Genomic DNA, 70,112 nt, shown 5'->3' with positions numbered 1-70,112 from the left:
TAGAGTCATCTGGAAGATAGGTTATTGAATATTCTCACTGCAAAGAAATGACAAATGTTTAAGGTGATGGATATGCTAATTCCCTGGTTTGATCATTACACAATGTATACATGTACCAAAACATCACATTGTACCCCATAAATATGTACAACTATTATGTGTCAATCACATTTTTTGTAAAAAAAGTGAGAGAGGTTGAGAGCATTTTAGACAGGTAAAATGGACTGAATGAGAGAAGACATAAAAATTCAGGGTTTATACAAAGGATTGGGGAGAAAGTTAAGCTTGAAAAAGTAGACTGAGCCAGAAAATGGATGGCCATGAATGCCTGATTAAGAGTCTAGACTTGTTAAAATAGCCATTTACTGACTACCTATTATGTAACCTGGTGATTCACATGCATAGTGGGCATCTGTTGTGTATTGGATATTGGGCATCCATTTCCTCTCTCTCATGGCACTCTTATTTTCTCTTGAAAATGACCCAGTAGGACAAACACCAGAGGCCTTACCCTCCTGTAGCCAAGTGGTAAGCAATTAGATAGAAAATTACCGAAGTTCCAGTTTATCACAGCCTTGACATCATGTTTAGACTGTTCTGGTTATGTTTCCTGTTTCTTTGGTCTCTAGAGCTACATCAGTTTTTGCCTATTTCCAGGCCTGACTCACTTAGCCTCCCATAGATTCTGTGAGATCCTGATATTTTTCCAACGCATTAAATTTTATGTAAATTAACCAGAATCTATTTCCGCTGCTTATAACTAAAAGGTCCTAATTGACATATTATTTATTATTTTCCACATTTCACTGATAAGAAGAATGTGGACTAGTGAGATAAAGTAAATTCCCAAGGCCACACAGCTAGGAAGTGGCAAATGTGGGTATATTTGACTCTGAAATCTAAGTTGTGTAAAATTACTTATTAGAGATAGGCCTAAGTGGCAGGCAAAGATTTAAACTCTAGTTTAAATCTTCAAAACTAGTGTTCTTTTCCCTACACCATGCTGCCTTTCAATGTGAAGTCACTACAGAGTTTTGAGTAGGGCATGTCATGATGAAAGTGGCATTTTAGGAAGGCTAATTTCACAGCAGCATGCATATTGGAAGGGAAGCAAGTGAGCTTGATGTAGAGAGATAAACGAAGAAGATGGAGTAAATAATCTAGATGGGAAATAACAGGAGTTAGAATAGTGAAATGACAGAATGTAAGAGAATGTAGAAGGGAACAGTCACTAGAATACTTATATCAGTTGTCATGGCTATCTCTCCAAAATGTACATCCCATTATTATTTATTTATTTTTACTATTTTATAATGACTTTGAACCAGCGATTTCAAATTTCAGTCCAGTAAGTGTAAGTCTTACTGAATTAAGCAGAATCTCTTAATAAGCATTATTATATCAACTTATAAGGAAGCATATATCATTTGCAGCTAAATTAGGTGCACATCATTTGCAGAAAAAGTACAATTTGCCTAGTGATTTTATGATCAACCAACATTTTATGGCTTGAAATTTTTTTCACATTACCACAAAACCACAGGTAAAAAAGGCTATCACAAAATTCACATAGATATTTGTAAGAATGGGCTCAAGTTTTTTCTTGCAAGGGTAAAAATAAACTTTTCAGAAGAATAGTTGGCCCATTTATGATCTCATTTTCCAGGCAACAAAAGGCTCTAAAAGCAAGAATCATTTTCTACATTAAAAATAGCTGTACAATTTAATAGGAAAAAGGATGTGAGTTTCAAAATCACAGGGAAGGAAACAATTCGAATGAAAGAAATGTTACAGTACTTAAATTATGATATTGGAGAGAAGGATGATAGTGCTGCCTCTGATAACTTTGTAGTCATTCCAACAAAATACCACGTTTGGGAAAGAACAACTATGTATAAAGGCTTCAAATACCAATTAGAATAAAACATGGACTCGCTGACAGACGGTACAATTTGCCTGGCCCCAGTGTGGGATAATATTCAAGTGAAAGTTTCTACTTTGCAAAAGTGGTAATTGAGACACCATTTCAACTCTCTAAATAAACTTTGACCAAATAACCCAAATTTTGTTCAAACAACGTTATTCATTATTATCTTAAATTTTTCTTTTTTTAATTATAAAAATAATACATGGTCATTGTTTTAAAAAGTTAAAGAAATGCTCCAGAATAGAAAATAAAAAGTTAAAGCTTTTCCTTCAATCTAATTACATTACTTTGATGTATATACTGTCAGACATTTTTCTATGTATATGAACACAAACACACATGAACATACAATATATACATCTATAGTTTTTATATAAATGGAATCATACAGAAGATATTGCTTCACAACTTGCATTTTTAATTTGACAACACTCTGTTATGGATATCTGTTGTATATATTGAAAACAAGTTCTGTTTATTTTACCAAGGCAGATGTATTCTTAAGCTCTGGTTTCTAGCACTTTCCCAACCATTTATATACCTTGATAACTAATATTGTAGTTAGATGTACAAAAATGTAGAAAAAAATGTGAATTCCCAAGGAAATTATTTTTTAACAAATAAAAAAATTGGGGAAAGTTATTTTTAATAGTCCATGAGACAGGAAAATTCAATGTGGCATGTATATGATGCTTAATTCAAACAACAGATTCTAATGATAAAAAAAGGTAATCTGGTCCTCAGAGTAGCCATTTTTATGAGATATCCAGACTATAATTTATTAAAATGAGAAGGCCTGGTATTTTTATATATTTTTTCCTTTAAATACCTATTACATATAAAATGGTTTTCAGATCATTATTCTGTATAAATCTTATCCTTTAGAAAAAAATACTAATGAAACAGAAGGGTTAAGTAAATAGACATTTTAATGTAATATTAAATGTGGATCCTCATTAGATTCTAGAATTTTTCTTCTAAAGACTCTGTATGGCTTCTTAGCTATTAATAATATATGAGGTATTCCCATTTAAAAGTTGTTTGCTAAAACACCAATTCTTTAAAATCTGAAAATTTAGTAAACTAATATGATTTGTTGTGTAGTAGTTATGCATGAGTAAATTTGACACAATTAGGGTCAATTGGTAAATAAAATTGGGAGATAATTAAAGGGTAAAAATGTTTTTTTATTTTAGTAGCAAGTAAAAAGTGGTCCTGCTGTCAGGAAGCCAGTTCATTTGTTCAAGAAATTAATTAGTAAAGTACAAAGAACATTCTTGTGCAGAGCAATATTCTGTGCAAGGATAGAAGATTATACACAAGAAAATAGTTTGATCCCAGTCCTAGGGAAGTATAGGAAAAGAACATGTGTGTGTACACATAAGAAATGACCTACATGGCTCTGTAATAATGTTTATCATAAAGCATACAAAAATGTAATGTAGCCTGAGTAAATAAGCCCTTAGGGAAACAAAGAGTTAAAGAACTATGTTCCATTGGGTAAGCATTCCCTGGAGAAGGTAAGTTTAGTAAGGATTGACTGAACACTCACTATGTTATAAGAGTTCCACATGTATTATATCATTGAAAAGTCGCCAGGGCTCTATGAGGTAGCTCTAAAAGTCACCAGGGCTCTATTATCTTCATTTTATAGATCGGGAAACTAAGGCATAGGGAAGTGATAAATTTTCCCAAGTTCACAGAGGATAAAAGAAACAGCTTGTACTTATACATAGGTCTGATTCCAGACAGTGGAGTATCACTAAAAGTTTGGAATATAATAAGTGTTTTCAGGAAGATTTTTCAAAGAACTATATACAGCATATATAAGAAACTAGGAAGCACCTTAGAGCCTGCAACAAGCAGATTACTCAACTAGTCTAATCATTTATACAATTATCTCTTTATGCCATATTTAATCTTTCTTACAGAGAAGGCTAGACACATTGTTATGATATCAGATAATAAGACAATATTAATTAGTATATCTTGTTACTGCTAAACAGAATGCTTACTCTTAGATAAACATTGGTTATAAGAGAAGACAAACATGCTCAGTATTATAATTTCGAAATTTTGTTTACATCTGATTTAAGAGGGTCACTAAATCAAAGTAATAGATCTAGAGAACTTATGGCTCTATTTCTTGTTTTGTTCTCTTTATTAAGCAATTTTTTGATGATAACTAAAAGCAAAAATTAGTTTACAGACATCTTGTTTATTCATTTGTAGTCAGTGATGATGTAGTTGCCTCTCTTTCCCATTTTTTTTCATTGCTGAATTAAAGAACAGTGAATTGTTAGCTATCTTTACCTTAGAAATATTAATACTATTAATAGATTTTTCTGAAGCACTGACCTTTACTACATGCTAAGCATATAACAGAAAAATCTGCCAGAGTAGAGAATAACTAAATCACGGATATTAAGATGATCTTAATAACAAAATGTGGCTTTGCATCACAAGGCAAATTCAACTTATTTTCTAAGTTGAAAGGGATAGTACAATGTAAAAGCCAACAACTCAAGCTAATTAAATTCATTAGCCTTGAGCTGGACCATGCTTACTTAACTGGGATAGGAATCTCTATGTGACCGTGTGAGTGACATAATAATAATAATAATTGACAACATTTATTGAGCCTTTATATATATATATATATATATATATATATATATATATATATATATACCTGATAAGTAATTTACATAGATTATCACATTGATTCTTATATAACAACCATATGGGATAGACAAATTTTTTTATAGATGAGGAAACTGAGGTTTAAAGATGTGTAACTGATCCAGGGTCATACAGGCAATCTGACGCCAGAGATGTGTAACCTATCCAGGATCATACAGGCAATCTGACCCTGACTTGAAACTCACAGGAATAGGGATAATCACAGTGAATCTTCCTGGGTAGCAATTTTACTCAGGTATAGGAAATATGACCCTATATAAAAATTAATATCAATAAATTATAGAATATAATTCAAATAATCAAAAGAATTATATAGTTAAAATGTATAGATTTCAAGGGAGTTTCATGCTTTCAATCAGTAGCTTCATGTCATACCTTCAGGTCCCTCAAAGTACAGGTTCTTCTGCTGCCAGGGATATTTAAATGGAAACATTCCTAAGATTTTTTCATTTAATTATAAATTAAATACACTGGAATTTACTTTAAGCTATGACCTCCTAGTGTTTGTATGCTAACCAAATAAAGTCATTAAGCATATTAGAATTAATGAAACCATCTTCTTCATTAAATGAATTTGTTCTAGTATACCTTGTCAGTTCAAGATAAGACTCTTGTGTAAGGCAGAGGAACTTGAGGACTTGTGCCCCTAAAGCTGTTGACACTATGATAATGTTACTGTTATCAGAGGAATGGAAGGGTGGCCATGGGTATAACTTAACTCCAGTTCCAGAACCTCTATCCAGAAGTTCATTCACTTTGTTCATTTGGTACAGTTAAGAAATGAACATCTGGAGTCAGCTCATCTGGTTTCACATTTGAGCTCTTCTAATTATAAACTATGTGACTTTGATCAAGTTATTCACTTAGTATCCCCAATGAGGATACTAAGGATGATATGATAATATCATATAAGGATGGTTTAAGGATGATAATGAACTCTTCATTGGGTTAATTAAAGTAAAACCATAAAAACAAAGCATGTGGTACAGTGCTACATTGAAAGTAACAAATAAAAATAGTTATGATTATTTGGTGACAGCTATAAACACTTAACTACATAATGCTTAGAATAATAATCCATTATTAGAGGACCTGAACAATCTTCATTTATTCCTTAATCAGGCCCTAAACCAAAATCCTTAACATCCTGAAAATTATTTTTGAATACAAAATAATAAATGTAAAAGTGTGTTAACTACAGATTTGTTTGCAGTGATGAATATCTGGAAACACTTAGAATGTTTATCAACAAGAAAAGCCTCACTTTCCTCAGTGTGTACAAGGAGATTTGACTAGATGATCTCTCAAATCCCTTCTACCTCTAACAAGAACAAGATTCTCACACAGCTGTGAGGGTTGAGACCATTACTTTAAGCAATAGAGAAAAAGAAAAATGAAATCTAAAATTATAAGGTGGGTACTTAAAATGCATAGTACTTTAAACATAATCCATACATAAAAAGTTAAAAAAAGTTATGACTGTCAAAACCAGAAGTCATTAAGGAATTTAGTTATTATATTTTAAGATATAGGTAGTTAACTGTATACAAGTTTTATACTTTTCACCCTAAAATGGAATAAAAAATAAACGAGATCAAAAATAAACATGAAATACAATGAGTTTGAGGTTTAGATAATAAAGATTGTATAATTTAGGACTGCCAGGAAGTTTAAAAATTCTTGATGAAGAAAAGGATTGTATATGATATAAAATTAAAACCAATCCCTGGGATGATATTTTATTTTAAAATGTATGTTTTGTTTTTTTTTTTCTTTGAAGTAAAAGGAGACATTCTGTAGGCAGATTATGCCAAGCAGGATGGGTCACTATTTGACCTCAGAACCAGCAGGACCTAATATTATTATTAATATCAAGGAGTTGCCAACATCCATGAAATTTCCATCCTCATGCAAATTAGAGTTGGAAAATTTCTATTTGTAAATCCCTATGCTGCTTTCAAAACAGAAGTCATAGCACAGGCAGAAGGAAATGCTATGAGTAGCTTGAGGCTATGTAATAAGAAAGATTTCTTTATACATAATCTTGATAAATAAATGATACGAAAATAGCAAACATATTGATTCTGCATTTTATGTGCCATAATTAGCCCCATATTAGAGAAAGGCAAGAGAGGCAAAAAAGTGAAATAAACTGCCCAATATCTAATAGAGCTAGTAAGGGGAAAACCCAGGATTCAAACCCAGGAATTCTGACCCCAGAGCCTGTACTAAAATAAATTATGTTACAGTGGCTCATTAAGGAAATCAAATGTTGAGACAATTATTATTGAGATTATCTTCTTTTTAATTCTTAAGGATTTGTGAATTGTGTATATGTCAATGGTACAAAAATGACCATCACCTCTGTAGAGCTGTGGAATATGTATTTGTTCCCACCAGAAGAAACATTTATAGTACTATAAGACTAATTTTTCTTCAGAGGAGGCATATGATGAAGTTAATGAAATACATTTGGCTATTCTAAATGAAAATTGGCAGAAAATATGATATACCTTGTCCAAATAAATTACAAAATTTGGAAATATCTATTGTAGTAATATATACATGAACATTGTTCAATATTCAAATCCTTTGAATTTTCCTCCCTTTTAAGTACAATTAAATAAAATACTTCCAAACTTACAATAAAAAAGGTTTACTTTATTTAAATTTTAGTGAGGAAATATTTCAGATGAGCACTGTAGGCAAAAGATTCTTGATTACCCTTGTAAAAGTATTCCTCTGTGATGTGATTTTACAGTTTTGAAAAATGTATGCTATTTTTAAGTTTTAAACTAGCATTAGCAACAACAAAAAAATAGAGAATGGCATTACATTAAACTAAAAAGCTTCTGCACAGCAAAGGAAACAATCAGTAAAGTGAAAAGGCAATCTATGAAATGGGAGAATATATTTGCAAACCATACATCTGATAAGAAGTTCATATCTAAAATATATAAGGAACTCAAACAATTCAATAAGTAAAAATAACCTGATTTAAAAGATGGGTAAAGGATCCAAATTGACATTTTTCAAAAGAAGACACACAAACGGCCAACAAGTATATGAGACAATGGTCAGCATCACTAATCATAAGGGAAATGAAAATTAAAACCACAATGAGATATCATTTAAAACTAGTTAGAATGGCCATTATCAAAAACATGAAAGATAACAAGTGCTGATGAGGATGTAGAGAAAAGGGAACCCTTGTACACTGTTTTTGAGAATATAAATTAGCATAGATACCCTTTATGAAAAACAGTATGGCAGTTTCTCAAAAAATTAAAAATAGAACTATCATATGATCCAGTAACCCCACTTCTGGGTATATATCCAAAGAATATAAAATTAACGTGTTGAAGAGATAACTAAACTCTGTTCATTGCAGCATTATTCATAATAGCCAAGAAATGGAATCAACTTAAGTGTTCATCAATGGATGCATGGATAAAGAAAATATAGCATATATACAATGGAATACTATTCAGCCTTTAAAAGGAATGAAATCCTGTAATTCGCAGCAACATGAATGAACCTGCAGGATGTTATGCTAAGTGAAATAAGCTAGGCACAGAAAGACAAATACCACATAATCTTACTTATATGTGGAATACAAAAAAGTTGAACTCATAGAAACAGGGAGTAAAATGGTTGTTACCAGAGGATGGAGAGTGGGAGGATTGGGGAGATGTTGGTCAGTTAGACAGGAAGAATAAGTTCAAGAGATCTATTGCATATCATGGTGAGTATGGTTAATAACAATATATTGTATACTTGAAAATTGCTACGAGAGTAGATTTTAAGTGTTCTTACCACAAAAAATAAGTATGTGAGGTAATTCATATGTTAAAAAGCTTGATTTAGCCATTGAATAATGTATAAGTAAATCAAGACATAATGTTATATGACATAAATATATATATATTACTTGTTAATTAAAAATCTTAAAAACTAGCATTACATCAAATATCCAGATTAGTCACTGATTTTCCTTATCTGCCATTGCATTAACTGTAACTTCTCTTTTAAAGCCCATGTAGTTAAGGCTATAGTGTCAGAAATGTAATTCACAAATATTTTCTTTAAAAATCAAAAGCTATAGCAACATAATGTATTTTATTCATTTGGGTATTTCCTTATTATAAGAATGAGTATGAAATGAAGTATTTTATACTTTGAAAATAATGTGAAATAATAACCAATGTTTTATTACTATTCCATTTTGAACCATAATTTATTAACAGCTTGAAAATACTTTCTATTCCATTTTAGTAAACAGATCTCTCTTATCAGATGTGAGAAAAACAAAGGCATTATTTGTGTCCCTGAATAATGCTAACTACCACTCAAGTGGCTAAGCTGTAGAAAGCTACACAAAAGCAACTCCACAGAATAGAAAAACATTTATGTTTCTTGTTTCATTACTGGTTTTCTTATTTTTTTAATGCTGTTATCTCTTTCTCTTAGATATTTGGGAGCAGAAATGAAAGGTCGAGGAAGAAGATCCAGCTGCTGTAACTGTCTCTACTGTAATACAATTCTGTTAACCCACAATTTGGTTCTCATTCCCTCCCAAATATATTTAACAAATGCATAGCTACCAATTAGGTGACTAAAATCAGTATACAATGGAACAGAATAGATAGTCCAAAATAGGGCCACACATATGCGGACAACTAATTTTTGACAAATGTGCAAAGGTAATTCTGTGGAGAAAGGACAGTCTGTTCAACAACTAGTACTGGAATAATATCCATATGCTTAAAAAAGAAAAGCTTCAATCCATAACTTATACCTTTTGCAAAAATGTATCTGACCTAACTATGAAACCTAGAAGTACAAAACTTCTAGAAAAAAAAAAAAAAACAGAAGACAATCTTTGTGATCTTGGGTTAGGCAAAGATTTCTTAGCAATGACACCAAAAGCATGGTCCATAGAAGAAAAAAAAAAAAGATAAACTGGACTTCATAAAAATCACAAACTTCTTAACCCAGTTACCCTGATTTGATATTACACATTGTATGCATGTATCAAAAAAATATCACATGTGCCCCCAAAATTTACACAACTATTATATATTAATTAAAAAAATACAAACTTCTGTTCTTTGAAAATAGCAAAAGGCAATGTTAAGAAAATGCAAAGAAAATTCAGGGAGAAAATATTTGCATAGGTTACATCTTATAAAGGATTTGTATCTAGAGTATATATAGAACTCTCAAAACTTAATAGTAAAACAACTAACAATCCCATTTTTAAAAAATGGGCAAAATATCAATAGTCACTACGTGTATGGCAAATCAGCACTTCAAAAGATGTTCATCATTCGTCATTAGGGAAATGTATTTAAAACCACAATGAGATACTACTACATACCTATTAGACTGGCTAAATTTAAAAACACTGACCATACCAAGTGTTGGCACTGCTCATGAAAATGTAGAACAACCACTTTGGGAAACAGATAATTTCTTTAAAAGTTAAACATACACCTACCATGTGATCCAGCCATTCCACTCCTAGGTATTTTTCTAAAAGAAATGAAAACATATGTCCATACAAAGACTTGTATACAAATGATCATAATAGCTTTATTTGTAGTACCCCAGAACTCAAAACAACATAAATGCTCATTAATAAACTATTATATTTCTGAGTAATGAATAACTAGTCAGCAATAAATAGGAAAAATATTCCTGATACACACCGCATGGATAAATCTCAAAATAACTATGCTAGTGAAAGGAAACAGGTAAAAAGAGGGGCATACTGCATGTTGTCATTTATATAAAATTTTAGAAAACACAAATGAATCTATAGGAACAAAAACAGATCAGTGATTGTGTGGGGACAAGGGGGGTGGGATTCAGAGAAGCATGAGGAAACATTTGAGGGTCACAAAAATTTTCATTATCTTGACTGCAGTGATACTTTCACAGGTATATACATTTATCAAAACTTATAAAATTGTATATTTTGATGCAGTTATTGTGTCTATTATATTTCAGTAAAATTGTTTTTAAAAAAGAATTAACATGTATTCAGATAAAACTTGTGTAGATAGAATGACAAAAAGGAGGAGGATTAAATGAACTTGGAATGCTGGTCTTCTTAGATATCTACAACAAGAGATAATGGTGCCACACTTGTTATTGTGTCCTTCATATGTATGTTTCTGTGGCAGAAGTTATTGGTGGAAGGGATTGTGTATATGTTCATACTGGGAAAGGTATAAACAGAGCTATATTCTTTTGAGCATATTAACAGACTTTGGGTTATGCCTCTCATGTAGAAGTTTGAACATTTAGTCCCTGAAAATATCAGAAAATAATGGAAGAGAGAACATATCACTATGCAAATAATTTATATATAACCTTAGGAAGAAAAGTAAGCATATACTATGCTAGAGCTAATACTTATAAATATATTCACAGTAGAAAACATATATGATAGAAAACATAAATTAAATTGATTATATGAAGAAAAACTTATTTTCTTTCAGGGAAAATTAATAGACAAAAAACAAAAGGGTATTAAAATTACCTATGGCAGTGCATACACAACGAAAGTAGAGTATTTGTGATGGGAAAAAGTCACCTACTTTCAGCCATTTTAATAATATGGCTAGGGAAAAATACATCCAAATCGAAAATCAAAATAGTTGATTAACATATTATTTTATATAACATTTTATAAGCTTTCTTTCTCTTTTTCTTCTCTATGTTCCATTCCAAACTTTTCCAGTATCAGAGTGAGTGATTAAGTATTTATTAATCATTGAAAAACATCCAAAAAACCCTTTAAGTAGATAATATTAGAATGAAAGCCATAATTGAGTTACATTTGCTCAATGTTATGATTTGAGACAGAAGTATTTTCTAAAGAATTTACAGTTACCTTAAAGCAAGGCCCAAATCATTTTACCTTTAGGATTTTATCACCTATTAACTTCTTTCTTAATTCAGTGGAAAACAAGCCAAAGACATAAATAGACAATTCTCAGATGAACAATAAACATAAAAAGCATTCCATCTTACCACTAATCTAAGAAATAAAAATACATATTAATTTGGAGATGTTCATTAAAAATGCAAATAGTGATTATCTCTGCATATATTTTGGGTTACTTTTAATTTCTTCTTTGTATTTCAATGTATTGTCTGCCTTTTTCAGTGAACATATATCATTCTCAAAAAATATAGCTATTTTAAAACTGCCTCATTAGTTGTTTGCAGAAAAAAGTCTGGCTGGCCAATGGATCACAAAAAAAGAATATAGAAACAGACTGAAGCAATTTAGTTAATGTGATAAAGGTAGCATTTCAAATATGTATGGACAGAAACACCATCAAATAAATGGTACTAGGAGAATTAGCTAGCTAATAAAAATAAATTTTAAAGAAATCTGGATCCCTAACTCATCGCTGCCTCCAAAATACCATACCTGATGGTACAAAGTTCAACATGTATATGAAACCATTAAACATGCCTTAAAAACATAAGAACATTCATTAAAAAAAGATGTCCATCATTTTAAATAAAAAAAGAAATTGCAGTACAATATTTACAGTATAACCTCATTGATTTGAATCATTTCTATAGTACATGTTTTGATTAAAATTATTCAATAAAAGGATACATACTCAGTAAGTTTTATTCACCATTGTGCCACCATTCTCTACTACATGTGCCTGGTACATGACAGGCATGAAAATATAAATTTAGTTGAATGATGAAATAAATGAACTCTTATGCACTATTGGTGGGACTATAAATTGTGATAACCTTTCTGGAGAGAGTTGGAAATATATATAAAATAATAATTTAATAATATGAAAAGATCATATCCAGAACCCTCATTTCTAGGAATTTATCTTATGAATAATTTTTACAAATGCATAGAGATACATGCTTTAGATATCCAGGACCAATTTATTATTTTATAACAGAAAAAAGGTGTATATGTAAGGGGAGAGATGATATAGAAATAGCCGCACTACAACAGGAATCTGGTTAAATTAAGGCAATTATTTCTGCGGACTATACATTTATTTAAAAATTAGATGCTGATCATTTGCTATGAAAATGTAGCCATAATTAGCTGATAAATTAAATAAGCGGATCACAAAACATAATATGATATCACATAGATAAAACACTATACATAAATAGGTATATATATGCACAAGGAAATTTCTGGAAGGAAATGAATCAAAATGCTAACAATGATTATTATTTGGTTTTTAAGATTGTCTGTTTTTAATATGACTGGAATTTTCTATATTGGAGTTTTATGTTTACAATGCTCATATACTTTGACAATAAGAGACAAACAATAAAAGTAAATTCATTTATGAAATAGAAAAGCGTTTCCTAACTTTAAAAAAATGTTTGACTAAATGACAAAGCACAAATCCTATAATAAAAAAGCAGCATAAAGGTTAATTTAACTTTAATATCTTTCCTCATTTGAAATGAATAATTCATCGTATTTTACACTTCAACTTACTACTTGTATTCTATGACCAGGTTGAGATTGTGATTAAGTAGGTTGTAAATGTGGTTAAGTAGGTTATTCTGTATACTACTATGCCAAATCACCTCTGTGGATTTTTCTGCTTCCATAAAAATATCAAGATATTGTCCAGTTAAATCTCTAAAATAATATATCCTGTAAATTTTTATTCAAATACAGATGGGTATTTTTTGTCATTCATAAAAATGGGCTAAATATGCTCCTTACCTTTCAATGAAAAGTAAACACTGGTCTTTTTGATTGTACCAAGGGAGTTGTTCTGTAGCAGAAAAGACTCCTGTAAATAAAAATAACAAATATCTGTTTTTAAGCTTCATTTTGCAAAAGTTTATTCACATATTACTGGACTTGTAAATCATACCTTAGTAATGCTACAATTTTACAATATTGAAGGAAATTGGTGGCAGAGGACATCGCATATACTGACAGAGGATGCACTTTCATTAGCACAAATTCCCCCTCCCATCCTGCTGTTTGTGGAATTGAAACCTGCTGCACAAAAGTATAATATAAACCGTCTGCTTTTTAATAATACTACCTAACATTTGAATACCCCTTTGTTTTATCGACAAGGTTGTTGCAAGCATTTCTGAGTACTACGTGGCAAGTTAGCAGCAAGGTTGGGGTATACTATATGCCCGTTTAAAAAGAGAAATATAATAAAAATGGTGTAACTGACTCACGGCAACATGGGCTCGCAAACCTTGTAGATGGATATAAACAGGCTTGCCAAACATCACAGACAGCACTTATTAAATCTGCTACGTGGAATGCAATATGCCTGCTGTCTAGCCCCTCCCCCCTCTACCAATAAAAGACTCCCCCTTTTTTTCCAGTGTAAAAATACATGCTCATAGAATAGAGAAAATCGGTATTTTAAAATCACCCATAGTCACACTACCCAATGACGCCATTTATATCATTTTCTTCCAATTTTTTCAAAAACGGATTTTTGTCAAGAGGCCCGTGACAAACCGAACGGGAATTCAGGATGGGCGGATGGGAGAAAGAAGACACTCCTCTTCTTCCCTTGTTAGAAACTATGGCTGGTATTTTTACCTCATGTCTACGCTTTTTTGTTTGTTTGTTTGTTTGTTTTTTTCTTGAATTATAAAACTATAAAGACATAATTTTGAGGGGAAAAAAATGCCTTTTGGGGGTGTGCGCCTCAGTCACCAAGGAGCGTCTGGGAAGGTGGGTGGAGCCAGGGGGAGGGGGCAGTTGCGTTTGGCCATTCATTGGGCATAAGGCTTATCAATCAAGGTTGTCCAGCAAATGAGGAGCGTACTAAAGGCACACTGGGAACGAAATTAACCGGAGGTCTGACTGCAGGGGGAGGGGGCTCGCGATCTAAAACGAGAAGAGATTTCGGGGACTCTAACTGCGCCATTCTGCTGCGGCACGTCGGGTACGCCGCAGCTGAAGCTGGGTGAGGCCTTCTTGCTGCCGCTCTCGCCCAGGCCTCCGCCGCTGCAGCCACCTCAGCGCCGACCGCCTGCAGCCTCCGCCCTGCCCTGAGCTGCTGCTGCCATCGCCGCTGCCACCTCCGCAATCCGGACCTCGGTCGCTGCCACCCAAGCATCCGTGAGTCATTGTCTGCCCTTCTCCGGGCGCGCGGTCTCTGCGGTAGTCACCACCTTAAAGAGATTTGCAGGCTTGCAAGATGGCAGAAGCAGATCTTAAAATGGTCTTGGAATCTGCCGCCCAGGGCGTTGCCGAAGAGGAGATGGCTAGCTCGTCTAGTCATTCTGGGGCAGAATCTGACTGCACCCCGAGTTGCAGCAGCAGCCCGAGTTGCAGCAGCAGCAGCCCTAGTTGCAGCAGCAGCAGCCCTAGTTGCAGCAGCAGCAGCCCGAGTTGCAGCAGCAGCAGCGGCAGCAACAGCAGCCGCAGCCGCCTAAATGAAAAGAGGAGCGTACCTGAGCCATCCAGAAGGGCGCGGCAGGCTCCGGCTGGTCCCAGTTTCCTGGATAGGCTGCCTCAGGCGGTTAGAAATCGTGTGCAGGCGCTCAGAAATATTCAAGATGAATGTGACAAGGTAGACTCCCTCTTCCTAAAGGCAGTTCATGATCTTGAAAGAAAATATGCTGAACTCAATAAGCCTCTGTATGATAAAAGATTTCAAATCATCAATGCAGAATATGAGCCTTCAGAAGAAGAATATGAATGGAATTCAGAGGATGAGGATTTCAGCAGTGATGACGATGAGGAGGATGAGGAGGAAGACAGCTATAGTGAAATGCCTCCCTTAGAGGGTGAGGAAGAAGAAGACCCTAAAGAAAAACCTGACGTGATGAAGGCTGAAGAGAAGGAAGTTCCTAAAGAAACTCCTGCGGTAAAAGCTGAAGAAAAGGAAGTCCCTAAAAAAATTCCTGAGGTAAAAGCTGAAGAAAAGGGAGTTCCTAAAGAAATTCCTGAGGCAAAGGCTGAAGAAAAGGAAGTTCCTAAAGAAATTCCTGAGGCAAAGGCTGAAGAAAAGGAAGTTTCTAAAGAAATTCTTGAGGTAAAGGCTGAAGCAAAGGAAATTCCTAAAGAAATTCCTGAGGTAAAGGCTGAAGAAAAAGCAGATTCTAAAGATTATATGGAGGTGACTCCTGAAGTAAAAGAAGATCCTAATGGAGTCCGCCAGGCAAAGGTAGAAGATAAACAGCCTAAAGCAACAGAGGTTAAGGCAAGGGAGGCTCAGAAAAGAGTTCCTGAGGAAAGCCTTAAGGAAAGCGAGAATTTTAAGAGAGCTAGGAAGGGAAAGCCAAAAACAGAAGATCCTAAAGGCATTCCTGACTATTGGCTGACTGTTTTAAAGAATGTTGACAAGCTCGGGCCTATGATTCAGAAGTATGATGAGCCCATTCTGAAGTTCCTGTCTGATGTTAACCTGAAGTTTTCAAAACCTGGCCAGCCAGTTAGTTACACCTTTGAATTTCATTTTCTACCCAATCCATACTTCAGAAATGAGGTGCTGACGAAGACATATATAATAAAGTCGAAACCAGATCACAATGATCCCTTCTTCTCTTGGGGATGGGAAATCGAAGATTGCAAAGGCTGCAAGATAGACTGGAGAAGAGGAAAGGATGTTACTGTGACAACCACCCAGAGTCGCACAACTGCTACTGGAGAAATTGAAATCCAGCCAAGAGTGGTCCCTAATGCATCATTCTTTAATTTCTTTAGCCCTCCTGAGATTCCTAAGATCGGAAAGCTGGAACCACGAGAAGATGCTATCCTGGATGAGGACTTTGAAATTGGTCAAATTTTGCATGATCATGTCGTCCTGAAATCTATCTTTTACTATACAGGTGAAGTCAATGGCACCTGCTGTCAAGATGGCAAAGATTATGGAAACAAGAAATACCGAAAGTAAGAAAAAGATGTTGGAAGATTTTTCAAGAATCTTAAAAATTCAAGAAATGAAGCAAGTTCATACAGCCTTGAAAAAAGAAAAAGAAGAAAACCTGCCGTGTAATAACCTGAATGCTATTATTCCTTACAGTCTCGTGTTTTCATAGTTTCTTGGTAGTCTATTTAAAAAAATAATTGTCCTAAAAAGTGTCTCAGCTTATTCTATCTAGCCTATTGTAGTGTAATATTCAAAATATGTAAGCTGTTGTCGGTGATTTAAAGCATGTTAGTTTGGTGCTACAGAGTTGATTTTTGTGAAATTCTTTTGTTATGTTCCTATTAGATTGTAGCTGTGAAAACTGTCAGAATTGTTAACTGAGACAAATATTTGCTTGAAAAAAAACCACAAAATTTATGAAGTACCATTGCAAATGTTTTTTCTTTTTCCAGCCAGAAGACTAAAAGTTTAAATCTGCTTGCACTAGCTGTGCCTTTATTACTTTGCTATAGAAATACAGCATTTATACTAACTAGAACAGTGTATTGTGAAATTTGCTTGAAAAAAGATTAGCTTACATTTAAGAATGTCTGTCAAAACTACATCTGATATGACTGTGAGCTTGTTTATGTGACTTAGTGGTCTATAAATTTAATCAATATGAAGTTATTGTTTATCACTGAGGTGTTAATATGACATAGTATTTTTAAAAAGTGTTTCCTCATCTTATATCGTGTATTGTAAACTAAAGATAGCACATTTTCTTTGTAATGTGTTCTACTTTGCCTTTAATGAATATCACTTTACATCATTTGATACTGTTTTTCATGTTATTTTACTGCAACCTAAAATAAATGTCAAATAAAGTGTGTCATGCTATGAAAATCAAGCATTGTCTCCTAATTATAAAATATGTGGTGCTTGTTAAAAAAAAAAGGTAGAAAATCATGAGGTAAAGGAAAATTTAACAAAAGATAGCTATTATTAACATTCTAATAAATTTCCCACATCTTAGCTCTTCTACTGGAGGATACACATTCAAGTTATTGAAGAAAAATGGGACAGGAAGGAGAAAGACAAGGAGACAGAGGAGGGGAAAGGGTGGATGTGGGAGGAGGGGAAGGGGAGGGGTGAGGAGGAGGAGGGAGGGGAAGAGGAGCAGGAGGAGAAAGGGGGGATGTGGGGGGAGGGTGAGGAGGAGGGAGGGGAAGAGGAATAGGAAGAGAAAGGGGAGATGTGGGAGGAGGATAAAGGGAGGGGTGAGGAGGAGGGAGGGGAAGAGGAACAGGAGAAAGGGGGGATGTGGGAGGAGGGGAGGGGGAGGGGTGGGGAGGCGGAACAGGAGGGGAAAGGGGGGATGTGGAAGGAGGGTAAGGGGAAGGATGCGGAGGAGAGGGGAAGATGGGGACCAGGGAGAAGGAGAGGGATGGGTTGGAGAGGATTGGGAGAAGAGGGGGGGCAGAGAATCGAAGGAATGGAGGGAGCAGCGGATGGAAACTGGAGAGGAGAGGGGAAGGCAGGCAGATGTGCCTCACCCAGAAAAGCCACTTATATAAGACATGCCTGGGACCCACCCTCCACCTTGAGTTGAAAGGAAGTGACACAATACCATGGTTCGGTTTTTTTTTTTTTTTTTTTTTTTGTTATAGTGGTCTCAGGCTCTCACGGCTTCTGCACCATGCAGCCAGTAATTAGATCCTGAGATTTTGATTTGAGACTAGTGTGAGGAGGAAGCCCCTTAAACTCAATTTACCAGAGAGCTTTGCACTGAGCATAAAGGCACAAACACAGCAAATAATAAAATGCTATCTTATTTCACGTTTGGCATTTCCCGGTCCACATTTATTTTCCTTGAAGACTTTATAGGAAAGAGGCAGGAAAAAGACAGGATTTGAGAATTTCTGGGTCTATAGGCATAAATTACCTAATAGTCTTCCCAAATACCACACTATATAGTTTATTGTTTTGCTTTTTATCTCTGCTTAACAATAGTTTTCCCCTATGTATATTAATGTAAAAATATTACAACCCATTACATATTATATTTAACCAGTCACATATGTTTGGATATCTAGGTGGTTTATGATTTATATAACATCAGGAAGCAATTTATTGTTTTTAGTGATACCACTGCATTTTTTAGATATTTTCTGTTTTATTTCTGGTATTTTTTACATTCATGAAGAATGGATATGGTATATTTATTTATATGCCAGAACCAAAATGAAGACTATAATAAATGTGATGTACTTGGTTCGCAGCTGCATAGGTTCCCATGTTGGATATATATACTGTGCTTGTCAGACATCACAGATAGTAGAACCCTTAAAACTTCTACATGTAGCCAGGCACAATGGCTCGTGCCTGTAATCCCAGCAATTTGGGAGGCCAAGGTGGGAGGATCCCTCGAGTCTAGGAGTTGGAGACCAGCCTGGGTAACATAGTGAGACCCCTGTCTCTACAAAAAAATAAGAAAAATTAGCCCAGCATAGTGGCACACACCCGTAGTCCCAGCTACTGGAGAGGCTGAGGCCGGAGGATTGCTTGAGCTCAGGAGTTCAAGTGTACTTCAGCCTGGACAATAGAGTGACCCCCCCACACACACACACACAAAAAAAAAAAAAAAAAAAAAGAAGAAGAAGAAGAATAAAAGCTCTACGTGGAATGCAACATCCTTTTTGCACCTTAGAATTATTAACCAAAATATTTAGCACCTTCCCCCTCCGTATTTTCCACATTAAAGGAACACATGTCATTATAGAATATTTACAGGAAATAAAAATCACTCAGAACACACTACACTAAGATATGCTCTGTTTGTGGATTCGTGTATTTTCTCCCAGTCTGTCTTTTGTTAAGGTTTTATCATAAGTTCTTGGCTCACATCAAAAGGTGAATTCGACTGGGTGAGTGTAAGAGAAGCTAATGGGAAATACAGCTTAGTGTTCTTTTTAACTTTAAAATTTAAGGGGGGATCTGGGGGAGGCGCCAAGAATTTATGCATCAGTAAAGTTGGGATTCCTGCAATGCAAGCAGTCTGTGGTGGATGCCTCAACTACCTTGGCAGGTTAAGGAAGGTGGGCAGAGCCAGGAAACCCGTTGGGCTGGCACATTTATTGGACTGCATGTTTGTCCATCATACTTGCCCAGCCAATGAATGACATTAGAAGGAAAAGCTGGCTGAGAAGGAAGCTAAAGGGCAGGCGGTGGGGGCCTGAGAAGTGTTTAACTGAGTATTTTTCTGCACCTCTCTTCTGATGTGCACAATAGTCACTCTAAACGTTTGCTCTTTTCATTTAATGTGGCAGACTCAGGCAACAAGGGACTTTCATAAGCAGCAGCAGAGGCTGCTGAAGCGGTAATGGAAGGAGCTTTCGCTGAATGAAGAAACTGACAACACAATCAATGTCTGCAAATGTCTCATTCTGCCAGCTAGAGTATGCCAAGCCAGGAGGAGCCACGCTGGTGATACCAGTATATTTGCCCTCAAAAAACTTCAGAGGCGATGTGATAAGATAGAAGCTGAATTTGATCAGAATAACAAGCTGTGGTAAAAAAATAAAGAAAAGAATAAACCCTCACTTGATGACGGTTTATATATATATAAAAAAGTATAAACCCTCATACATGCCCCGTGGGGTATGTCCACATCGTGGCCGATGTGGAGTTGTGCCTGCAGATTACAACCTGAGCATTGTGACAGTGGTGATATTTTGAATAACAAGGATCCAGATTCTGAGGGCAATAGTTAAGCTGAGAAAGAAAAAGAGGGCAAAGATTAAAAAGAAGAAAAATGATCTAGGAAAAAAAAATACTTAAAGAACTGAGTAATATGCTGCGTTTTAAAGTTATACACTTATATTGTATTTTAACAAAATGAAAATTTCAAAACTAAGGTGTTGAAATAGATCGGAACTGATGTCAAAATGAGATTTCTTGATACCTTTCTCTCTGAACATTCAGAAATGGCAGTTTGCAAAGTGCATCAGGTTAATAAGAGGAAAATAAAGAACCTCCCTCTAAAAGCCGAAGTAATCACATTTTAAATGGGACACTCCAACTCAAAGGGAACAAGTTCCCAAAGCCTATGTATTTCCTGTAGTTCTTTATTTCTTTAAGTTCTCTTGAAATGTTACAGTGTTTTAAAGTGGAACCCATGGGGGGGGGGGAGTCATGTTCACTTATGACTTTGTGATGGCTGGAACGTAATTAACATACTTTTGTAATTCAGAAATGAAATTTCCCCTAAACAAGAGATTGTGTGAACCTAGGATGAGAACAAATTTAGAGGCTGACTGAGATCCTGACCCAAGTATTTATGAGATGGGAAAGCTGAGTTTTCAAGATCTGGAAAATACTTTGAACATCTGAGTTTAAAAACAATATGATTTGGTGAAGCAGTTAGTATCACCCACAGTATAATAAGTTCAACACAATTACTTAAAAATTTACATTTTGCATTTTTTGTAGAGTGTATTTTCAAAATGTCTAAAAATAAATGTTTAAGTATTAAAACACATAGCATTTCTACTTGTAGCTCTTTTAGGTATTTCCATCCCATTACTGGGCATCTACCCAAAAGAACAAAAGGCATTCTATAAAAAAGGCATCTGCACCAGAATGTTTATAGCTGCACAATTCACAATTGCAAAGATGTGGAAACAACCTAAGTGCCCATCAACACATGAGTGGGTTAATAAAGTGTAATATATATATATATATATATATATATATATATATATATACCATGAAGTTCTACTCAGCCACAAAAAACAAAGGTGATATAGCACCTCTTGTATTATCCTGGGTAGAGCTGGAACCCATTCTACTAAGTGAAGTATCCCAAGAATAGAAAAACAAGCAACACATGTACCCACCATCAAATTGGTTTTAACTGATTAACACTTAAGTGCACATATAATAATAATGTTCATCGGGTGTTGGGCAGATGTGAGGGGAGAGGAGGGGATGAGCATATTCACATCAAATGGGTGTGCACTGTCTGGGGAATGGACACGCTTGAAGCTCTGACTCAGGTGGGGCAAAGGCAATATACACAACCTAAACATTTGTACCTCCATAATATGCTGAAATAAAAAAATAATAAAATAAAATAATAAAAAAATAAAACACATACTATTTACAAGTATACCTTTCTTCAGGAGATGTAGAACAAAACAAATTCTCTGAAGCCCTGGTCCCCAACCTTTTGGGCTCCAGGGACTGGTTTCATGGAAGACAATTTTTCCACAGACCAGATATTTGGATTGGAAGCATCTTTCAACACCAAGATCATTTTTTAATTTTTTAATTTTTATTTCAGAATATTACAGGGCTACAAACGCTTTGGTTACATATATGGCCTTTGAACCACCCAAGTCAGAGCTACAAGCATGCCCAACCCCCAGACAGCACACACCACACACATTAGGTATCAATTTACCCATCCTCTCCTCCCCTCCCACCTGCCCCAAACCGATGAATTTTAATTCCATATGTGCACATAAGTGCTGATTAAGTAGTCCCAATTTAGTGGTGAGTACATGTGGTGCTTGTTTTTCTATTCCTGTGATATTTCACTTAAGAGAATTGGCTCCAGCTCCATCCAGGATAATATAAGAGGTAGTTAACTTTTTTTTTTGTAATGGCTGAGTAGACAGGATCGACACCTCTCACCTCTCACAAAAATCAACCCACCATAGATAACAAATTTAAACATAAGGCATGAAACCATAAGAATACTGGGAGAAAATATTGGAAAAACTCTTATAGACATCAGCCTAGGCAAAGAATTTATGAGGAAGACCCCAAAAGCAATCGCAGAAACAACGAAAGTAAATAAGTGGGACCTAATCAAATTAAAAAACTTCTGCACAGCCAAGAAAACTATCATTAGAGTGAATTGGACAACCTACACAATGGGATAAAATATTTGTATGCTACACATCTGATAAAGGGGTGGTAACTAGAATCTATATAGAACTCAGGAAAATCAGCAAGAAAAAAATAAAACAACTGATTAAAAGTGGGCAAAGGACATAAACAGAAACTTTTCAAAAAACAGATAGACTAATGCCCAACAAATATATGAAAAAATGCTCAACATTTCTAATGATCAGGGAAATGCAAGTAAAAACCACAATAAGATATCATTTAACTCTAGTGAGATTGGCTTTCATCAAAATTACCAAAACAATAAATGTTGGCATAGATGCAGAGAGATAGGAATACTCATACACTGCTGTTGTGACTGCAAATTAGTACAACTTCTATGGCAAGTAATATGGAGACACAACAGAGAACTGAAAGTGGAACTACCATTTGACCCTGCAATCCCACTACTGGGTATTTACACAAAGGAAAAAGAAGACATTCTATAAAAAAAATATCTGCACTAGAATGTTTATAGCAGCACAATTCAGAATTGCATAGATGTGGCATCAACCCAAGTGCCCATCAATACACGAGAGAATTAATAAAATCTGGTATATGTATTCCATGGAGGACTACTCAGCCGTAAGATCATTTTTTCAATTTGCTTCTGTATCTTCCAATACTCTTATAGTTTCATTTAATACTTTACTCTTACTGGAATAATTTTGATGTAAAGATCAAAATAGCTGTGCCATTTTTTCCTCCCAACGCAATTAAACAGTTGTTTCACACCATTTATTGAATATCCAACATCATTAATTGCTGCCTTTATTATCTAATGCATTATTTTATATGTCCAAGCCTATTTCTGGACTATTTATTCTATTTAGAGGTGTTATTCTTGTGCCAGTATAAATCTTTTTAAACATAAATTTCTCATGTATATCTTGATATCTGGTAAGAACAGTTACTCATAAGACTAATTTTTAAGATTTGCTTAAATATTTTCACTTTTATTCCCAAATGAACTGCAATATCACTTTTATTCAAGCCCCTACCCCACCCATCAAAACGTATCGATATTTTGATTGAAGTTTGAGTTTACAGATCAATTTACAAAGAATCAGGATCTTTGTATTATTCATTCTTCTTATCCAAAGGCAAGGTATGTCTTTCCATTTAATCAAATCTTTTTAATATTCTTCAGTAGAATTGTAAAGTTTATTTGTTAAATAGCTGAATATTTTTGAAAAGCCTGTGCTTGGTTCCAACCCCTGGCCTGCCTTTTGCTTATGCTATTTTGCTTTTTTATTTTTAAATTGTCTATGCTTAGGTGTTGTGTCTTTTTTTTCCAGCTTTGAATGGGGGAAACTGTTTGCTGAAGTGTAATGTGTGAAGAGATGGGAGGAAATAAGCTCGGGCATCTCAGAAACCTCAATTCAGTTTTGTCTCATTATCATTTTCTCTCTAAATTGTCATGTTTTCTGCCAGAGGCCATTTCTCCCCTCAATTTATGGTGTTCTCTCCTTCCTCAGCCCTCCCCATCACAAGCTATGTAATGAGCTGTAGGTCAGTATAACTCAGTGAAATGCCTTGAGTTACAGGTGTTCTGTGGCGATCTAGTACAGTTAATTGCTCTTCTGACAGACTAACATCTGTAGAAATACCTCTTGCTTGTCTCTCTCCTCATGTTGAGGCAGTCTCCGGAGACTTTCAGAAAATTAAGATGATATGCTGGTATAATTTCTCCTTTACTTCAGCTCCCCTTCCATATACAGATCTGTTTTCCTTGCTGTTTTCACTGTCTGCCGCAGCATGAATCAAATGATCAGGGCTTGAACACAAGGGAATTTGTGTCCTGCCAGAAATCTATAGAAGCAAGCTACGACTCAGAGTCCTGCATTGTTTTGGTCCAAATTTCACTGTTACTGAAAGATATTCTTTTCAGTTTGTGGCTTGGGTTGTGATTATTTTTTGATTCATTGAAGATCATTTGTTCCTTTATTTTTTATTCAGATGAATCTAATGCACAGCCAGGATTGAAAACCATAGAGTAACATAGAGGGGGATTTCCAAGAGGGGGGTATGCAGTGTTTTTGAAATGTATTGACTTCAGGAAACTTTTTCTGCAGCACAGATATTAACAACTCTCCAAAACTGAATAGTGTTTCGGAAATACCAGCTTGATAGACATTGGATTTGGCCAAATAAGTAAATTAGCCTAGCTTCACCTATAGGTAAAAACACCCATAGTCACTAATTGTTCTTAAATTTTTATTTTGAGATGATTAAAGATTCACAGAAATGACAAAATCATACAGATTGTTATATAAATGGAATTATATAAATTGTAACCTTTTGAGATTGGTCTGTTTTCACTCGGAATAATAATCTTGAGATCCACCCAAGTTGTACCTGTATTAATAGGTTGTTTTTTTATTGCTGAGTAGTATATTCCATTGTGTTAGCTGTTAATCTGTGACTTTTCTATAGGAAACAAAACCAGGTGAAAGGGAAGTAGTAGGACTGCCAATAGCTAAAACCTACCATAGGGACAAAAGAGTGGATTACAGGGGCCTTCTTTCTAAACTTTGAAAGTTTTATAGTATCAAAAGCAAATGTTTACATAATGTTTACTGTATGACAGGTATGACATATTATAACACAGGTAATCCTTATTACAACTCTATTAAGTAGGTATAGTTATTATCTCTGTTTAACAGATGGAGAAACTGAGATGCAGAGAGATCGAGTAATTTGGCCAAACTCACACAAGTGGTAAGTGACAAACCCAGGCTTTAAAGTTGACAATCTGGCTGGAGTCCATGCTCTTAACTGGTATTTTATACCACCTCTACCACCTAGAAAAGCATTTCTCTTGCCCATACTCAGGACTAGATAGGGCCATGGAGGGCAGCAGAGAAGAAATAAGTACAACCTGGAGGCAAAGGGAGTACCCATACATAGAAGAAAATTAAGAATTCCGTCTTGTCTAGCAGTGGTGCCCCCCTGAATCTACCTATATAGTTCATGTCTGAGTAACTGTGTCAAGATTTATAGCTTATTGAGGCCACTGAGTAGGGGTTAGTATCCAGGTCACATCTACCATACCTACGGATATGATAAAAACTGGCTTAGTAAATTTACATTTAAATTAAATGCAGGGTAATTCATTGCCATTGAAGATTTCTTTTAGCTTTCCACTTCTTATATTTGTATTCTTTTCTTTCTGTTTTCCTATTGTTTAGTAGCAATAAATAGCCTTTAAAATCAATAGAAGTCAGAAGGAGAAAAATAAAACTGAAAAAGTGATTTACTCCTCAACATTCTTGAGAAGAACCCAAAGGGGAATTTATAAAAATAGGGCATTATAGAGGATAAGAAAACAGATTTGAAGTCTAATAGACTTGGTATTGATTCCCATTTTTGTCATTTATTGGCTTAGTGACTTTATACAAGTTGCTTAACTCCTCTATTCCTCATTTTCCCTATTTATAAAATGTAGCTGTTACTTGACTATTCCTGGAATTATTTTAAGGCTTAAATGAGATACTATTTATCAAAGACTTAGCATAGTGTTTGACATTCAGTAACTATTCAAATAATAATTAGTATTGGTATTGCTGTAATTAGAATAAATGGGTTTTACTTGGGATTCCAGGTAAAAAAGAAATCATGGTACTAAAGCTGTTAAAATATCTTACTTCAAGGGAAAATATTCTCTGTCATTCATAGATTTTGTGTAACTATTCCTGTCCTTTCCTGGATTTTTCCTCCCTAAATCAATAACTATTCACTGATTTTTGGTAAACGCTTACCTGCCTATATCATTTTTATATCTTCAGTCCTTCAAGGTCACTTTGAATTTTTATCCACTCTCAGAAGGAGTCAGTACTCTACCTAATCTGTTGCCTGACCAAAAGACTATGACAAATACATTTTTCTTTAGTAATGTTAAATGCAATAGGACCCATTCTAGAACCCTAAATCCCCATTTCTATGTTTATATCTCATAGAAAACACCAGTGAAACTGTAAAATAGGAATTTTAAAACTATTTCCAGTTTGGAATAATTTCCTCATGACCATTTTTATTTTGATCAGGGTAATAATAGGGGACAAGCAATGGGTCAATGATATTTTTGCCATCGTTTTTAAAAATGATCTTTTGGTCATGAAGTCCACTTTTAAGAATTGCTTACAGAAGTTTAAGAGAACATACGAGGTGAAAAGCAATGAATGGCATACCAGATGATATCTATTTAAAACATTTTCTCTGCACCCAGTGAGAAATGAAATTTTAGGAAAGTAGAGGTCTTTCTTGTAATATTTTCTTTAAACTATCACCACTGTTTACAGCTTCAGGTCAAATATCACAATGTTAGATATGTTAGTATTGGTATTAACTCACACCAGCCTGTCTTGCTTGAAGCAAAAATGTCCCTTTAATCCAATAAAAAACAAGGAGTTTGTTTAATGTAATAAGATGCATTACTTATAATTATTTAGGTGTACTTCAAATCTTAGTAGAATTTGTCAGTCTTTAGATTGAAAGACCAAAAAAAAAGGTGCACCAGGAAAAATAAATCATTTTTATTTATTTTTCTTATTTTATTTTATTATTTTTGATGGGTTCAGAGTACAAGAAAAGCATTTCAACATGTGTAATATAATTTTAAATATGGGAAGAATTGGATTTTTACAGCATAATAACTATGTCAGCAGGTTGCCAAGTAATTTAAATTATTTTGTGAAAAGACTAAAGCTGTATTTAATTAGTCTGAAGAGCTAGAGAAAGAACATAGCTATTTTTGAAAAATCTGTATACATGATTAAGCTTTAGGAAAATGAATACTGAATTATTGCAATTTATACTAAAGGAACAATCTTTAAGCAGCACATGGGAAAGCATCAGAAAATTTCTCTAGCATAGGGAATTCCGGGGTTGATTTTCTGAACAACAGTTCTAGAAATAAATCACATCTTCTCAAATGTTGTGATTAGGTTTGTTTAGCTTGTGTTATTACGTATTCCCACAAATATAATTATTAGTGATAAAGTAACTTCACAACAAAACAAATACTATGCATTAAGCTATAGGCTTGAGATAGTATTAACCCAGCAGTTTGATTTTCATTTTAATATATTTTTATGAGGAAGCAAGAGATCACAAATGGTATTGGCAAACCTCAATTATAGTAATATTTATATGTGAAAAGACCTTATTTCTTTTATTTGAAGCAGAAGCACTTATTTGACATTCAATGTGGCTCAACCCTATGCACTATCCTAATATTAACATGATTTTTGGTAACCAAAAGTGCTTGTGTACAATAAAGTACAGTTGAGTCAAAGTTTTGCTATTCAGGATACATTGACATATTTCTATCCAGCAAAAATGCATTAGGCTCTTTAAAAACAAAAATACCAGAATATGTTGATGTTTAAGATTCTTTACTTGGCCTTTCTTCTTTGTCCTGTAACCTTCTTTGAGATAGTTTTTCTGAGGATACATTGTACCGAAAGAAAGGTAGAAGAGAGAAGACTGGGTGACAGTCTTCATTTGATTTTGGAATGTTTTTATATTCTCAATTAAAGATCATACTAACACCATTTATAAAACAATGTATAAAGTGAATAACAAACTTAGGAGAAGACTATTTGTAAAAGAAAGGAATGGGCAATTCAGAGAAATACAAAATGCTCATCTGTGCTAATAATTAAAAAGATGAAAATTGTAATAATAATGAGAGACTACTATTCACTTGTTTTGTTGACAAAATTAAAATAACGAAAATCCCATAAGTGTTCCAATATGTGAAGAAAATGCACTGTCACATGCTGCAAGTGGAAAGGTAAAATAGTACATTTTCTGGAACACTATTTGATAATACTTAACAAAAAACTTAAAAATGTACATATTCTTTGGCCCAGAAAATCTTCAAGGAATTTCTCCTAAGGAAATAATAATGATTAAAAACAATTATAATACCGTTCATTTCAGTGTTGCTTATAATATTGAAATATTAGAAATAATTTAAATATCCACAAATAGGAGATTCTGTTTATAAGTTATGATTTATTCATAATGTTGAATAATATGAAAGCATTTAAAGTAATAATGTAGCTCTATACTGACATTGAAAGCTAACATAAATTGTTTAATGAAAAATGTCAAAAAACATGGAAATGTATGTATGTATCCTTAATGATGGGGGTGCATTCTGAAAAAGGTGCCATTAGATGATTTCAATGTCATCATTATTTGAACATCATACGGTGTACTTATACAAACCTAGGTGGTATAGCCTACTACACACCTAGGCTATATGGTATGGCCTGTTGTGCCTAGACCACAAACATCTATAATATGTTACTGTACTGTATACTGTAGGCACTTGTATAATAACAATGGTGAGTAGTTGTACATATAAACATAGAAAAGGCACAGCAAAAATGTGGCATAAAATATATAAAAAAAAATGGTACACATGTATAGGGCACTTACCCTGAGTGGAGCTTGCAGGACTGGATGTTGCTCTGGGTAAGTCAGTGAGTAAATGGTGAGTGAATGCAAAGGCCTAGAACATAACTGTATACTACTGTAGATTTTATAAACACTGTACACTTACACTGCATTAAATTTATAAAATTATTTTCTTTATTCAATGATAAATTAACCTTAGCTTACTGTAAATTTCTTACTTCATAAATTTTTAATTTTTAAAAACTTTTTGGCTCTTTTGTCATAATACTTAGCTTAAAACACAAACACATTTAATAGCTGTACAAAAATATATTCTTTATGGCCTTACTCCATAAACTCTTTCTATTTTTAAAGTTTTAAATTTTATTTTTAGTTTTTAAGCTTTTTGTTAAATACTAAGACACAAACACACATATTAGTCTAGGCCTACACAGGCTCAGGATCATCATTATTACTGTTGTCTACTTCCACAACTTGTCCCACTAGTAGGTCTTCAGGGGCAATAACATGCATGGAGCCATCATGCCTTCTTCTGGAATACCTTCTGAAGAACTTGCCTGAGGCTGTTTCACAGTTAACTTTTTTGTGAGTAGAAGGAGTACACTCTAAAATAACATAAAAGTATAGTATAGTGAATATATAAGCCAGTAACATAGTTGTTTATTATAATTATCAAGTATTATGTAATGCACATAATTGTATTTGCTATACTTTTATGTGACTGGCAGTGCAGTTGCCCTATGATGGTATGATGGCTACAATGTCACCAGACAATAGGATTTTTTCATATCCATTATCTTATGGGACAACCTTGGTATATGTGATCTGACATTGACTAAAACTTACTTATGTGGTGCACAACTGTATATATAAATTATGTATATTACACAAACATGTTGATATTGGTAATCTGTATGTTCTGGAGTTTTAGGTAATTTATGTTCATGATTTTTGGTATTCTAAATTTGATATAATGATCAGATCTTATTGTTGTTATGAGAAAAGGCGTAGTGGGAGAATCAGGAACATGTTAGAGTATAGTGGAGGTGTATGGAGTTAAGAGAAAATTATGTGGAGCTATAGAGTCAGAAAACACAGAATCGCAAAGGTCCTATATAGGCACATATTTGAGCTATGCAATAGTGGAAACTGATTTTAACATAATTCATTAAAAGAATACACACAGGCACACAGGTGTTGTACCCTTCCCAGCAGTCACCTTAAGAACAAATACTTATTCCGGTAATGCTGGCACTGCATTGGTGGTTCGGTGGTAGAATTCTCGCCTACCAGTAATGCTGGCACAAATAGAATGTTAGAGGTTACTTGCTGCTTCATTTCCTAGGTGATAAATCTTATGCTTATTGCATCTAAATACTATCCAAAGTTACACAACAGTTAATGGGAGTTCACAAAACAATGCTGCTTTCTCTTCCCATTTTTGGGGTAATTAACTATTACTATAAACCCAAGTTTTTCCAACCTCTGACCTTCAATGGTTACTTTTCCCTTTCAATACCCAAATAACCTAGTCTCAGTCTTCCTTCCCAAGTAACCTAAGTAACCTGACCAAGTAACCTAGTCTCAGCCTAGTTTCCTTTCCCAAGTGTTTCTCAGAGACAGTAGATAGTGCTGTTACATATTCCAAAAGTGTGTCTGCTTGTCAATTATGAGTTCTTGCTTAGGATAGGTGTTTTCAACTTTTCTGCTACTCATATTGTGCTGCTTCACAAACACTTCTCCAAGCTACTGTCACTTACCCCAATCCACATTATACTAAGAATTAGCAAACTAATAATTAACACATCACATTAAAAAATAATTCCCTAAATCACAGTTAATATCAAACTCTTGTACTTAACAAAATTTTATTGATGGTTTGGGGATAGCAGAAGGAAATTACCAGACAGCAAAGGAAAATTTAAAACTATCTACCAGAGATCCACTGTTCTACACCTTTCCACAGGGGTCCCTTAGAGCAGTCCTGATGCCAAGTATTTTTCAAGTGCCATCTTATTTCCCATGCTAAGAATCCCTTTGATCCTCTCCTTCTTTAAAGATAGACATGGTTCCCATTGTTCTTGGAGGGTGGAATAAAAAGAGGATCTTCCACTCTCCCAGTCAAAGGCCTGTTGTTTTCTCAATAGGAAAGTTGAAAAAAAATGTTGCTTTCAGCAGAAAACACACTTTTACTTACCAAAACTGATCTAGCCACCATGTTCTAGATAAAACAGTTACAGAAGTGCATTTCTTAGTCTGGATTATTCAGATTTATGTGGATTATGTGACTTTCCTTCTATGAACCAACAAAAGAATTTTAAATTACCAGGCCGAAACCATCTTTTCAGCCACCTCTCTGTTTCTCCCTATCTCTTTGTTTCAGCTTTTCTCTCTCACTTTCTCTAGTGTTCCAGTTTCTCTTTAGCTCTCTCTACCTTCACTTTTATCTCTCTTGTTTCTTTCATATGTTGTCTTGCTTTTGACTTCCCAAACAGATGGTTAAGTCTACTTTGGCTTGGCTACTGCTTTTCTATAGCAATTTTCATAGTTAAGTGTACTTTAATCTGTGAAGATGAATTGGAAATCTCAGGCAGGGGGCTGTTTATTTTAATTCTAAATTGGGCATAATAAGAATATCAATCAAATTAATCTGTTTCTAAAAAATCCCAGCTGAGGAAATGAATACCCAACAGAGATTTCTATGTCTTTATAAAATACAAAATAAACAGTAGCACCATCACTGGCAGACAATACCTGAAAAAATTCAAATACTCCAGGCACAGCAATCAAAATAGAATAAATTTTGATGTTGAACATAGCTCACACCTTTTTTACATTCTTCACTCTATGATTTCAAGTTCTCTAGTCAGTAATTGGATATGTTTTCTACAGTTGCTAAATCCTAAAACAAGTATATGACTGTTTATTTTAAATAATACTGAATTAAAAGGAACCAGCACTTCTCCTCTCTACTTTCCCTCATGCCTCTCTGCAAGATCACAGAGGAAACATCAAGAATGTCTCTCCTTCTTCCAACCCACAACGTTATTTATTCAATTATTTTGTTTTTCTATTATTTTGAAAAGAAGACCTTAATTGAGATAAAATTCATAAACATTACAATTTACCTTTAAGAGTTACATTTAATGGCTTTTAGTATATTCACAGAGTTGTGCAACTCATCACCACAATCAACATTTTCATCACCCCATAAAGAAATCCTGTACCCATTAGTAGTCACTCCCCATTTTCCCCCAATCCCTCTCCTTACTTTCCAGCGCTAGGCAACAACTAATCTACTTTCTATCTCTATAAATTTACCTATTCTGGATATTTCATACAAATGGAATCATACAAAATATGACCTTTTGTGACTAGCTTCTTTCACTTAGCATATTTCTAAGACTTATCTATATTATATCATGTATCAATACTTCATTCCTTTAAATGGACAAATAATATTTTATTGCATTGATGTACATGTCTTTTTTTTAATCCATTCACCAATTGGTGACATTTGACTTGTTTCCACTTTTTGGCTCTTATATAATCCTACTGTGAACATTTGTGTGTAAATATGTTTTCATTTCTTTGGGGTATAAATAAACCTAGGTTGGAATAAATAAACCTAGTTATCATATGATAACTCTATGTTTAAACTTTTCAAAGAAGTTGCACGATTTTACATTCCCACTAGCAATGTATGAGGATTTCAATTTTTCAATATCCTTAATAACACTTATTTTCTTTTAAAAAAGTTTTATACTATTTTTATTATAAGTGATACATAGTGATTATACATATTTATGGGTACAGTGTGATGTTTCAATACATGCATACGACGTGTAATGAGCTACAGGGAGGGTTTTTAATATTCAAAGAACACTGAGGAAAGAAATTGCGGAGGTCACAAACAAATGGAAAAACATTCTATGCTCATGGATCAGTAGAAGCAACATTGTTGAAATGTCCATACTACCTAAAGTGATTTAGAGATTCAATGCAACCCTCATCAAAATACCAACATCATATTTCACAGATCTAGAAAAAATAATCCTTTGCTTCATTTGGAACCAGAAAAGAGCCCAAATAGCCAAATCAATCTTAAGGAAAAAGAACAAATCTGGAGGCATCACATTACAAGACTTCAAACTATACTACAAGTCTATAGTAACCAAAATAGCATGGCATTAGTACAAAAATAGAGATATAGACCAATGAAACAGAAAAGGAAACTCAGATATAAAATGATCCACTTGTAGTCAACTGATCTTTGACAAAGCAGACAACAATATACATTGGGGAAAAGAAGCCCTATTCAGTAAATGGTGCTGGGAAAATTAGATAGCCACACACAGAAGAATGAAACAGGATCCATATCTCTCACCACTCAAAAAATTAATTCAAGATGGATAAAAGATTTAAATGCAAGGCATAAAACTGTAAGAATTCTGGAAGAAAATGTAGGAAAAACTCTTCTAGATATAAGCCTATGAAAAGAATTTATGACTAAGACCCTAATGGCAGTTACAGCAACAACAAAAATAAATAAATGGGACTTGATTAAAAAGCTTCTGCATAACTAACGAAATAATCAACAGAGTAAATAGACTAAGGTGATTTTTCCCATGCTAATTACATAAGTAGTGCTGGGCTAAAGGAGAGGGAGGTAGGAGGTATACTATTTTGTTGGTCAGTATCTTTCTAATATACTGTGCAAGGGCAAGGCTTATTCCTGGAAGCAATATTTAAGGAGTATGCTACATATACTACTATACTAGGTCTGCTGTTCAGGTGGTTATTATAAATAACTCTGTTGCAGTAATTCTTTGGGGAAAATATTTAATGTCACAATCTAATGTCCTAGCATACCTGAGCCCATTATGCTAATGATCTATCAGTTAGCCGTTTCAAATATTTCACACAACCATGTCCTGCCTACCCCAGGAGTGTTGTCTTAGCAGGATTAGTGCTAATAATCACCATTTTAATGACCTGTAACCAGTAAAACCAGTGTGATCATTTATTCTATGTGACAACTTGAGTGGGCCATGGGTGCCGAGATATTTGAACAAATATTATTCTGGGTTTGTCTACGAGGGCGTATTTGGATGAGATTAATGTTTGAATCAGTAGACTAAGCGGATTGCCCTCCCTAATGTGGGTGGGCCTCATACAATCACTTGAAGGCCTGAATAGAAGAAAAAGGTTGAACCTCCTTTGAGTAAAAGGGAACTCCTACCTGACTGCCTTCCAGCTAGAGTATCCAATTATTTCCTGCCTTCAGATTCAAACTCAATCACTAGCTTTTCCTGGGTCTCAAGCCTCCCAATCTTCAGATTGGAATTATACTATTGACTTTTCTAGGTCTCCAGCTTGCTAAGTGCAGATCCTGGTACTTGTCAGCCTCCATAATCATGTAAGTCAATTCTTTATAATAAATCTCTCCTCCCTTTTATATAACTCCAGAGTTCCTCCCTTTTATATAACTCCAGAGTTCTGATTCTCTGGAGAACCCTGACTAATATTAATAAAACAAGTATCCTACCTTTTCTTCATGGTAATTCTTCCCCCTACCCCTATCCCCACTTTGAGAAAATTCTTTTTCTCCCTCATAACTCTTATGCAGCCTGCCACCTACAACTACCCTTCTGGGAGAGGCTATCCTCGGTGACTCTTAGAGGTCTGACATCTCCCATTCTAATAAAGGCTTCTCTCTCTCTCTCTCTCTCTCTCTCTCTCTCTCTATATATATATATATATATATATATATATATATATATATATAATATATTATATATATTATATATATATTTTATATATTATATAATGTGTGTGTATTTTGAGGCTTTGGTCTGTCTACCACCACATAAGCAATACCCCCCTACTCACTTGTTATTTTGCATTTCCCAGGAATTTCTAATTCCTCTAACAATATTTGGCCCATCTCCTGGCATCTTACTTCAAAATCAACTCTTTGATTTAGCTGGTAATTTTTCTCACTGAAAAAAGGATAAACAAGGTTCATCACTGTCATGTTTTCTCCTCTGATTATGCCTCTGCTACACATATATAAGACAAAAATGGTTTAGGAGTAAGACAGACCTAAATTCAAGGTGAATATATGTGAGGCAACTTAGTTTAACTTTTGTAAGACAGATTCTTATCAGTAAATGAAAATAATGATGGCACCTGCTTTATAGAACTGTGTGGAATAATTGAGATGATATGCAAAACACAACACAGGTTCTCTGCCACATAGTAAATGATCAATAAATTATAACTATTATTAATACTAATGTTAGTGTTATATTTAATAGGCTAAGGAGATGAATTAAATTAAATTCTATCTCTGTTCTCTCCAGCTTCTTGCCTAGTTTCTAAGATATATTTTGTTAGCCCTACATACGAAGTGATTCTTTGGAAAATATGGGTCATTTTGTTTCCTTCTACCTACAGAGAATACACACACAGATTAAAAACATTTACAGGGGTTTTCAGTAAATGAAGTTAATCTTTTAGAACCTGTGATGAATCTAGATAGACACCAAGAAGAGTTATTTATGGCGATAGAAGCAGAAATAAAATTAATTATTATAAAGTGCATGCCTAAGATATTCTAAATGAAAATTCTGATCAAATATAAGGGAATTGCAAATGTAATTTTACAAAGTAGACAACTTTATCATTACCTATCATAAAACAGTACCTGTCCTTGAGGAGTTTCTGAACAAAGAGAAAGTTATTAATGATGATATATTCCAGCTGTTCAAGTAGATCATAGCATGTATTTTTATAAAAGTCAACATTTATATGTGGATAAGATTTAAAATTTTCTGCTATACATAGACACATGTATATCAGCAAAATGTTAATAGTATTAAACTCTAGACATCAAAGAATATTTATCCTTTTTAAATGATTTATTTTTATTACCTTGTTTCACTTGATTTTGATTATTTTCAACCTTTCATTTTCAAATGTGACAGGCTTTGGGTATTCAAATGTAGAGAACCCCCTCCTTTCATGAAATGGAAGAATTCAAATGATCATTAGAACTTCAATTTGTTCAGAGAGAAAAGTGAACCTATTAAGTTATATCTTGGCAATATTGAAAGATGATTGACCCGTGTTCTGAATAAGCCAAACAAAGAAAAATACTTTATTTTTAGTGATCAAAAGTTTCAAGAATTGGTGTGGGTTTTGTCCCTGAATTAATTTTTATGGAGAAAAGTAGTACTATGATCAATCCCTGGCCCATCAAAATGTCTTTTTTTTCCTTAATCTTTGCAAAACAACTTGGTGTTTTAGGATACTCATAGCTTTGGAGTGACTATACCCAGGATTCAAATACTGCTTTTCCAGTTATCAGTTATATCATCTCAAACAAGGGAATCATTTTTAAAACTAGTGCATACATAGAGTTCTGAGTCACGCCTCTTTGTTTATATTCTCTATACTATTTATTTTTCTTTTGCAGTCAAATTTTGAATATATACATACAGGAAAATTATTCATATTATTAAACTGAGTTTATTATAGGACACTTGTTAGAAAACTTACAACTAACAAAATACCAGAGTATGAATTAGGAACTAGTAGCTCATATATTTTATATACTTTGGGATTCAAATATATTTCCAACTGTTTTAAAAAAATTAGTTTGACAGTCCTAAGACATAATTTTGGCCACTTACATGAAAATACAAAAATGTTGTGACACAAGATCTTCCCCAGACAGGAAACATACTTGTTGAGCAAAACAGTTTCCTTAAATATTTCACTAGAGATATGTTCTCTTCAAAATATATTTTATATTGTCTACTATTAACTCTAAGAATGTGGGCCAGCAGGCCTTATTTGCTGTAACACATTATGACAATTGAGTATAAGGTAGGTAGCACTGTGGTTTTTGTCAGTGGTTTCTTGCCATCCTCAGGGTTGGGTTAAGCCATGACAACTCAAGACAACTAAATATTTTATTCCTAGCCTATTATCTGGTGTGTGTCATTGTGTAGATATAACATAATAATAGTAACAATAACATATCTTCTCTAAATCTTCTAATACTTCCATGAAAAGTATATTATATTTCACAGAAGTGTTCCATTTTATGGGATATACCTGTAGAAAATGAATCTTTTCCTAAAAGCTGAGATTTAAGATCTTTTTAGAAGTCTCTATGGTACAAATCTGTTTAGAGATTTGCATGCAAGTTGAAGATTTCCAGATTAGAAGTGTGCCAGTGAAACAAGTCTCATCAAATAACACTTTGGCTATTTTTTGCATTTTTTTCTTTTTAACTCTGCAAGTGATAAACAGGCTTTCAGTAAGGCAAAACTATTTGATATTTAAAGAGAAATATTCATGGAAATACCTATTAGGGAGGTGAAGAGTATTCCAAAGAGCAATGCAGGATGTTTTGATGTAATTTGGAACGTCTGCATAAGCAAATATATTGTACTTCATCCTGTCTTATCTGGTCTATAGTATTATTTGTCTTTAAAAAATAATACTCTTGTTTTTAGTGTGTACAGAATGTTTTGTGTTGAACCAGTTAGTTCTCTCTATCATTGACCAGCTCACCTGATCACCAGAGCACCTTTCATCTAAATCCTGCAGCCAACTCTCCTCAAAGTCCCCACCATCAGTTTATTTGCCTGTAGGAAAGATGAAATACATAGATATTACAAATTTCAGCAAGAGAAATTGGGCTTATCTCATGTCCTGGATAATTCTTTCGACAGCTATCAATGTTAAAGGTCAACTCTCCTTCCAGGACATCTGTTGTAACAACAAATATCTGTATGATAAAAAATGTTAAGTCTTATCTAGGGACTCATTTATTTTAGTCAATATCCAGTACAGCAAAATTCTCTTGCAGTAAGTTGCCACAAGATTTAATCTAGATATATTGAAATCACTTTTCCATATATTTTCTGAAAATATCCAGATATAGATACTGAAAAAAACAGTCAGTCTTATCTTAGCTTTATTCTTCTACTCATAAACTAGTTTGGTTTGACCTAATTATACTGAAAATAAGGAATAACTGTGAATATTCTGGAATAAATACCTGTGAAAAAATGATGCTCTGAGATTTTCATACCAAATTACAGTTCCCCTCTGAAAGTGTGCATTGCATATAATTTCCAGAATATTACAATTTGAAGCAGTAGCAGATATACAAAGTAGTTCAATTACATAGTGTTTCAGCATTGAAAATGAAGGTTTTAGTGGTTATTTGGTGAAAAACTATCACAGAAGATGACAGTTAAAACCTGAAAGCAATTGATTCAATTTAATCATTAGCAAGAATAAGGTTATTGTTGGTTTTCAGTACTTTTTTTGTTGGAGTGAAACCAGCATGGGAAGGCTTAGTTTGGTGAATAAAATAGATAAGAATATATCCAAACTGTTTTTAAGTGTACAATGAATTGCAGATAAAGTATAACACAATTCTGGGAATCTTCTGTTTAAGTAAAATGCAGTAACAAGATTTGTGATTCTGTACATTTTGGGCCTACATTTATAGTTTGCTAAATCTTCATCAGTGTTGTTATCTATGAAATAGGTAGATTAAAACTTCTACAGGTAAATTTCAACCTTGGAAGCAAAAATATGTTTTTTTCTTTTTTGAGACAGGTCCTTACTCTGTCACCCAGGCTAGATTGTAGAGGTGTCATCATAGCTCACTGCAACTGCAAACTTCTGGGCTCGTAATTCTCTTTCTTCTGTCTCCCAAACAGTGAGGAGTACAAGCATGCTTATCTAATTTTTCATTCATTCATTCATTCATTCATTCATTCATTGTAGATACAGGGTATTGGCCTTCCTCCAGCTGTTCTCAAACTCTTGGTCTCAAGCAATGCTATCACGTCAGCCTCCCCATGTGCTAGGATTACAGGCTTGAACCACCATGCCCAGCCAGAAGCAGAGAGTTTATTGTAATATAATAGATTCATCGTGCTCTTTCTTAATTAAGGATGGAAGAATGTCAAATTTAAAAAGGTAGAGGCAAAGAATTCAAACAGCAAGAAAAAAAAAAAAACACCAAAAAGTGGACAAAAGACATGAGCAAAATTTTTTCAAAAGTAGACAAATGGACAAAAAACATATGAAGAAATACTCAATATCACTAATCAAAAGGGAAGTGCAAATTAAAACTACAATGGGATACCACCTTACCCCTGTCAGAATGGCCAATTGTAAAGAGTCAAAAAACAACAGATGCTGGCATGGTTGCAGAGAAAAAAGCACACTTATGCACTGTTGGTGAGACTGCAAACTAGTACAATCTCTATGGAAAATAGTATAGAGATTCCTCAAAGAGCTATAAGTAGACCTACCATTCAATCCAGCAATCCCACTACTGGGTATCTACCCAAAGGAAAAGAAGTTATTTTATCAAAAAGATACCTGTACTCAAATGTTTATTGTGGCACAATTCACAATTGTAAAATATGTGGAATCAACCTAAGTGCTCATCAATTCATGAATGGATAAAGAAAATGTAGTGTATATATATACCATGTAGTACTACTCAGCCATAAAAAGAAATGAAATAATGTCATTTTCAGCAACTTGGATGGAACTGGAGATCATTATCCTGAGTGAAGTATCTCAGGAATGGGAAAACAAACACCACATGTTCTCTCTAATAAGTGGGAGCTAAAAAATGAGTACACATGGACACAAAAAGATATAAAGGACATTGGAAACTAAGAAAGGGGAAGGGAGAGGGTTGGAGGGGGTGAGGGATAAACACTTATTAATCGGGTACAATGAACATCGTCCTGATGAACACTGAAAGCCCTGACATCAGCATTATACAGTGTATCCATGTAATAAAAGTATTTGTATCCCCTTAATATTTTGAAATAATAAAAATAAATAAGATAGAGGTGAGCAAGTTTTATTCAAAGTCCATTATAAGCACTTTTCCATTAGATTCGGTTAATCCTCTCAATTTTTTTATTCTGAAAATTATGTATTCTCTTCTGTGTACTATAGTACATTGGGCATTTCCCCCTGTTGTTTCATATGATGATATTCATTATTTTATAACTCTCTAACAAGCTTCTTCTTGACTTAAAGAGGATCTAATAATGCACCAGAAACTTTAAAAATCTTTATGGCAAGAAATACACAATTCTGTATCTCAACTATTACATTTAATTTCTCTTAAAATTCTAAAACAAATACATAAGCAAGAAGAATATGTATACATTAATGCCTATCATCATAGTTCCTAAGAGGTGAACATTTACTTCCACAGCCCATAACACAGTAGTCTAAAATAATTTGGATACAGATTAATAGCACACATACATGGTTGCTTCATAATTCTTTTTATTTATGTATTTACTTGAGACAGTGTCCCACTATGTTGCCCAGACTGGCATCAGACTTCTAGGCTCAAGTGACTTTATATTTCCAGAACTTAAGTCTGCTGCATACTATATGGCATGAAACTGGTAGCCTTCTTTTATATCTTTGAGTCATAAATATGTATTTTAGGTTGACCAAGTTGAATTTAGCATGTTTAAAATATATATAACTGAGTCCAAATTCCATTGCTAAGCGAGTGTTATTTTAAAAAATCTTTATAATACGATATATATTCAGACTAGATGAGGCATCAAATTTGTGAATTCAGAAAAGAAAAACTAATTTTGAAATTATAATTAAAAGTTATTCATTGCTTTAAAATTTTGCCTTTAAAATATATAGAATTATAATATTACACTGAAATAATTCAATTAACTCAATTACATGACAGATAATACTAAACAGGTAGTAGGAATCATATATTTAGTTTTACTAAAATAGCATTTCTTATATATCTAATATGTGTTCACCTAACATTTATGGAGCACTTCTTATGTGCCCAACTCTGTGCTGAGTACTTCACAGACTGTGTTAGTTAAGCGAGGGTATACTCCAACACTACATGTATAAATAAGTGTAGAAGGCGTGGATGGACTCAAGCATGCCAGAAATATTACTTCATTTTCTATATTAATGTAATCTCTGCTTCTTAGTCTCCATTTCATATGAATGGTGCTAATTTAAGCTCTCATTTTTAGGGTTCCCTACCCTATAGAGTTTATGCTACACTTTTAAGGTATCATACTTTGGTGAGAGACTCTGGTCTTCAGATATCTGACTACACAGATAATGCTGAGATGCTCATTATCTGAGGCTGAATGAGTATGTCAGGTATAGGGACACACAGCTGGTTTTGTGCTAAATCTGGATATAGGAATCTTTGCTTAACTTCATGTGTGGAGTGTCTCACACTCCACAGCCATTCCCTTCCAGGACTTGTTACCTCTTTGACAGTGCTGACAGGAAGCAGAGCTAGAGGAACCTCAAGCATTTTTCTCTTTCTTCCTCCACACCTTGGGAGGTTTTTTTTTCCCCTAGATTTTTATGTGTATGTCCAGACTTCAGAGAAATCTAGGAAGCTCATTTTTCACGACAATATAGTGGCCAATTGCTCAGGCCTTAGAATCAGACAGATTCTATTAAAGTTCAAATTCTTAACTTCACCATTTACTGGATGGCTGGTTAATGGTGAATTTATCTTACCTCTTTGAGACTGTATCCTCATATTTAAATTGTAGATTTGAAAAATACCTATCATAGATATGTTGTAAGGATGAGATAACCAATATATAGAAAAAGCCTGTTAAAGATAATGTTAAGTAAATGATAGCTATTTCAGGAAATATATAGTAGCTTCATCTCAAAATATTGGGAGCCTCATCAATAGACTGTGTCTCATTTTACTAAAGACTTTGAAGAACTCTAACAAGTGGGAGTACTATTGAAAATAAGTTAAAAGTCTTGATCTGTTTTTGTATTACTTTTAAATTCATGCTATTAAGATAGTAAAAATGATTTGATGTTCTTCCCTTGGTTATTGATTCTGTCTTCTGACTGGTCCAGATCTGCCTGGCTAATGATAAAATTTTTAACAAGGCTTAAACCCCTCTGGTCTTTTAGAAGGTCTCTAGTAGATTCATCAAGCTCCCAGAATTTTTCCTCCATCAACTTGCTTCAAACAAAACATTTGCTTATTAATGGGATTATTATGACTAGAATATGGGGATCTGTAACAAAAAAAAATAGAACAAAAGAAAATGTAAACAAAAGTGGAATGAATATGAAAAATATCTTTACATTTTTACAAAGGCTAAAAAGAGGCTATATATATTTTTTTAAATATTTTTTATTTCAACATATTACAAAGATACAAATGTCCAGGTTACATATATTGCCTTTGCCCCACCAGAGTCAGAGCTTCAAGCATGTCCATCCCCCTGACGGTGCACACCACACCCATTAGGTGTGTATATACCCATCCTCTCCTCCCCTTCCCATCTTCCTGGCACCTGATGAATATTACTATGTGTGCACTTAAGTGTTGATCAGTTAATACCAATTTGCTGGTGAGTACATGTGGTGCTTGTTTTTCCATTCTTGGGATACTTCACTTAGTAGAATGAGTTCCAGCTCTATCCAGGATAATACAAGAGGTGCTATATCACTATTGTTTTTTGTGGCTGAGTAGAACTATACATTAAATCATTATGGAAAGATGTATTTGTGTGATTGTGTGCAAGGGCTAAGGGTAGGAGATGCAGTGAGGGCAGGAGTGACAGCTGCTTCTTAGTACTGGAAAAAAAGAAAAAAAAAAAAACAAGCCAGAGATGATTTTCTGAGAGTTATACATAAGATTATATTTCATCCCTCTTTTAATATACATGCTTCTTATTGCATATTCAAGAAGCCATATGCGTGGAGGCATGTCTGTAAGGCTGTTAGTCAACCTATACATTCTAAATCTAAAACAATTAAATCGCACTAATACAATATTTCCATGTAAATAGAATACCAGAGTAGAATGCCATGTTGGCAGTTTATTTCAAAGTTAGCAATGTTGTCAATTAGGAAAACTAATGTTAAGAGTATTAGTGTTTTGATGACTTAAAACACAAAACTATTGTTAATTGTTATATTCAATTTACTTGTAGAAAGAATTCTTAAATATTGAGGTGGGCTGACATATAACCATATTTATTTATTATTTCTCATTCCAAAATATTGTCTTGAGTTTTGGTTGCTGAAAGTGAGGGAAGGAGGAGAAAATAGGTAAACTGCTATTAATAAAGGAATTTTTAGAGGATGAACAGTCTTCTTTCTTTGTCATTCACACCCCTTATGATACTTTCACTAACTCTTTGGAATTCAAACACTTCTCTAATAGTTCATATTGAGGATGAGATGGAAAAGAGAGGAGGAATGGAGTGAAGATGGGAAGAGATAAGCAAATATATTTTATATATAAATATTTATATATTTTTTCTCTCCTTTGGGTGCCATTCTAAATATAGATTTATGAGAGACTTGAGTATTGGGGCATGCAGATATATACTTTCCAAAGCCACTTCTGTGCTGCTTCTTTAATTACCCCCTCCATTTATAAGTATTTGTTTTCTCTCTTTCTTTTCTATTAAGTTCCATGAGAACTGAGGTTGTAACTTGCTTATTCACTGTAACATACCCAGGTCCTAGAATAGGGCTTGAGATATAGTAGGTGGTCATAAATGAAAGTGAACTTTGGATAAACTAGTTAAAAAGGTTCATGGATTAATCACAAAGTGATTCCTCAATTATTGTATATTAATTCCTGTGAATCTGGAGCTTATAACTAATCCCAGATCAAGCTAATTTATGAACATAACATCATAGAAGTCACTTTTCTGTATGTTTTAAAATAAAAATGGCTTGATCATTATGTATTCTATGCATGTAACCAACACATGTACCATAAATATATAAATTATTATGTATCAGTAAAATATTTTTTAAAACTACCCATTATACTTCTTGGATTTTATCTGTTGTCAGGTAACTTGTCAATTAATGAAGAAGAATGTAAAATAACTTTTAGTGAACATTGTTTCTAATAACAAAAATGTGAAGCAATTTGAATGCCTATCAATAGAGATATGTAAATCCTTACAATGGAATGTTATTTAGTTAACTGTAAAAAATAAGGTATATCTTAAGATATTGAATTAGAAAATGTACGCATACATTGTTAAATGAAAAGAACCAGTTATGAAAATCATATATGAATATTATCATATAACATTTTTTAAAGACAACTTCTATATGATTATGTAAGCAAGGGGAAAACACAAAAGGATGTTCATATTTTTAATTTTAATAAATTTAGAGGGTACACGTGTCTTTGTTCATGGATGGATTTTATAATGCTAAAGTAAGGGCTTTCAGTGTACCTGTCACCAGAATAGTGTACATCGTACCTGATAGGTAGAGTTCTATGCCTCACCCCCATAGGCACCCCCCTTCTTAGTTTGCAATGTCCATTACACTGCTTTAAGACCATAGTCACCTAATTTTTAATGTGCTTACATTATGGGCAAAGATTGCAACAGAAGAAGAGACTATTAATTTTAGTGAAGAGAATTCTGCAATATTATAATAGTGAAAAAGTCCATGTTATTATAAAATATATTTATATACATATCTATGTCAAAATGTAAAATTAAATAAAAATAAAAATTGGTAATTTAATAAAAGCAAAAGCAACAGCGAGTCACTTCACATGCATTATCTTATTTGATGTTCACAACGACCTTGGAAGGGAAGTACTATTATCCCACTTGACAGATGAGAAAATTGAGACATGGAAAAGGTAAGTTCCCATAGTTAGACAGCAGGACTACAGAGACTGTGCACTGAATCAGCATATCAGCCTGATTCACTTTCTTCATGGGAGAGCTCATCGCATGTTTGAAGACCAGTGTCCCAGCTTTCCTAATCCCCAAGTCTTATTTTCTCCCTCTAACATGTTTTCTAAATCTGTTTACAATTCCTCTTTCCATACCAGGAGGCTTGATAATTAAAATGATTTTAGTACAACAAAAAGACTTGTACAAGAATTTTACAGCAGCGTTATTCATGATAGCCAAAATATGGAAACAGCCCAGATGTCCAACAATAAGACAATGGATATTGCGATATGTTCCCGCAATGAAATACGACTCGGCAGTAAAAAGATGTCAACTACTGATAGACACAATATGGATGAATCATAGAAACATCATGTTGCATGAAAGAAGCCTTACACAGAAGAGTATATACTATATATCCATTGATATGAAGTCATACAAAAGGCAAAACAATCTATGCTGAAAACAAAACAGGACAATAATTGCCCCTGGGGGTTAGAGATGGGGATTTATTGGCAACAGACATAAGGGGATTTTCTAGAGTGATGATAATTTTCTGTATCTTTATAGGGCTTTGCCTTATACAGATGTATGCTTTTTGGGAGGTGGAGAGTTATAGAATAGTATACACAAATAGATTTGTGCATTTCATTGTATGTATTAACTCAAAAGAAAAAATATAAACAAATATTAAACTCTTGTTAAGGTTGTACATGCTGTAGTATTTGGGGAAAGTGTACTGGTATCTGTAACTTATTTTGAAATGCATAAAAAATGAGATGGAATGGGAGACTGATAGAATGGATAAGTGGACAGATAAGAAGTAAAGCAAGTATGGTAAAATGTTAATTGAAGAACCTAGGTGGAAGCTGTATTAGTGTTCATTGTAAAATTCACCTTTTCCGAAAATATTTTCAGCATACAACTTAGGAACAAAATAGAACTCCCGAAAGCCATTTCACTACCTAAAATCATAAGCAGTGGTTAAAACATGAGCTTGACACTGGATAAATGTGTTTTTTTTTTTTTTTGACATTTTGGTTACGTTTTATATCTTTGATGTGCTAGAAGCTCTGACTCGGTGGGGGGGGGAGGGGTGGCAAGGACAAAATATGTAACCTTAACAATATTTGTACCCCCATAATATGATGAAAAAAAAATGAGCTTGAGAGTCAGCCAGACCTGAATTCAATTGATGCTTCTGTCATTTTCAGGCTGGACGACCTTGGGAAAGTTACTTGTTTTTTCCGAACCTCTGTTTCTTTACTTATAAAATGGCAATAATGAGATCAAGGATCAAATTCTCTTACGTGATGTAAATAAATAACTTAATAGAGTACCTGGTATTTTCTTATTCTATTAAGCATATATATGACTATATGAAGTGAAAATATGTACTTGTACTCATTATCTCTATCAATGAAATGTACAAATATTGAAGGGAGGATGCATGAAACTGTGAGCAAACTTGGAATAAATATATCTGCCAATAATAGATACAGATGGTAATATCCAATAAAAGAGTGTTCACCTGTGTGTCTCAAAAAGATTTATTAACCAAAAGTTACAAAAGAAGAGCTACCTGAAAAGACTTGATTCACTATGTCTTGGAGACCCTATTAGTTATCCATGAGATGGTAATGAGGAAAAATGAAGTTATATCAAACTGAGATAGGACATTTGGTGACCAGGACTAAATGAGCACAGAAGATGAATTGAAATATGAGAGGGTTAAAAAAAAAAAAAAAAAGACTAGCTCTCTGATATAGTTAAAGCATACTTCCTATTATTCTCTCCACTTGGGTTCCTAAATACTAGTATTCCTCAAGGTTGTTATTAGGAGACTTTTAATCTCATTTACTCACGTGGACTATGTCATCCATATACCTAGCTTAATATTTTGTAGATTATTACAAATATATATATATATATATTAAAAATTAGAAAAAGAAGAAAAGAGAAAATGTATGTACTCCTATCAGCCAGAGATAACCCCTGTTACTTTCTGGTGTTTTATTTTTTAAAATTCTTTATTGCTGTATATTTTTAAACAGCTTTTATTCGCAATTTATACATACTATTTTAATCAGCATAAATCTGAATGGCTTTCTCTTGCCTTGAAGTTCTATCACAGGATTACATTCAAAAGAACTTTAGTCAAACTCTAAAAGTATATATTTATAGGTTTTCTTCCAGGGGTGCCACAAGAGTGTTACAGAGTCCAATTCATAGCACAAGTTCTGACATTCTACGTTAAACTTCTCCCTCCTCAGTGCCCTCCACTACTCTCTCTTCCCTTCTTCCTCTTTGTTACCAAGCAACTCACAAATGGCCTTTTACCCAAAAGCTCTCCACATAGAAGTCCCTCTTGCATGTTTTTAAATTTTTTTTCTATAAGTAGTTCTCCCAGCACCCCCCTCCCAAGTCTGGGGAATAATAGCCTCCAACTCGTTACAATACCGTCCTGCTTATATCACTTAACAATATATTGTATTTTAAAACATCTTCATGAACATAATTCTTAGAACATTTTTTTCTGAATTACCAAATTGATCATGTAACTTCCAGTTTAAAAATCTCTCATTGGCCACTCCATCCCTGCTCCTAATTGCCTTAATGGTAAATTTCACTTTTGGCCTACAGTGTAAAGCCCTTCACAACATATACAAAATCGTGCCTAGTGCTTAGCATAGTGAGGGTTACTGTTCCCCTTCTTGATCTGGCCTCTATTACTCAGGCATTATTGCCTATCACTCCCACCTGAATTTCATACTGTAGTAGTTCTGAACTATTTTGCATTTCAAGAAAGTGCTGTGTTTATCTTGCTTCTAATAGTTCTGGAATACTTTTCAGATGATTTTATTTTTCCCTGAATCCTACTAGCTATCCCACCACATCAACACGCTCCATTGGCTGGTTGCTTGCCATACTTATAATGGAATACCATGTGGTTATTAAAAAGTAATACTTTCTACTCTCTGCTTCTATGAGTTCATATTTTTTTTAGATTCCACATATCTTTTTAAATAAAGGCCTAAAATGATGTAGCTCTATAAACACTATCATGAAAAGATGTCCAAAATCTACTGCTAATTTAAAAAGTTTAAAATATACATACAGGTTGTTCCAAAAGTCTCTATAGAAAGGAAAAATTTTTGTAAACTTCTGTAATGGATATTTTGTAAATAAAGATACATTTAGCTACAATTTCCCATTTTCCCTATGTGTGGTGACTTTTGGGACACTCTGTATTTGTGGAATGAGCTCATTATTCTAAAACATTTGTGAATATATTTTTGTATATAAATAAATATATCTTTAAAAAATTACCAAAATGTTAACAGTCTTTATCCCTGATTGGCTTATTATAAATTATTTTCTCATATTTCTTTACATTTATACATTGTTTATAAATTTAGAGAATACAAGCAAAACTCCACACTCTTACTAAATAAGAAAATTGATACTTTGGGATAAAATTAAAGACAACTAAAAATCAGAGAAGAGAGTAAACATTCACTGCTTGTCCAGAGCAAACCAGAATAATCCTTCATGAGAAAAAATATGTGGTACTTTTGTTAGTGAAGTCATCACATTCTCATAACATACTTCTTCATCCAGAATGTCTTTACCAGAAATTAAATGTGTAAATGACATTACAATGTATCCTAATCTAACAAACAAAGTGGTTCATGTTTTGATACAGTAAATATTATGTAAATCTTCTAGAAAATATCCAATGTGCGTTTGGGGAGGAGGCATGGGAAAATTTTGGGTGTCTTTTGCCTAAAATTGGCTTTGTTTACTCCAAATTAGAAATAGACAAACACAATTTATGCAATAGTGTTTTGGTTATGCCTGTCCTCCAGAGCATACAACTGTATTTTGTGTTTTATAATATTTTATTGATAATTTTTATTGATTTGATAATTTTCTTAAATACAGAGTTTATTACAAATATGTTTTATTATTTGAGAATGAATATAAATGTAATCAGAACATCTAGCATAGGAAGGGGTTGCATATCTTATTTTCACCTATGAGCTGCTGCTCTCTTATAACACAGTGCAACTCTATGAAGTCAGATTGCTACACCTCTTAAATGGTCAAATCTTAGGAGGTATTTTAGGTTGAAAAAAGCCACTGACTTTGTAATGTTTAAAGATGATCAGACCAATCATTCTTAGGTCAGTTACACCAAAGGTGAGGTATTTAAGGCAGAGTTGAAAATTAGATTTAAAGGGATATCTAGAATGTCCTGTTTCAAAGTTCTGTTTCTTGAATTCAAACCAATACTGGTAGCTATAGCTTTGGGATCACATATAAGTGCTAAGCATTGTGCTAAAAGTTTTACATGTATTTTCTCTTTTAGTCTTCACAATAACCCTGATAGGTAAGGTAAATTACTACTATTAGCATGTTAAAGATAGGGAGACTTAGGGACAGATATGCTCATGATTAAAATATAATTAAGGGTTTCAAATAAAGTGTGCTTGACTCCAAAGTATTATTACATTATACAGTCATTTCTCAGTATCTGTGGGGGACTTGTTCCAGGAACCCCCTCAAATACCAAAAGCTGCAGATGCTCAAGTCTCTTATATAAAATAAGATAGCATTTGCATATAACCTATACACATCCTCCTGTATACTTTAAGTCATCTCTATATTATTCATAATACCTAATGCAATGCCTACACATCACTTCGTTTGCATAGACTTAATACAATACTTGGTGCTCAGCAAATTCAAATTTTGATTTTTGGAATTTTGTAGAATTTTTTTCAAATATTTTCAATCCATAGTTGGTCAAATCTACAGATCTAGAACCCACAGATATAGAGGGCCAACTCTACTGCCAAAGAACAACCATTTTTTTCTGGCTTACCCAACCAAAGTCTATTTCTTACTCATATTACATGTGCAGCACAGGTCAGAAAAACTTTTATTACTTTAAAAACAGTACATGTAGCTAAAAAGATAGAGAAGTTCAATGACCTAAGAATAAAGCAAGCCTAACTGAACCAGAATATTTGCACTTGGAACTGTGCAGCATTCCCTGAGAATGGCCTGTGCCTAATGTAAATACAGGAATGTTAAATCATATCCAAGAGAAACTGCAACTTAGGAACTTATGTAAGTCTACAGTTATGACCTCAGTCAAGCAGGCAGTGGAATTTTCATTCAGCAAGCTGTGCCTCATGCTTCTCTGGCTACAGCTATGTATATTTAATTAGTGTCCTCTCACCTTCACGGTACATGCTTTTCCACTTGACAGGTTCTGGCACCAAAAGAATGTCCTTGAGAAAAAAGTCGGGCCTATTGACTACTAAGCATATTATTTTACTTGGTGTTCAACCATTCTGAGGAAAGAATTGGGAATAATGAAAGACAGTGGGGCACAGAGCCACTTTAACTGACAGTGTCACATCGGTCGAAGCTATTGAACAATTCCTATTAAATTAGCTTAGATTCATCGCGGCTAGTTAAAGCTGGCATGCTGACAAATTAGTTTCTATCAGTATAGGAAAAAAGAGTAAGAAAGACCAGATTCACATTTGGGGGCTTAGTGGCAGTCACACTACAAGGTCAATAGAATATATCCATCATAGAACTGTGTTTGTCCCATGTCAATACATTGGGTGATCAGCTTCAAAATATTTAGCCCTCCACCTCCACAAGGTGAGTGCATTCTTCCTAATGAATGCTATTTTGCTGTCTTTAGGAATTTTAAGAGAGATAATTACAGTTTTTGTTACTTGTTGGAAATCCAAATGTAAATTTTATTTAGCATTTCTACTAATAGAGATATGGCACAAGATTGTGTCCCCCCAGTAAAAAAATAATAATAATTCACCAATAAAGATGCTCATTTTCTTACCAGTATGTGTTTATTCTTTAGCTTAGAATAGAGTTGAATATACAACTTTAAAAAGAGACAAAAATTTGTCCTGATATTTTTCATACTATGAGTCAGATTGTAAACCATATGAAATTTAAGATTTTCATCAACATAAGGGAAAATAATTATCATGGAGGAAATTCTGAATATATAAGAATTCTCTTATATATGGAACAAGATCTCTTAACTCAAATTAATTTTAAAAACTGTCTCTTACATAAACCAATATCATGCATGCATAAAATAGCTCCCTTCCCTATATTGCTCATAATCAAAGAAAAATATTCTGGAGAAATTAAAAAATTAGGCACATCAAAACAACCATCTCTGGTGCATAGATACAGTGAAAAGAGTTTCTTCCATTACTTGGTAATCTCTCCTTTCAATCCCCATTCACTTGCCCCCTTTTTGTTGTCCCAAGTTTTCAATGGTAACATTCACTTAAGTCAAATCTCTTCATGTTTTCAAATTCTCTCTTCCTCACTTTTCCCCATCTTCATACCAATTTTTCATACATTTGGTACAATTTGACACATTTTGAAGCTCATTTTAGTCAATATTTAATCAGATTACTCACTTCCAATAGGTTAAATAGCTGCTAGCTCCCCTAGAGGAACTTCATATTTTAAAAGAGAACAAGTGAAGGAATCTCTACTTGGTAGAATTTAGAAACTGTCAAAACATAACTTATTTTTCACAAAGACCTTAAAGGGAAAGGGCCACACCTGGCACTTCTAAACTACCCTACCTACTTTTTTTCATTCCTACTTCACTCTATTTATTCTCCTTTTCTCAGCCCCTGTTCCACAGATTGTGAGAGTTGGTGTACAGGTCTCATACTGGCTGTATTAGTTATAACATTACTTACAAGTTACCACAAAACTTAGTGGCTGAAAACAAACAAACAAACAAACAAAAAATTATTTAACAACTTTTGTAGATGAGAAATTTGGGAGCAGCACAGCTGAGTATTTCTGGCACAAAGTCTTTCACAAGGCTGAAATCTATGTTTTAGCTGGCGATGCAGTTACCTCAAGATGATCCACTTCCAAGTTCACTCATGTAGATATTGGCTGGAGATATCAGTTCCATTGGACTGCTCTCAACATAGCTCCTTGATTGATTGAGAGAGAGAGAGAGAGAGAGAGATGTCAAAAGAACCTAAGCTAGAAGTCACAATTTTATTTTATTTTATTTTTTATATAACAATCTGGGAAGTAACATCCCATCATTTCTGCTCTTTAGAGGCAAGTCAATGGTCTGGCTGACTCAAGGGGAGATGATGACATAAGGGCCAGAATACCAGGCAGTGGAGAATATTGGAGTCTATCATAGAGGCTGCCTATATCCCAATAAAGGGATGAGAAGGTTGACACATCACTCACAGTTTGTTATGCTTGAAGTTGTATATAGATTTTAAACTAGTTTATATCTATAAATGACCATGTAACCTAAATCAGTTACTTTTAGATGACATACTTTTTGAGAGTGCATGTTTTTATGATGAAGATAACAGTGGATATTTTAAGAAGTTGTTAGGGTGGGACTATATTCAGGAAAGAGAAGAGTAAAAAATAGAAGTAATTAATTAGGCCTACACAAAAAATGTTTTGTTAATTTCCAATTTAACACTCATATTTAAGCTCTTACTACATGTCAGCATACAGCAGACACAAATGTGAACAGATCAACCTCTGCCCTGCAGGACCTTCTAGTCTAGTGGAAGTGAAACAACAGTCAAATAAAACCTACTATAAAAAGCACATGCTTGGCCAGGCGCAGTGGCTCAATCCTATACTCCTAGTACTCTGGGAGTCAGAGGTGGGAGGATTGCTCAAGGTCAGGAGTTCGAAACCAGCCTGAGCAAGAGCGAGACCCCATCTCTACTATAAATAGAAAGAAATTAATTGGCCAACTAATATATATAGGAAAAATTAGCTGGGCATGGTTGCGCTTGCCTGTAGTCCCAGCTACTCGGGAGGCTGAGGCAGTAGGATCACTTGAGCTCAGCAGTTTGAGGTTGCTGTGAGCTAGGCTGACGCCATGGCACTCACTCTAGCCTGGGCAACAAAGTGAGACTCTGTCTCAAAAAAAAAAAAAAGAAAAAGCACATGCTAAAATAGAGGATTGACTGAAATAGTATGGATAATAAAGTGGATAGCTTTGCCTGGATAGCCAGGAAAGGAGTTGAAACTTGATCTGGGTCATGAAGTACGAGTGTGTCAAGGGCAGAATAGGATAGTGAACTACAAGAAGTAGTAAGAACAATATGAGCAAAGGTGCAGAGTCAAGCAGGTATAAGAGCATTCAGGGATCCCAGGTGTCCAGCAAGAGAAGAGGAGCCTTGAGTGTGTGATATGGGGGGAGGCATTATAGGAGGCTTGAAAGGCAGGCAGGGGCCTGGTCATATTAGGCCCTGCATGCAATGTTAAGGACCTTGGATTTTATCTTGAGGTTAATGATGCACTAGGGGAACGATTTAAGCAAAGAGATAAGAAGGCCAGATCATAAGTGGTTTAGAAACATCACTCCAGCTTCAGTGTGGAGTACAGGGTAAGGGTGGGGGAGGAAGTTTGGAGAATGGGGCTGTAATACAAAGTTTAAAAGCATGTGCTTTGGCCTTGGGCAATTGATGTTCCACAGTTTACATAGAGAAAATAACTAAATCGCTTTCAAATCCTCAGATTACCATCAGTTAAATGGAGATGGTTATAGCACCTACCTCATAGTGTTGTGATGGAGGTTATAGAAGCTGAAAAAATACACAGCACTTTGTAAAGTTCCTAGCAAACAGAAATTGCTCCTTTTAGCCTGCTTCGAGAAAGACCAATTAGGAAGAGTTTTAATAATTCAGGAAAGAGAAGAAGGTGACCTTGATTATGGTGATGGCATTGCTGGAGGACATAAATGTACCTCTTAAAGAGATATCCAGGAGATAAAATCAATAGGTCTTAGAATCCAATTGGAATTATTACACTCACCCTTTCTGTGCAATCTATTAGTGACCACTTACAACTGCACAGCTTTTATTTGATGAGACAAAAGAACTGGTTATGGGTTGAACTATATGAGATCAATATAGACCCCTAGTTACTTGATGCTAATATAAAACCTCCACTTTAATTCTGCTGTGAGAATCAGGGTTGGTACAATCTGTTCCTTTCTCTCTTCCTTTAGATTAGAAATTATATAAGCAATACCTGCTCATTTGAGGAAGAAAATATTTTAAAAGCCAGGAAATAAAAATCATCCCTATTATCCTCCTAACCAGAAATAACCACTGAAAAATATTTAGTATATATTGAAAGAATGCTCTCTTTATAGATGATAATAATAATGATAATAATACTTTAGATAATTCTTACTAGGTACTTGCTGCATACAGGATATTCTCTAAGCACTTTATTTACATATGTATTTATTTAATCCTTACAACAATCCTATGGGCTCAGTGCTATTGATATATCTATCTTATAGATGGGGAAATTTGACTTTTATAGTATTTGTAACTTACTTTAGGTCATACAGCTTGTCAGTGAGGAGGCTGGGATTTGAATCCAAGTAGACTGATTATAGAGCTTGGGCACTTATTGGCTGTGCTATTTTGTCACCCTCCTTTTGAGATGGTATCATAATATTTTGATAATTCTTTTGAGTGAGATTGATGCATGCTCTCTTAAAACATACAGGCTAAATAAGAAAAGTACATAGTTTTACTGTCAGGATGAGGACATATCTTAATAGACAACTGAGTCTTTTGCTTATTGGTTGTAAAAAAGAATGGCTCAATATCAAGTGCTCCAAAACAAACACATTGAAGCATTTTTTCCTTCTTTTTAAAGTGGCCTCTAATAATTAATTGGCTTATATATAAGATTCTTATAAGGTAGGTTGATGCATTTAATAAACTAGTGGTATATTTAGTGGTAGGAAGAATAGTTCACCCATCCCTCAGAAATGTCCACATCCTAATCTGTAGAATCTATGGATATGTTAACCTACATGGTAAAATGGACTTTGTATATATGATTAAGTTAAGGATGTTGACATATGATATTATCTTGGATTATCTGGTGGGCTAATAATAAGATGACTTAAAAAATGGAAGAGGGAGGCAGAAGAGTCAGAGAAGAAGCTGTTATGACAGAAATAGGGGTCGAAGTGAGGAGATTACTGACTTTGAAGATGGAGAAAAAGGACTTGAGCTAAAGAATGTAGGCTTCTAGAAGAAGCTAGGAAAGACAAGGAAATTGATTCTCTCCTAAAGGTTCTGAAAGGAAAAGAGCCCTGTCAATATCTTGATTTTTGCCAAGAGAGACACACATCTTGACTTTTAACATCCAGAAAAATAACATAATAAATTTGAGATATATTAAGGCACCAAGTTTGTGGTACAACTTTGTTTGTTTCACTAGCAAAAGGAAACTAATACAGATGTCTTCAAATCATTAGTTATTTTTACATTTTAATTTAATTTTAAGAGCTTTATTGAGATATAATTCACATACTATACAATTCACCCAATTAAAGTGTACAATCCAATGTATTTTATATACTGACAGATATGTGCAACCACCACCAAAGTGAATTTTAGAACATTCTTATCACCTTACAAAGAAACCACATACTCTTTACCTAGCACTCTCCTGTCCTACTTCTTCCTCTCCAGCTCTAAGCAGCCACTAATCTTTCCTTTCTCTATACATTTTCCTATTATGGATTTTTCTATGAATGAAATAATATAATATGTAGTATTTTGTGATTGGCTTCTACCACTTAGCATAATGTTTTCAAAGTACATCTGCGTTATAGCGTGTATCAGTACTTCATTCATTTTTATGGCCAAATGATATTCTATTGTATGGATATACCACATTTTGTTTATCCATTCATCCACAAAGGGACACTTGTTTCCACTTTTTGGCTATTAAAATGATGTTGCTATAAATATGTGCAAGTTTCTGTGTGGATATATGGTTTCATTTTCATGGGCATATATCTAGGAGTTGAATTGCTGGGTTGTGTGGTAACTTTATGTTCAACCTTTTGAGGAAGTGCCAACTTGTTTTCTAAAGTTGACTGCATCATTTTATATTCCTTTCAGAAATATACCTACCAGTATAGCCACCACAAGCTCTCTTTTTGGTGCCGTTTGCTTGGTAGATTTTTTTTTTTTTTTTTTTTTTTGAGACAGAGTCTCGCTTTGTTGTCCAGGCTAGAGTGAGTGCCGTGGTGTCAGGCTAGCTCACAGCAACCTCAAACTCCTGGGCTCGAGCGATCCTTCTGCCTCAGCCTCCCGAGTAGCTGGGACTACAGGCATGCACCACCATGCCCGGCTAATTTTTTATATACATATCAGTTGGCCAATTAATTTCTTTCTATTTATAGTAGAGACGGGGTCTCGCTCTTGCTCAGGCTGGTTTTGAACTCCTGACCTTCAGCAATCCGCCCGCCTCGGCCTCCCAGAGAGCTAGGATTACAGGCGTGAGCCACCACGCCCGGCCGGTAGATTTTTTTCATTGCTTTACTTTTGAACTATTTATGTCTTTGAATCTAAAGTATGTCTCTTGTAGACAACATGTATTTGGATCATAGTTTTTGTTTATTTTTATTTAATGCATTCTGCTAATTTCTGACTTTAGATTAGAGTGCTTAATCAATTTATATTTGATATAATTCTTGATAGAGTAGGTTTTACATGTACCATTTTCTTATTTGTTTTCTACATGTCTTACATCATTTTCTTTCTCTAGTCCTCAATGTCTGCCCTTTTTAGTATTAGATATTTCTTATTATACCTTTAAATTTCTTTGTTTTTCACTACATATTTGTAAAAGATTATTTTCTTATTGATTACTGTGGGGAATCTGCTAGCATCTCAAGTAAAAACTATGATGTTCAAATTAATACTAACTTCGTTTCGGTAGTTTTACAAAATTTTTTGCTCCAATAATGCTCTAAACCACCATTCTTTGTACTATTACTGTAATCTAAATTATAACTTTGTTTTATAAGCTCCTCAACACAGTCTGGTAATTATTGTTTTATATTTTCTTTTAAACAGGTAGAAGAAGGAAAGAGGTACAAAAATATATTTATACTATCTTTCATAATACACACAGCCACTTTCCCCAGCTCGCCTTCTTTCTTCATGTGGATTTTAGTTACCATCCTGTGTCCTTAAATATCACCTTGAAGAATTACCTCTAGTATTTTCTATAAGTCTGATCTGCTAGCAATACATTTTCTCTGTTTTTATTTATCTGTCAATGTCTTAATTTCATCTTCATTCTTGAAGGTGATTTATAAAAAAGATTTTCTAGGAGAAGATTTTATAGAATTCTTGACTGTCATTTTATTTCAACATTTTAAAGGTGTCAACCCATGGTCTTCTGTTGTTCATGGTTTCTAATGAGAAGTTAGCTGCTAATTCTATTGAAAAACACTTGTATCTGTTAAATCATTTTCTTTTGTTGCATTCAAGATTTTCTCCCTGAATTTGACTTTTGTCAGATTGACTGTGGTATGCTTTGATATGGATCTCTTTCACTTTATCCTACTTTGAGTTTTTTGAGCTTTTTGGATATGTAGATCAGTGTTTTTCATCAAACTTAGCAAGATTTCAGCCATCATTCCTTCAAATACATTATCGTCCCCCTTTCCTTATTTCTCCTTCTGTGAGTCCACTAATGTATATGTTGGTATGCTTGATTGTGTCCCATAGGGCTCTGATGCTCTGTTTATTTTTATTCATTCTTTTTGTTCATCAGACAGGGTTCCTGATTCTTTCTTCTGCCACTAAAATCTGTTGTTGAACCCCTCTAATCAATTCTTTACTTCAGTTATTATATTTCTCAACTCCTGAATTTCTATTTGTTTCTTTCTTTATCATTTCTAACTCTTTGTTGATATTCTCTAAGGAGACATTTCTGGCATAATTTCCCTTAATTCTTTAAACAAGATTTTCTTAGTTTTTTGAAGGTAGTTATAATAGCTGACTTTGTTGAAGTCAAAAATGTAGCTCCCCCTTAAGGCCATTTTCTGTTGGCTACCTTTTTCTTCCTGAGTGTGTGACATATTTTTTCTTTACACTATTATAATTTTTTATTCAGAAATGGAAATTTTAATTATATATTTTATTAATTCTGCTATCATACACCTATGGCCCCAAGATTTGTAGTTATTACTGGCTTTGTTGGTTTTATTGTGCTACTGGTTTTTGTATGCTTATTTGTATAGCACTTTCCTGGACTAATTCTCTAAATTCTCTATTCTCTATAGTGTATGGCCTCCTGGATTTCTGCCAGCTTTGTAAAAAAGTTTCTATTTTTATTTTAAGCCTGGACTCCTAGTAGTCATTCCTGGGTCATTAAATAAATTTAGTTGTCAGCCAATGATTGTTCAGAATACTTCCTTAAATACCCTGCCCAAATGACTTCTACCTTTTGCCAAGAGGATCTATGTGATAAGACATGTCTTCACACTTTAGGCATCTTATAAAAAACCTTTAGCTTTCATGTCCTACTTTATAGGGTGACCAGGTCACCCAGAGGTGAGTGCCTTATGGCTTGTCTTTTCCTGTACATGTATATAATGTTGTACATGCATGCAACCTTCCAAATCCCCAGGAATATTTTGGAGCTTTTCCTATGTTCATCTAATTCTGCAATATTTACTTTTCAGTTCTCATTCAGACACTTATTTACCCCAATTGAAATCATAGCCTTAGGCCACTGAGACATTTGCCAGAAGTTTGTGCTTTTATTTATTTGGTAATGACATTGGCTAGGCATAGTATTTTTCTCACTAAGCTGAGCTGTGAGTCAAATAGCTACCACACTCTGAGAACAGAGATTTCTGAGGGAGCTGCAAGTTCAGAAAAATTATTGACTGTTCTCTGGGGATTGTATACTAAGAGAGCTCCACAATTGGTTAGAACACGCTGTTGTCTGAAATGGTATTCAGTTTTGGCTCCAGCACTACTGAACTAGGGAGGAAAGGTGAATGGAATAGCCTCACGTAAAAATGTTACAGACTCTGCTGTCTTACTGAGGTTCAGTAGTTTCTCTTGAATAGATAATTTTTTTAGGTTGTCATATAGTTTTCGTTAGAGTTCAGAAATGGTTTCTTATAGCTGCTTTTGCAACTAAAATAGTTGTTGTTTAGTTGTTTTAGTTGTACAGTCATGCACTGCATAATGACTTTTTAGATAGCAGCAGACCGCATATACGATGGTTGTTCCATAAAATTATAAAGGAGCTGAAAAATCTCTATTGCTTAATGACTTGCAGCCATCTTAACTTCATGGTGCAATGCATTACTCATGTGTTTGTGGTTATGCTGGCATAAACAAATCTACTGTGCTGCCGGTCATATGAAAGTATAGCACATATAATTAAGTACAATACATAGTACTTGATAGTGATAATAAACAACTATCTGTTACTGGGTTATGTATTTACTGTACTATAATATTGTTATTATAGAGTGTATACCTTCTACATATTAAAAAAAGATTACTATAAAACAGTATGCTGAGTTATGCTGGCAGCAGCGTCATGTCTCATGTTTACCACATCTCTTGTTTGCATCATTTTCTCTTGTGCTTGATTAAATCTCATTTCGTTTTGCTCATCATGGGCCCTAAGTGTACAAAATCCACTGATAATATTTCCAGTAAGAGGCACATTGAGTTGTTGACCTCAAAACAAAATTAAAAGCCATAAGAGAGCTACAAACATGGAAAATCAATGATGGTTATTGCCCACCACACAGGCATGTGCCATTCCACCATAGCTATGATCTTGAGGAAGAACAAAGTGATTGAAGTTGTTAAAAGATCTGCTTCATTGAAGGCAACAAAACAAAAAAGAACCCCCAATAAAATTCAGTGAAGGGTTTAGCAGAAACTTTTGCAGACCTCAACAAGCTCCTTAAAAAGTTTGAAAACATGGCCCCCAACACTGAAAGGTTTTCATTAATAAAGACAAATGTTCACAGTCGCATTATCTGCTTACAAGCAAATATATGATGAAAAAAAGGAACAAACCAAGCAAATAATCATGGACATGTTTCTGACAAGAATGACACTTCTTCAAGAAGAGTCTCAGGCTGGTCCTTCAGAAGGTATTCCAGATGAAAACATTGTTATCATAGGAGATGACAGCTCCATGTGTTATTGCCCATAAAGACTTTCCAGTGGGACAAGATGTAGAGGTAGAAGACATTGATGTTGCTGAGCCTCACCCTGTGTAAGCTCAAGCTAATGTGTGTGTTTGTGTCTTAGTTTATAAGAAAAAAGTTTAAAAAGCAAACATGAAAATAAATAAATGAACAAATAAATAAATAAATTTAAAGATAGAAAGTTGGGTGCAGTGGCAAATGCCTTTAGTTCCAGCTATTTAGGAGGCTAAGGCAGGAGGATGGCTTTAAGCCAGGAGTTTGAGGCCAGCCTGACAACATAGTGAGACCCTGTCACTTGAAATAAATAAATAAATAAAAATAGAAAAAGTTTATAGGATAAGGATATAAAAATATTTTTGTACAGCTGTACAATGTTTGTGTTTTAAGCTAAATGTTATTACCAAAGAGGCAAAAAGTTAAAAAATTAAAAGTTTATAAAGTAAAAAAGTTACAGTAAGCTAAGGTTTATTATTGAAGAAAAATTTTATGTAAATTTAGTGTAGCTTAAGTGTACAGTATTTATAAAGTCCACAGTAGTGTACAGTAATCTTCTAAACCTTAATATTCACTCACCACTCACTCACTGACCATTCCAGAGCAACTTCCAGTCCTGCAAGCTCCATTCACTGTAAGTGCCCTATATAGGTATACTATTTTTAATCTTTTATTCTGTATTTTTACTGTACCTTTTCTGTTTGGATATGCTTAGACATATAAGTACTTACTATTCTGTTAGAATTGTCTACGGTATTCAGTACAGTAACGTACTTTAAAGGTTTGTAGCCTAAGAGTAATAGACTCTACCACATAGCTTAGGTGTGTAGTAGACTATACCATCTGGGTTTGTGTGCGTACACTCTATGATGTTTGCACAATGATGAAATTGACTAAGGACACATTTTTCAGAACATATCTTTGTCAAGTGAGTCATGATTGTGTTTATAGTGTTCTGAAGAGAGAAAAAATTAAGCAAGTCCTCATTCTGCTAGATCTGAGGTCTCACACCTTAACATATAATTTATATGTTTTCTATTTGTTTTCTGTGTTTCTCATACTTTTGTTTTTCTTTTCTTACCTTCCTGTGGGTAATTTAAATGTTTTCAAAATTCCATGTTGATTTATTTATAGTTATTTTAAATAAGTTGCTTTGTGTCATTGTCTTAGTTGTTGTTCTAGGTATTACAATATACACATATAAGTTAGCACAGTCTACTGGTATTGACCCTACCACCTCTAATGAAGTATAGAAATCTTACTTCCATTTAGATCCCTTTACTCTCCTTGTTCATTAAATTTAATTGTCTTAAGTTTTCCTATACATACATTGAGCACCACATCAAGTACTGTTATGATTATTGCTTGAACCATCAACTAAATTTTTAAAAACTTATGAGGACGAGGAAAATCTATTACACTTACACATATATTTTCCTATTTCATTTTTCTGTCTTCCTTCTGAATTTTCAAGACTCCCTCTGTTATAGTTTCATTTTTTTCCCAGAACTTCCTTTAGCCATTCTTTAAAGTTATGTCTATTAGAGACAAATTCTCTTTGTTTTTCTTCATCAGAGAAAATCCTCTTTTTCCCCTTCATTTCTGATGGATATTCTTGCTGGTATAGAACACTGGGTTGACAGTAATTTCCTTACAACATTTTACAAGTATGTCACTTCCTTCTGGCCTCCTTGGTTTCAGATGCGAAATCCACTGTCATTAAAATCACTATTGTTCTATAAGTGTTTTGGTTTTCTTTAGTTCTTTTCAATATTTTTTCTTTGCCTTTAATTTTTAGAAGTTAAACTATGATGTGTTTTGGCAAGGGATTTTTAGGTTTATCCTATTTGAGATTCCTTGAGCTTATTGAATATGTAAGTTTATGTATTTCATCAAATTTGGGAATTTTTTAGCCATTATTTCTTTGAATACTATTTTAGCTCCACTCTTCTTCTCCTCTTGTTCTGGAACGCTGATGTTGGATTTTTGTTATTGTCCCAAAGGACCCTAAGGATCTGCTTATTTTTTTTTTTTGGTCTATCTTTTTTCTGTTGTCCTTATTGGAAAAATTCTATTGTTCTGTATTCAAGTTCACTGATTCTTTTCTCTTTCATCTTTATTCTACTGTTGAGCTCATGCAGTGAATTTTAATTTCAATTAATATATTTTTCAATTCTATAAATTTTATTTGGTTCTATTTTATATCATTGTTTATTTGCCAAGATTTTATATTATTTCAATTGCTCATTGAAGAAGCATTTTTATGATTTTTGCTTCATAACGTTTCTCAGATAATTGCAACACCTCAATCATTCTTGTGTTGGCCACTGTTTATTGTTTTATCAGGTTGTAATTTCCTGATTTTTAGTATGTTGTTTGAACATTTTGAGTGTTATTACATGAGACTGCAGATTCTACATACATCTTCTATTTTACCAGAGATTTATCCCTTTTTAGTATGCAAATCCTGGCCTACTTATTTAGGCTGTGTTTCCAATGATTATTTAGTATGGTCAGCCCTGGCAATACTATTCTCATTTACTTTGTTTGTGTACCACTTGGAAGGCATTCTAAAAATTAGGGTGATTTTCTACACTGTATTTCTATTCTCAAACCTTTCAATGTGTTGATACTAGGCACTTTCAAGTGTGAGTCATTATGGGGTCTTCCTAGGACTTCCTGTGTGGATATGAAGAATCCCTTTTTCCAGCTCCCTTCTCATTGATATCCTTCCTTTCTATTTGGGAGGGAGATGGACACCATTCAATAGCATTGGACAGTAGAAGTAAGTCCAAACTCTCCATTTAGTCTCTTGATATAATCTACCAAACTTGGGAGTGTAACCCTGGATCCCTGCTACTGCTGGTTAGAGATTAGGGAGTAGGAATCCAGACTCCCCTCAGCCTTCACAGATGCTGCCAGTGGGAGAGGAAAGTAGCTTCCCAGACTCCCTTCTGCCACCTTATGAAAGTCTATAAACCAGATGCCAACTCTGTCTCTGCAGATGATACTCCTGAAGGAGAGGAAAGCACCTTCCCTGGCTACTTATTGACAACAGATGGGTTGATGATACCAAACTCCCTGTTTCATCCAGGAGGGCAGGGAATCACTACTGGCAGGGGAGAAAAGAGCCTGTCCTTGCATCTTGCCACCTCTTCACCATCACTTTTGTTGGAGGGTGAAAAGTTTCAACCTGGGTTTTGCGTTACCACTAGGTGAGGGGATAGGAGGCTAGACTGCCTGCTTTGTCTCCACTGCACTGCTGGTAGGGGGAGGAAAGCACTTTTCTGGGCATCCTGCTACCACTTGGGGCATTGGAAACTAAACTTTCTGCTTGGTTTTCTGTAACTGTACCTAAAGAAGGGTGGAATAATTCACAGTGTTTGTCTGAAGTAGAGCAGATATTGTCAAAAAGGTTTCTGTCCTGCTGTGCTCTTTCTCAGTCCTTTGGCTAGAGAGAGTAGGCTTTACTTAGGACCTATTTTTGTTTGAACACTAGTGTGTTCTGGGTTGCAAGATTCTCCAGCATCCAGCTAGAACATATGAAAAAAAATACACCCAGGGAACTCATTGCTGTGCCATCCTTCAAGTTCTGAGGTCTTTAGCCGGTCCCTTTTTGTTTGTCCACCTTTTAGTATCAGTATTTTTGTATCTGTCCAGTTTTTAGTTGTACTTAATAGGGATGAGCAGGGATAACTGGGTCTACATCATTTTGTCCCAAACTGGAAGTCTCTACATTATCTCTTTAGTTCTTATCACCTTTAGATGTATTTAAAAATAATTTCCAAGATTATTTATTATGCGTATTTCAGCAAGAGAGTTAAAATAGATGATGTGGTCTGCTATTACTAGAAATTCTTCTTTGCTTTTTATTTCATTTTAAAAGTTAAATTTGGTACTTCTTCAAATGTGAATATTCTTTTTTCTTTTTATTTTTTGGCCTTTATTCATTTTTAAATCCTTTTCATTTATTGATTTAAACATATTTAACCTGGTTATTTTATGCTTGCAATTTCTAAATCCTTTACAAATCTCATTTGGCTATCTTATTTCTTCTGCTGGCTCTTACTCATAATGTCTTTTATTCCATGTGTATTTTGTGATTTTTTTTTTGTTATTGTGTTCATATTTATTTATTGGTGCTTTAAACATAGGAATTATCTGAAAATTGTGATTTAGATTTTTAGAATTTGACTTGAATATTCCTTAATTCATTCATACTCTTTAATAAATAAAAATATTTTAAAAGAAGTAAATTATTCATCACTTTTAGTAATCTCAATGGTAAGGTGGGTTAATGTACTTAGAATGCCATATACCTACTAATTGAGTCTTGGCCTTTTTTATTATTCAGAGTATATTAGAGTCTGCTTCAGAAATTTACTGGAATTTGACATGCTTTTTGTTCATAGAACAAAATCAAAATTTGGTACATATCTTGTTTTGCTTCCTAAGAAATAGTAGCCTGTTAGGATTTATTAAATCCAACCACTGTCTTCTCAGTGTAAAGTTTTGTGTAGCTCCTAATTGCTACATTATGTGTAATGCAGAACAATAGTCCTCCAAATATATCAACATCCTAATTCCTAGAATTTGTCAATTTTTTTTACCTTACTTAGTGAAAGAGACTTTGCAGTTGTGATTAGGTTAAGGATCTTGATGTGGGGTGCTTATCCTGGATTATCTAGATGGGTCCTAAATTCAATTACAAGGGATCTTGAAAGGTGAAAGAAAGAGGAAGAAGAGTCAGAGAAGAAGATATGATGATGGAAGTAGAGGTCAGAATTCAATTCCTAGCTTTGGAGATGGTGGAAGGGGTCATGAGCTGAGTACCAAGGGCTGCTTCCAGAAGTAGAAAAGTCAAGGAAACAGAGTCATCCGTTGAGCTCCAGAAAGGAATGCAGCCATGTCAGCACTTTGACTCTAACTCAGGTGTTGTTTTTGACTTCTAGGACTATAAGATAATAAATTTGTGCTATTTTAAGGCACTAAGCTTGTTACAATAGTCATAGGAAACTAGTATTGAGGAAATTGTGTTCCATAAGTGCTAATTTAGATTGTTCTCTATAACTCTCTTAAATGACTAAGAATGTCTGTTTTGGTAAAATGCCCAAGCCAAAAGTGTTGCATCCTGTCTATGTTAAAACACTCTGGGGTCTTGATTGCTCTTTTTTTCTTTATCATGGTACATATATTCATAATTTTAAAAAACAGAACAAAAACAAAACAAAAAAGCCCCCAAACTCTACTCCAGTACACAAGTACCCCTTTCTCAACCCAGTTGCAGAGGTTGGGTGACCGTCTATTCAGGCATAGATTCTGGTTAGGAGCCTTAAGAGTAAGAGAATATCAAGTCTACATTCTGATCATCATGTAGTGGTTAAGAGCATGGGTTCTGGAATCAGAGTACCTGATGTTTTCTCAAATCCACCTTTGGAATTAAGTGAGAATATGTTTATATATAGAAATGCAGGATGCTTTGCATTGGAGAGCACAAATGCACATAGATGAATGTGTGGGTTAACCTCAGAATCCATTTTGAAACGTCCTTAAAAACCAATTTGAATCTCTTATGCCCCCTTGAATTGAGAGGGGAGGATTTTCAGATACCATAACTCATAATTGACTGTCAGTAATGATGAAGCGAAGTGGAAATAACAGTAGGGACTGAGGGATGAGAGCTTAAAGGATAGGTAAACCTGCTTTTTAAGCATATGAAGGGAGTATGTATAGGGATTAGAGTGGAGGCTCAAAAACTAGACTGCTCAGATTCAAATTCTCCCTCCACTATTTATAAATTGTGTATTTGGACAAGTTATTCAACTCCTAAAAGGCTCAGTTTTTTAAAATATGAACTGTAGACAGTAATAGTATGTAATGTATAGGGTTGTTGTGAGTATTAAACAAGATAATCCATGCATGAGTTTATTCCAATGTCAAACAAATAATAAACCCTTAACCAACAGATCAAAGTTGATGGCACCAGTGATGAGACATAGTGACATCATGTACCTACTGGTAAGGTGCCCTGAAAAGAGAACAGATTCACTTCTTTTGTATTCTTGTACAAAATTTGTAATCTGGATTGAATTATAATGAAAAAACAGACAAATCTAAAATTAGAAGGATTCTTCAAAATAACTGGTTAATAACTCTTTAAGAGTCAAGGACGTGAAAGAAAAAGAAAGACTGAGGAACTGTGTCAGATTAGAAGAGACCAGGGAGATATGACAACTAAACTCAATATGGGATCCTGGATTAGACTCTGAAAGAGAAGAAATGGATTCAGTGGAAAAACTAGTGAAATCTGAATAACATCTGTATCCACTGGTTAACAGAATTCTTGCCTATATGAGTATTTTAAAAGAAATAATTTGTTCATTTCTTGCTGCTGAAAACATTTTAACGTATTTTAATTGTATTAGTCCATTTATCTGCTCCAGCAATGATAGTCTAGTGAAGGTAATTGATTCTTTGATGATTAACGATCTTGCAGGACCTTTGGCATTATCCTTAACATAAATCATTTATGAGCGAGAATTTACCTAGAAATAAAGATTTTTTGAGAGATTTGATCTGAATATATAACTTTTACATGCCAGGATCTACTAGAAAATTATTCTTTTTTATATCTTTATGTGCTAGTTATCAACATGCCTCTTCCTTCTAAAAACAGTGTAGAACAAAATAGAAATGTGATTACTAGGATTACAATTAGTTGGGTCTGGCTAATCCATGTTTTGTGGTCTTAAGGCTGCTTTTTTAAAATTTCAGAATATTACAGAGGTACAAATGTTACGTTACATATATTGTCTTTTCCCCATCCAAGTCAGAGAGCTACAAGCATGCCCATCCCCCAGACAGTACACACGGCACCCATTAGGTGTGAAAATAACCATCCCATCCTCCCTGCCCCCACCTGCCTGACTTAAACCTAAGGTATGAAACTATAAGAATTCTTAAGGCTGTTGTTTTCATAGTAATAAAAAGAGAACTGGTTTAGGATTTGGAAAACCTGAGTTACAGTTCCAATTTTGTATCTTACTAACCATGTGACCTGGGCAGATTAAACTTGATTAGTCTAATATTATCCATAAAATGTGTGTATACATATATATATATATATCTTTTAAAAATGGGAAAACATAAATGTATTACTCTTTAATGCTTAACTAAAAGTGTTGTTGTGAGAATCAAATAAGATAATATGTAAGTCTAAGTCCATTTTGCTGCTGTAACAGAATATCTGAGAGTGAGTAATTTATAAAGAACAGACATTTATTTGCTCACAGTTCTGGAGGCTGGGAAGTTTAAGATCAAGGTGCTGTCATTTGGCGAGGGCTTTCTCAATTTTACCCCAGAGGGGAGGAACATCTTGTCCTCACATGGCAAAAGGTAGAAGAGCAAAGAGGCAAAAAGGAGCTGAACTTGCCCTTTTATAGCCACATTAATGCCACCCAGGTTAATGGGATTAGGTCTCAGTGGCCTAATCATCTCTTATAGGTCCCACCTTTTAATACTGTTACAATAGTAATTAATTTTCAACATGAATTTTGGAGGGCATAAATATTCAAACCATACTAGTATGTAAAAAGTTTGTATAATTTAGTAAATACTGCGTAATGATAAGATGGTAATGATTAACACTGAAAACAATTAAGGTAACAAGATTTTAGTATTTTATACACAACAATTTCAAAGAGACTCTCTGCCAGTGCATTTGCTAACCTTTTTTTTTTTCCATATAAGCTCATGGCAGTCAGCCAACAATATTTATATTAACATAAATTTTATTTTTATTTATTTTTTATTTTTTATTTTTTTTTATTTGGTTGGTATCTTTCTTTTTTTTTATTTCGGCATATTATGGGGGTACAGATTTTAAGATTTCAATAAATGCCCATTTCCCCCCCTCCTCCCACAAGTCTGAGTCTCCATCATGACCATCTCCCAGATGGTGCACATCTCACTCATTATGTATGTATATGCCCGCCCCCCTCCCCCCTCCCACCTGCCCAATACCCTATTACTGTAGTACCTATGTGTCCACTTAGGTGCTACTCAGTTTTTGAAATGAAAGAAGCCATTGAATATTTACCTGCATTTTTATGGTAACAAATTATATAAATAAGTAAAATTCCAAGTATAGGTGTCTAGTAGGGGACAAGTTGACATTTCAACTTAATATACTTCATACACCTGTAGGCATGCAATTAACTGCTCTCTTGTGCCTAATTAGTGAACATACAGTACTAAGTATGAAAATCTGGAAGCACTAGGAGTGGGCAAAAATCAAAATTTCTCATCTAGAAATTTCCACAAAAGCTTGTTCTCTTGGTAATGTCTTTTCTTTGCACTTTGAAAATAAAATAATATAATAATTGAAAATAAAATAAAATAATATCTATTTGTTAAACAATGTGAATATCAGAATATCAGGGCCCTAAGCTTAAGAAAAATATCACATGGACCTAAATTATCTGTGTATCCAAGTTGTTTACCAGTTTATATAATATGCCTTTAGGTACCATAAGAAGGAGTATAGCATAGTGGTTAGACATGTAGGCTCTGAAGGTGGAAAGCCTGATTGAAAAACTAGCTACACCATTTTCTAACTATATGAATTTGGGCAGAGGCCCTTATATTAATTTCCTATGGCTGCTGCAATGAGTTGCCACAAATTTAGTGTATGACAACAACAAAAATTTATGCTCTCATAGTTCTGGAGGCTGGAGGTCTGATATCGGTGTCACTGGGCTGAAATCAAGGTGTTGGCAGGGCTGCATTCCTTTATGGAGGCTCTAGGGAAAAATCTGTTGTTTTACTCCTCCAACTTCACTTGTGGCTGCATCACTCAACCTCTACTTTGTGGTTACATTGTCTTCTTTGTTTCAAAACTCTCTCTGCCTCCCTCTTATAAGGAAACCTGTGATTGAATTTAGAGTCTATGTACATAATATAAAATAATCTCCCATTCTCAAGATTTTTGATATCCTAATCCCATCTACAAAGACCCTGTTTCCATATAAGATCACATTTACAAATTCCAGGGATTAGAACCTGACATTTTTGGTGCTGGTGGAGGTAGGGTGTTCAGACTACCATAGCACTTAAAAATTTCTGATGCTTTATTCTGTTCATCTCTACAATGGTGATGATAATAACACCCACTTCATAGGTCCGTGAAGAAAATTAAAAGAATACAATAATTTACATAAGTTTTTCTAGCCATAGGTTCCAGGTGTATATTAATATTACTTGCTATTACCACAACACAAAGCCCCCATTCCAGGTTAATTTTAAAAACAGAGCATATTATGAACCAAGTTTATATAACCATTATGACTAAACACAATACAGGAGCTAAAATATGAGAGATGAAGAAGTAAAATGGTGTTGTTTGAGTATCCCTTAAAATTCTGAACACAGTTGCCTGTTCCTCCTAAATTATAATGAATTCAGGGGCTAATAGTAAAAACAGTGGGCATAATATATGCCCAATAGATATGCATATATATTTGCATAATATATATATATATATATATGCATAATATATTTTTCTCCTGGCTAAAAATACCACCGGCAAATGTGTATCCAATGGAGTGGGGAACCTTGCATCTCTAGTGTCTGGATTTTTATAATTAAGTTTTTAATTTTAGAATCATTTCATTTTAAATTTACAGAAAAGTTGCAATGATAGTGCAAAAGGTTCCAATATATACCATATCTAGTCCCCACTATTGTTAACATCTTATGTTGCTATATATATTTGTAACAACTAATGAAACCATTTTGATGTGTTGTTATAATACCTAAAATGCATACATTATTTGATTTTTTAAAGATTTTAGGTAATTTCCTTTTCTATGTTCCAGAATCCCATCCAGCATAATACATTATATTTAGTAATCATGTATGTTTAGGCTTGTCCACACTGTGACAGTTTCTCAGACTTTCCTTGTTTTTATGATCTTGGTGGGTTCTTTTTGTTATATTTTATAGTCTATAAAGTATTTTTCTATTTATTATATCATGTAGTCTTCACTTTTCTTAAGGTAAAATTATCATTATACCTACCTTACAGTTGAGAAAACCATGGCTGGAAGAAATTAAGTAAACTATGGATCATTTAATAAGTACATAAATAATTATTACTTCAATCATAATATTAAGAACCAATGCTCTTAAAAGAAAATACAAAGAGACCAATATCTACATTAAGTCTGTAAGCTTTTAAAACACATAATTCAATTAAATGTTCAGGAATAATAGCCCAATAAGGAAATGATATATATCTAGCAACTAATTAAACCTTCTATTGGGTGATTACTTAATTTTGTTTCATAGTCAATCTATTAGGCTTTTAAGGACAAGTTCTCAAAGATGGAAGCCAA

The 70,112-nt window shown here is 34.1% G+C and overlaps 1 protein-coding gene across 1 annotated transcript; it reads left to right on the top strand.

The window, feature by feature from the left end:
* Positions 1-14,504: 14,504 nt before the first annotated feature.
* Positions 14,505-16,933, top strand: NAP1L3 (nucleosome assembly protein 1 like 3). The gene has a single exon (XM_012756799.3). It carries the CDS (start codon positions 14,833-14,835, stop codon positions 16,531-16,533), a length of 1,701 nt encoding a protein of 566 aa, XP_012612253.2. The 5' UTR covers positions 14,505-14,832; the 3' UTR covers positions 16,534-16,933.
* The last annotated feature ends 53,179 nt before the right edge of the window (positions 16,934-70,112 follow it).

This window comes from Microcebus murinus, chromosome X (genome assembly GCF_040939455.1).
Source record: "Microcebus murinus isolate Inina chromosome X, M.murinus_Inina_mat1.0, whole genome shotgun sequence".
NCBI classification, from domain to species: Eukaryota; Metazoa; Chordata; class Mammalia; order Primates; family Cheirogaleidae; genus Microcebus; species Microcebus murinus.
This window is presented reverse-complemented; position numbering and strand designations above follow the sequence as displayed.

Coding starts and splice junctions, on each gene's coding strand:
- NAP1L3 (XM_012756799.3), top strand. CDS start 14,833: ATGGCAGAAGCAGATCTTAAAATGGTCTTGGAATCTGCCGCCCAGGGC.